Source organism: Corythoichthys intestinalis, chromosome 1 (genome assembly GCF_030265065.1).
Source record: "Corythoichthys intestinalis isolate RoL2023-P3 chromosome 1, ASM3026506v1, whole genome shotgun sequence".
Taxonomy (NCBI): Eukaryota; Metazoa; Chordata; class Actinopteri; order Syngnathiformes; family Syngnathidae; genus Corythoichthys; species Corythoichthys intestinalis.
The window spans coordinates 6,783,737-6,843,206 of NC_080395.1; the positions used below are offsets into that span (position 1 = coordinate 6,783,737).

The window sequence follows — 59,470 nt, forward strand, 5'->3', positions numbered from 1 at the left end:
ACGCCGCTGCTGTTCCGCCAGCAGACTCCTGCGACGCCGCTGCTGTTCCGCCAGCAGACTCCTGCGACGCCGCTGCTGTTCCGCCAGCAGACTCCTGCGACGCCGCTGCTGTTCCGCCAGCAGACTCCTGCGACGCCGCTGCTGTTCCGCCAGCAGACTCCTGCGACGCCGCTGCTGTTCCGCCAGCAGACTCCTGCGACGCCGCTGCTGTTCCGCCAGCAGACTCCTGCGACGCCGCTGCTGTTCCGCCAGCAGACTCCTGCGACGCCGCTGCTGTTCCGCCAGCAGACTCCTGCGACGCCGCTGCTGTTCCGCCAGCAGACTCCTGCGACGCCGCTGCTGTTCCGCCAGCAGCCTCCTGCGACGCCGCTGCTGTTCCGCCAGCAGCCTCCTGCGACGCCGCTGCTGTTCCGCCAGCAGCCTCCTGCGACGCCGCTGCTGTTCCGCCAGCAGCCTCCTGCGACGCCGCTGCTGTTCCGCCAGCAGCCTCCTGCGACGCCGCTGCTGTTCCGCCAGCAGCCTCCTGCGACGCCGCTGCTGTTCCGCCAGCAGCCTCCTGCGACGCCGCTGCTGTTCCGCCAGCAGCCTCCTGCGACGCCGCTGCTGTTCCGCCAGCAGCCTCCTGCGACGCCGCTGCTGTTCCGCCAGCAGCCTCCTGCGACGCCGCTGCTGTTCCGCCAGCAGCCTCCTGCGACTCCGCTGCTGCTCCGCCAGCAGTCTCCTCCGCTGCTGTCCCGCCAGCAGACGACACCGCTGCTGTCCCGCCAGCAGACGACACCGCTGCTGTCCCGCCAGCAGACGACACCGCTGCTGTCCCGCCAGCAGACGACACCGCTGCTGTCCCGCCAGCAGACGACGACGACTCCGACTCCGACTCTGTTCCTGGTCCGCACGACGACTCCGACTCCGACTCTGTTCCTGGTCCGCACGACGACTCCGACTCCGACTCCGACTCTGTTCCTGGTCCGCACGACGACTCCGACTCCGACTCCGACTCTGTTCCTGGTTCGCACGACGACTCCGACTCCGACTCCGACTCTGTTCCTGGTTCGCACGACGACTCCGACTCCGACTCTGTTCCTGGTCCGCACGACGACTCCGACTCCGACTCCGACTCTGTTCCTGGTCCGCACGACGACTCCGACTCTGTTCCGGACCCTCGCCCCGATGATGCTGCTCCCCGTTTCCTGCCAAAACGTGGCGGTATGGACAACCGAGCACTACCTCGTCGGGGACGCCCGCCTGATCTGCCTGTGCGGTCGCCCAATGTCTGGCGCCCCGGGCGCCCTCCCGATCGACCCGTGCGATCGGCCCACGTCTGGCGTCCTGGACGCCCGCCTGACTGGCCGTGACGGGCTGGTGTTGCTCCCTCCTCCGAGCAACCTTCTGACTTTTTGTTTCCTCGGGACGTCTGGGATCCGTCCCTTGAGGGGGGGGTACTGTTAGGTTTTGTGTTTGGTTTCTCCTTGTGTGACTTGTCCTGTGATTACCCATTGCTCTCACCTGTGTGTGTTTTCCCAGTGTATTCGGCAATCTGCATCCACCTGTGTTACCCAGCTGTTCCTTGTCTCGTTATCCCTTGTCTGCTTGTGTATATATGCTCCCATTTTCTGTTCACTCCTTGCTGCGTCATTGTCTATGTCAATGTCTGTGCCTGCGTCAAAGTTGAAGTCCTGTCCTAGCCCTCGTGTTCGTCTCAGTAAGTTTTTGATATTCAGCCTTTGTTAGTGACCTAAGTTATTTGTTGATAGTTTTTTGATCACCACAGCCTTTGTTTTGTACTTTGTGCCTTTTGTTAGTTATCATTAAAGCCTTTTTGAGTTCTCTGCCACCTGCCTCGCTGCCTTTTTCGTTTTCCCTGCATTTGGGTCCATAACAACCTGCCTGCCTGCCCGTTCATTCCTGACAGCTCGTCTGTCATTGTTCATTGTAAATCTTATCTTCCTTATTTTTGGAGTGAAACTTTTGAATTTTACATACGAAAATATTGAGTTAACGTCGACTAAAACTAGATGAAGTTAGTATGAGTTTTCGTCAACAAAAACTTGACGAAGACAAACACATTTTGAAATGACTAAATTATGACTAAGACTAATCAGTATTATCGTCCAAAAGACGAAAACTAAGACTAAAATTAAAATGGCTGCCAAAAACAACACTGCTCTGGTGACTTGAAGTTCTGCTCTGAGACCCCCTATTTGGCCACATTTCAAAATGGGCCGGACAAAAGTATTGGAACCCTCAGCCTAATACTTGGTAGCACAACCTTTAGGCAAAATAACTGTGAACAACCGCTTTCGGTATCCATCAATGAGATTCTTACAATGCTCTGCTGGAATTTTAGATTTTTGGAGCCAACTGCTCCATGTCTCTGTGATTTGAAGGGTGCCTTCTCCAAACTGCCATTTTCAGATCTCTTCACGGGTGTTCTATGGGATTCAGGTCTGGAGTCATTGCTGGCCACTTCAGAAGTCTCCAGTGCTTTCTCTCAAACCATTTTCTAGTGCTTTTTGAAGAGTGGTTTTAGCAGTGGTGGGCCGTCAAAGCCTGCAAAGCCTTCTCTGCTGGCCTAAAAAAATCTGAATCACAGACTGATGTTATTTATATAATTTTTGTCCATGACTATGTATTCAATCATTCCAAATGGTCTGCCTGATTCCTTTCATTGCTCTCCCCTTGGTTACGTTGCATCCAGGCTTGTATTTTCATATTTAAGCATTTAACCAATCAAATTCAGCCACTATTTGTTACCAGGCAGGGTCATAGTAAGATGCCTGGGGGGTGGCCTTCGCAATCAGTTCTGCGGGCCATGTAGCATAAAATAAATGGCGATCAAACTGTTGCTTTAACCAATCAGATTTTGAGTTGGCGACACCAAGGCCTCCTAGAGGGCGTATGGAAACGTCAGCGTATTCCCACGCTTTGATTGGCTAGTCTTAGACCGTATTAGCCAGAGCTAGCAAACTGCATCTCTAGCAAGCTGCACGATAAATTTAATCCTTTAATAGCTGTTTTGTCAACCCGCAATGGCTGAAGGAGGAGAACAACTGGATTCAGTCGCAGGTTTACTGTCAAAGCCATTTTCAAGACGGACTTTTCAAGAAAAGCGGGACATTGTTAAGCAAGGTCGGCAACTCCGAAGCTAGCAAGCCTGTCACAACCGGGAAAACGATTTGTCCGCCACTTCCAGTCAGCTAACTATGAGTGGTACTCCTGACTCACAGACTCCGAGGACCGGTGCAAATTGTATTTCTGGGAGCGCTTGTTATTTGACACTGAGCGAGATGGTGTTTGGAGCCACACTGGATTTGCAAATGTGTCTTGCCTTTCCAAGGCAGCAATGAGACATCAAAGCATTGCCGGTGTTGCGCCGGTGTTCGGACACTTGCGAGGATCGGTGCTTTCCAAAACTTTTCGGGAAACTAGAGGGGATCTACAGCTGAGCGAGCAGGTGCGTAGGGAAACGGAGTACCAAAACGAAAAGGTGAAGAAAAATAGGGAAATTTTGAAAAGACAGATAGACTGTCATTTTTGGGGGCAAGCAGGAACTTTCTTTTCGGGGGCACGATGAAAGCGCTGGATCCAAAAACAGAGGAAATAATGTGGAGCTTCTGTCTCTCATTGCTGAGAACAACACGGATCAACATTACCACCAGTCCACTAACAGTCTTTAGTGGGACGTCGGGCAAAATACAAAATGACCTGATCGCTGCTATTGCTGATCTTCTTGAGCAAAAGAAAATAGGATGGACTTTGTGTACAAATAATCTGGATTTTTGGTGAGTAAAATGTTGCTCTTTTCTTTAATAATATGCTGTTTTACCTGGTTATTTTTCATGCGTTTTATGTGTGTCGTGGCTGTACCTGCAGTAGAAGTAGAAGCCATAAAATAGATATTGAGGGTTGGATTGATTCAGACGGAGCATTACTGAAGGCCTAGGTGTGAAATGCACGGCCCGCCACTGGGTTTTAGGAATGCCACTGGCAGCGACACTTGGACCCAGAGGGTGACATGTGGCCCCTGTTTCAGAAAAGTCCCAGAAATGCCACTAGCTCAGAATACCCATGTAAGGTCATGCTCCATTGTTTGACTTCTCTTCAAAGGAAAGAACCGTAAAAAAAAACAGGAAATCCACTCCTCTCGGGGGAAACGCTATCATAGCGACTCTACACTCTGTCACTGTTTCCTCCAACTGCAGTTTGTAATAAAGACGAAAATGCGCAATAGTTTTGTTGCATGTTCACAATGTGTGAAGTTTATTGTGTCACTCATGTGACATGCAGCGACCCCCCCAACTCACCCACTAGCCTAGTGTCCACTCCAGTCTCCCCATTGCTTGTCTTCTTATCTCGGCAACAGAAAATATGCAATGTTGTTTTAGCTTAGTAAGGTCTGTGCTGAGTGCTAAATGTAACTCATAGCATTAGCATAGCATTCACGTCAACGTTAGCATTAAGCTATTGCTAACGGTGGGCGTCCTCCTCAACTCTCGGACAACTTTTTTACATACAGGTCATGCCGTTCAGGTGGGTATAACTAATTGAAAATAATGTAGCCTAATGTTTTACTGCTGAGTGTGTATTATCACGTGACAGATTTGTAGATCCTACAATATGTGCTCGTCTGTCATTGTTCATTGTAAATCTTATCTTCCTTATTTTTGGAGTGAAACTTTTGAATTTTACATACGAAAATATTGAGTTAACGTCGACTAAAACTAGATGAAATTAGTATGAGTTTTTGTCAATAAAAACTAGACGAAGACAAACACATTTTGAAATGACTAAATTATGACTAAGACTAATCAGTATTATCGTCCAAAAGACGAAAACTAAGACTAAAATTAAAATGGCTGCCAAAAACAACACTGCTCAGGTGACTTGAAGTTCTGCTCTGAGACCCCCAATTTGGCCAAATTTCAAAATGAGCCGGACAAAAGTATTGGAACCCTCAGCCTAATACTTGGTAGCACAACCTTTAGGCAAAATAACTGTGAACAACCGCTTTCGGTATCCATCAATGAGATTCTCACAATGCTCTGCTGGAATTTTCGATTTTTGGAGCCAACTGCTCCATGTCTCTGAGATTTGAAGGGTGCCTTCTCCAAACTGCCATTTTCAGATCTCTTCACGGGTGTTCTATGGGATTCAGGTTAGAGGTTAGATTTTGTGCCCGAACCCGAACCCGACCCGACATGGTCGGGTCGGGCCCACAATTTAAGCATTCACGTTCGGGTCAGGTCGGGTCGGGCCGCCATGCCGGACTAATAAATTATTTAAAAAAAAAAAAAAAAAAAAATGTAAAAAATGGAGAGCATGCTCTCTGTATTGCGCTTTTGCTTGTGCGTGTGCACGAACGCCGTGGCGCCGGCCGCTTTTCCTTCTTGTCCTCCCACTCTACCGTTTGCGCACGGCCGAGGCACCCCCCTCTCCTGTTCCCTCTCCTTGTCAGAGAAGCGCGTCCACGTGAGAACAATATCCCACACACTCAGAAATATGTTTAACAAACTTTCCCAGCGTTATTTCGTTGTGTGAATGCTTTGATAATTCTAAAAAAAAATATGTAGATTATTTAAACATTAAGAAAATTTGCGTTTTTTTCTGCCAACTCGAAGAAATGAAAATAAATTGCTGCTGCTGCGTTTTTTCAGCGTCACTCAAAAAAAAAAAAAAAAAAAATCGGTTTTTCGGGCTCGGGCCTGCAAATCTAGTTAAGTGATCGAGCTCAGGCCGGGTCGGGCCTCAATACCAGCGGGCCGTGTCGGGTCGGGCTGGATTTTTTAGGCCCGAACTAGACTCTAATTCAGGTCTGGAGTCATTGCTGGCCACTTTAGAAGTCTCCAGTGCTTTCTCTCAAACCATTTTCAAGTGCTTTTTGAAGTGTGGTTTCGGGAACGCCACTGGCAGCAACACTTGGACCCAGAGGGTGACATGTGGCCCGTTTCAGAAAAGTCCCAGAAATGCCACTAGCTCAGAATACCCATGTAAGGTCATGCTCCATTGTTTGACTTCTCTTCAAAGGAAAGAACTGTAAAAAAAACAGGAAATCCACTCCTCTCGGGGGAAACGCTATCATAGCGACTCTACACTCTGTCACTGTTTCCTCCAACTGCAGTTTGTAATAAAGAAATCTCATCATTGTACCCAGATTTTCAATGTCTTGGTTTCGCTGGATAATACCGAGGGCAACATTGTAAATCATGTCTCAAAATATAATAAATTCAGACGGTAAAAATATACTCGACGCCCCTGAGCTTTACTTCATATGCACGCATGTGTACGCAAACATGCGCACAGCGGTGTGGGTGTGTCCTAACAATGCAGGGTCATTCGAGGACGCAGCGTTTTTTTTCTTTTTTGCAAAGAACGCACACGGTGAAGAGACAACGACAAGGACGAGACGAGAAACTCGCGTAAGTAACTTCTTCTGTCAGTCGGTCACTTCCTGGGTTGGTTGTTAAGCTATTATTTCATGCGATCTTAGTTTAGTTCGATTGGTCAGATGTTGGTCAGCTTTTGCTAGTCGATCAATTGTACCATTGGTAAGGTAGTTGATTCAGTATCTCACCAGATACCAAGTCATATAAACATGCTAGTTTCGTTATGAGTCGTAATGGACTGCGATAGTAAAACAATAGACTTTAGGGTCAAGGTCTTCAGGGTCTGCTATTGCTTTAATTCATGTAAATAAAACAATTTTACGGATTCATATAGATATAATTACACTAAAATACACTTAAAATAGAAATTGTGTGTAATTTTTAAAACATACTTTTTTTTAAATTGACTTTTTACATTTACTTTTTGACGCTTCAAAATGTATGCTCAAAGTTAGTTCAGGCCTACATTCTCTGAGCGTATACTTTAGAAGGGTACAATGTAATATCAAGTTTGAGGGTTATATGCCAGTCTAATGATGAAGTTAATTACATTTGTACTTCAGGGCATTATTTTGGAAACTTTTCAGTAATCTACAGTTCTCAGAATAGTCAAAGTAGAAATGTAAGGATAAAATATACTAAAATAATATCAGTAAGCATATGATTACAGCTGCAGAACTACAGTAAAAATATAACGCTTACATATTTTAAAGCCGCCAACAATTCATTTTTAATATACACATAACAAACTACACTTTAGTTTTGCTAGTTAAGCACATATTAGTACATACAGTATAGACAAGTTTCCTGGGTGAAATATGGGCGGCGCTATCTTGGAAAATTACTGCTTCAAACTTCCGGTTTAGAAAAAACCTCATGAGTTGCGCTTTCAGTTAGCAGTGTGTTGACGAAGGTAAAACTGCAAAATCAAGCCAGAGGAAACCACGGAATCTCAAAAAAAAAAAAAACAGATTCAGGGTGACGTAGATAAGATTGTATGATTTTTCTTATCTTTTGGTTTATTGTTCATGGACAAAATTATGACAACCTGTCAGCCTCTATTGACGTGAGGTATAGATTGATACGCCGGCCACTTGAGTGACCAAAATCAGGTGAAATTACAAATTACATTAAATTTGCCAAATGCAGAAGGGCTGACACGGACTTTGTTGCTACAAGGAAATACTAGAAGGTATGTACATAGTATAAACAAAAATACTATTTCATTATTTTTCTCTTGCAGATATTGATCGCAATAAAACATCTGGACTAGGGCTGCAGCTATCGAATATTTTAGTAATCGAGTAATCGACTGAAAATTCTATCGATTAATCGAGTAATCGGATAAAACAAATATATTTTTAGGTGAAGAGCAATTATAAATATACATGAGAAAACAAGACATTTCATCTAATCTTGAACCATTTTCAGTCAATCAATGTCTTTATTTTCGATGTATATTGTAGCTAGAATAAAAAAAAAAAAAGACTAATTCACTGCTTTCACTCAAAAAACTTTTAGATCTTATTTAAAAAAAAAAAAAAAAATATATATATATATATATATATTACCTAAAAATGCCGTTACGCTTGATAACACACATCACTTAAAAGTTAGGATTTTTTCCCACGTGTTTCAATTAAATTTCTCTTTGTGTCAAGCCATTTTTAAGTTCTAGTTAAGTTTTAAGTTAGTCTAAACTGTAAGTCCTGATAGGATTTTGAGTTTTTGCAGTGTTCAAAATAAATTTATGATACAGGCTGTACTGGGGCACATTAGGGACCAGTGCTACTTGGTGTTTTATCCAGCAATGACTACAGAGCTAAAATTGATAGTTAGCGTGATTAAGTTTTTATTTTACACCCTCATCACTCCACAATGCTATGTTATGTTAAAGCCTGTATGTAAGACACGTTAGCCACGCAACGACAGTGGTCATAATTAATTGAAACCTAGTCCTCCGCAGGGCTAACTTTACGTGAGCTAGTAGTGACAGTAACGTTAATCTTATTTATTAGCGCTTAGCGCTGTACTGCTTTAAGATGGCGGCTGTTTAATAACGCTGCCCAGACGCGGCCGAGTCTGTCATTGCGCATCTAGTTCAACATACATGTGATCTTTAGGAGACGCATCAGACGCTAGCTGTTACCAACGTAGCATCGTGCGGGCTAGTATTTGGCAACGTCGGCGTCGTTTGTGGCGGCTGTCAGCTGCAGTAAGTTTTTTTTTTTCCCTTCTTCCTCTCTGCACGTGACAGCGCGTTGTCCCGCATTAAAAGTAGTCTGAGCAAAACGTGATGCTTAGAGCTGTCAAAATAAACGATTACTCGAGGTGAATAAAATTACTCGGATCAGTTTTGAAACTCGAGTTACTCGAGTTGCTCGAGTACTCGTTTCAGCTCTAATCTGGACAACATGATTCCATTTCTTGTTTTCTTTAAAACAATTCGTGCATGTGCAGAACAGGTCAATAAATCATAATTTATTAAATGATCGGAAAAATAGCATACAAGAATGTGATATCAGACAGCCTCGCCAAACTTTGACCCGACATTACGGACTCCAAACAGGCTTCCTCCCGCTGTCCTTGGTAATTCCAGCTCCAATAGCGTATCTAAAGTTAAAAAGCTCGTCGTTGGATCTCGGGATCGAGCAGAGGGTCCGCCGCGAGGCGAGCCTCCAACCCCAGCCTCTCGACCGCCCACGGGTAGAACAACGAAGTCTCGATATATGTCCATCAATGCATAGTAAGTGTTGCGGTGAGGCACATCAACTTATCTTCCAGTGTTTAACAGTGTTTTTCACCTGTAAACAAACAAACAAAAAACCTGTATCAACTGCATTGATGCGGTGACATAATTGTTCCATCTACACGTACTGGTTAGCAACAGGCTAGAAGCAGATACAGTAGTCGTAGTAAATAATAAGCAAGATCAGAATTACAATCATCATCGTAATAACAATATCAAAGGTTTTAGCTTTAGCATTTTTTGAGCACCGGACACATGAAAATGCAGGGATAGGAAGAACATACCTTCTATAATACAGCGGCAACATGGCTACAAAAACAACCGGTCTTTGTGGTAACATGAGCTTGGTTCCACATCTGCCTTTACAAACATGTTGTCCTCCTCTGTCGTGATAATGGCATATGGATGCGGTATTTCCAAATTGTCCTTTTTAAGGGATTTTGATGAGTAATGTTACTCCAGCGCCACTATTGTTTTGGATGGAGAAGTTCCAAAACGATAGTTGCTCACAGACGTGCGGAAGTAAAGCGGAAGTACCTCGGAAACTTGTCTATAACATAAGTGAATCCTTAGGAGCTTGCCCAATAAAGGCTGAGGCAAGCCACCAATTTTATGTTAAAAATTAGGTAAGATAATTTTGCTATCGGGCCTCTTGCAATAGAAGATATAGAATGATTAAATCATTTTGTCTTCATTCGTTTCATATATTTCCAAAGTCAGAAAACGATCAATTCACAATGAGAAAAAAAAGAAAACAATCAAAAATAACGTGTAACCCAGGCGATAATTCGAAAAGTAGTGGAGTAAAAAGTACATATATGTGATATAAAATGTGTTGAAGTAAAAGTAAAAAATACCACTTCATATTTGTACTCAAGTATACATACATGAAAACGTAGTTATGTAACGTAATGAAAGCTACTTTTTCTTTGTTACATTCGACCACTGCTAATAGGAATAAAGAAGATTGACCTGACATTTGTGTTTTGCGTCACGTCACTCAGACGGTTTATAAGTTACAATAGGTCAATAAAAGTTGTTGTCTGCAGATACCTGATCGACGGTCACCTCCCTCCGTGTATATAAGTCTTAAAGATGGCTCTAGACAGCAGACGGAAGGAGCTGCTGTTGAAAACGCTGATGGAGCTGGGGAAGGACGAATTTGAGTGCTTCAAGTTCTACACGGACCTGCCTAAAAGGCTGCGTGAAAACACCTGCCGTGTGTACATTGCTGACCAGCTGGTGATGAAGCACGGCGATAACACTCTGCATGAGACCGTCAAGATTCTGGAGAAGATCGGGAACAACAATTTGGCCCAGGACCTGCGCAGCGACATGCTGAAAATAAAAGGTTAGTCCCCGATTTAGCTTCCCATGTTAGAAAGCAGGTGGCTTGAAAACTGTGGAAGGTAACCATGAAACGACCCGTAGCAAAATTTTTGTTCATCAACTATTTCACAATCTCAACTCTTGAGACATAACTGTTGCTTCTCATTTTGTGATCAATTGTTGCTGCTCCGTTGCTTCTAAGAGGCCCTTAAGAACAATAGATAAACTTTGTTTCTCTTTTTCATTTTAGACGTATCTGAGAATGGTGAGCTCTTTTTCATCAATAGCTCTTCCTCATCTCATTTATTTCTTTGGAATACATCCCCGGAGCAATCGATGAGGTCATTCTGAGCCACACATGAGAAACATGAGAAATGATTAAGAATTTAAAATAAATCCCCAGTTATTAAAAAAAGTCATTGATCAGTGTAACAGTAAAGTGATTTATTTATTTTTTTCAGCACACAAAAGCAGTTTATATGACTACAAAACAGTTCACTTAAAATTAGAGCTGTCTAATTTTTGCGTTAACGGGCGTTAATTAATTTTTTAAATTAATCACGTTAAAATATTTGACGCAATTTACGCAGATGCCCCGCTCAGACAGATTTAAATGACAGTACCGTGAAACGCTCACTTGTGTTTTATGGAGTTTTGCCGCCCTCTGCCGGCGCTTGGGTGCGACTGATTTTATAGGTTTCAGCTCCCATGAGCATTGTGTAAGTAATTATTGACATCAACAATGGCGGGCTACTAGTTTATTTTTTGATTGAAAATTTTACAAATTTTATTAAAACGAAAACATTAAGGGGGTTTTAATATAAAATTTCTATAACTTGTACTAACATTTATTTTTTAAGAACTACAAGTCTTTCTATCCATGGATCGCTTTAACAGAATGTTAATAATGTTAATGCCATCTTGTTGATTTATTGTTGTAATAAACAAATACAGTACTTATGTACAGCATGTTGAACGTATATAACTGTCTTATCTTTCCATTCCAACAATAATTTACAGAAAAATATGGCATATTTTATAGATGGTTTGAATTGCGATTAATTACGATTAATTAATTTTTAAGCTGTAATTAACTCGATTCAAATTTTTAATCGTTTGACAGCCCTACTTAAAATAAAAATAAAGGACATGTGGGACATCAGCAAATTGAATCGCTCCTCCAACTAATCATTGGTGTGGCGTTTCCACAATGAAAGGAGTCTCCGCATCTCAAAGAACGGGAGAGAGTCCTCTCATTTTAACCTTTTAAACTCCGAGCAATTTTTGTTAAATTAGGGCTTGATTTTTCTATCAGTATTAATTAACTACCCCCCAAAATCGGTGCCTTGTTGCACATATTTTTAATCCTAAATCATCAAATGTCATGAATTTTCCCCCCAAATTTCTTACATTTTTGAAGTGTCATCAACAACTTACACTACCGTTCAAAAGTTTGGGGTCGCTTTGACCCCAAACCTTTGAACTGGATTGTACATAATGGAAAATCCCATATGATACACGATGGTAGTGTATTGTAACGGTAGTGTAAATCGAAGAATTTCACATGCCTGAATATGGAAAATCACACACATTGCTTGATGCCTGATAAACTATAAATCATAGTAAGGTTTTGACAACTGATCATAAGAATTGAACATCTTGGATTTGACACATCGTATATCGAGGTTGAGCAAATGAGCACGGGGTCATTTACATTCCAAAAATGGCCCTTTTTGACATTAGTTTGTAAACAATCGACATTATTGTCACAAAACTTGAAAACTGACACTTTCTGACACATTTGAATGAAATGAAACGTCATCTTTTACATCTGGAAGGAATCTTTTCATGCCTCTGGCTCTATCTCTCTCCCTCTCAGCCCTTGGAGCTCTGGCAGAGGGTCAAACGGAAAAGAGAAAAAAAATATATTGCATTATTTACGAATAGCCATTTTCAAACTATTTTTAAATTCACACACGAGTATCACATAATTGTCAAATATAATACTGTAACGTCATAATTTATCAATGAATTTTTAAGTGTGGAATGGAATTGCTTTGTCTTTAACGGGTCACTGCTGCTTTCTTGCAGGCGCCGACTTCTCCGTCAACGATGACGATCAGATTGCCAGATTGAAGAGGGAGCTCCAAGACAACCTGCGGCGTTTATACAGCTTTGCTTCCGAGGGCACCACCGAGCGCTGGCAGCAGCAGCCTCTGGCGGAAGTCTACACGGAGCTGGACGTCACCTCCGGGGCAGACATCAGCCCAGACGGGCGGCACGAGGTCCTTCAAGTGGAGACGTGTGCCGCCGAGGCCAAGGTGTCTATCCTGCCGTGCGACATCTTCAAAAACCATGACGGGAAGCCTCGCCCGATACGCACGCTGCTCACCTTTGGCTTCGCGGGAATTGGGAAAACCTTCCTGATTCAAAAGTTTGTGTCGGACTGGGCCAATGGTAGTACTAACCAGGATGTGGACTTCATATTTCCTTTCACCTTCAGCGAGTTAAACATGGAGAAAGGGGAGAGCTTTACGTTGGCTAAGCTGATCCAAACTTTTGTCTGTGGAGACAGGCACATGAGCGAGACACTGAACAATATATTTGTCAACCTGCAAACTTCTGGGAAGCGGGACTTTGAAAGCAACCGAATCAAGATCTTGTTTATCCTCGACGGACTGGATGAGTGCAACTTCAAAATTGACTTGAAGAAAGTGAGGAAAGTGGACATGGACGTGAGGGAAAGCTACCCGCTGGAGGTACTGCTGGCATATCTCATCAAAGGGAACTTGCTTCCCTGCGCCCGGGTTTGGATTACAACGCGGCCCGGGGCAGCCCACGATATCCCTTCCGACCTCATAGACAGCCGAACAGAGGTTAGAGGATTCAGCGATTCCCGGAAGTTGGAGTACTTCAGGAAAAGGTTCCCAAATGAGGAGCGCGTCATTGAGCACATTCGGAAATCTCGCACCATCTTCATCATGTGCCACATTCCCATCTTCTGCTGGCTCACCGCCATAGTTCTTAAGGGTACTTTGGACAAAGGGAAGAAGGGAGAGCTTCCCACAACGCTGACTTACATGTACTCAGCGCTTATAGGTCACCTCCTAGAAAACTCCAAGGAGACAAATACAACGGAGTACGTTTGTGGCGTGAAAGCGCTAGCAAAGCTGGCCTTTGACCACACCATCAATCAGCGTCAGATCTTCGATGAAAAGGACCTAGAGGACAGCGGTTTTGATTACAGCCAAGCCGCTAAATACTCCGGTTTGTTCACCGAGGTGTTAAGGGAGGTCCATCCGCTCAGAAGCAACAAAAAAAAGATGTTTCAGTTTATCCACCTGACCATCCAGGAGTATCTGGCCGCACTATACGTGATGATGAGCCTCTTCCACGACAACAAGAACGTACTGAATGATTCAGAATGGAAAAAAATAAACCAGAAGGCAATCACTGAGGTCCAGCAGTCGGCTCTGGAGAAAGCCTCAGAGAGTGAAGGAAACCTGGACATGTTCCTCCGCTTCCTCCTTGGCCTTTCCTTACCGTGCAACCAGGAACTAGTGGGGGAACTGCTGAAGGCTCCTCAGGACTGCGAGCAAAGCAAGTCAAAGACAGTCGATTTGATCACGGAAAGGATCGAACAGAACACTCCAGAGAAGAATGTCAACTTATTCTACTGCCTAAACGAGCTGAAGGACGACTCCTTGCTGAAGCGGATCCAGAAGGAACTAGATTCAGGACGACATCTGTCCTGGTATCAAATGTCAAATGACATGTGGTCGGCCCTGGCCTTTTTCTTACTTACAGACGACGAAACCATGAAGTCCTTTCATCTTTCCCGCTACTCTCCAGGGCCTTCGGGGCTCGAGAAGCTGCTGTTGGTTATCAAGGCTTCTCAAAAATCAGAGTATGTGCTCGACAGTGAAGTAAAGTGGAGTGCGAAAATTCCAAAAGCACAATGATAAATCCAAGAACAAGTGCACAAAACACAAACAAAACAATTAAAATTTACTAAACAATCAACAAAAAAGATATATATATTTTTTTAAAGAATTTCTTAAAAGAAAACGCGACAACAAATCTGAAAACAAAACAAAATTAAGAAACAGTAAATGGTTGGCACTAATGGCGAAGTTGACTGTTTGGACAAGAGGAACGAAAACTGTATACCGCGTCTATAACTACTTTTGAAGTGATGATGATTTCAAACTATTACTCGAGATGAACAATTTTCATTGCTGCCCAACCTTAATTTCAATAGTCCAACTAAGTCATTGAAATACGTAAAGACGTTAAGAAACTTTCTCTATGCGACCAAACAAAAAGCTGGGTCAGTGTAACAGGTTCACCTTAAGTTTATCCTGAAACTGGGGGAAATCCAAAATCTTGAAAAATCTCAAATAAATCCAAAGTTAAATCCAATTAATAATCTTGGAATTAAAAAAAAAAAAAAGACTACGATTCAAAACAAAGACTGTGTCACGTGCAGCTTAAGAGATGTTGGTGACATTATCAGGAGAAAATAAAATGCATAATAACTTTAGGTTTTGTAATTTGCTCTTTATTTTGTTGTTGTCTTGTTTTGTATCTTGAAATAAAATATATTATTATTGTTCAAAGCACCATACTAAAGTCAGCAGAAGATAGGTTTGGCTCACTCTCACGTGTTCCTTCTTCCTGTGTTCTCCAGTCTAAGTTTATGTAACCTAGACAAAGGCAGCTGTCATCTGCTGGCTTCCGTTCTCAGTTCTCCATCCAACCTGAGGCATCTGAATCTGGGCTTGAACCATCTGTCGGACGAGGGGGTGGAGATCCTCTCGAAAGGACTGGCCAGCCAACACTGCAACTTAGAAGTCCTCAAGTAAGGAGCTTTGCAACTCAGAAATATACCTCCAGTTCGTAATCTTCTGTGGCCAAAGATAAAGGCCAAAATATACCGGACGCGTCTCTGGTCCGGTTCTGGAAAGATATAGCGCCGGAGCCTATCCGTTTCCATTCTGTCCTATTGTTCAAAGTATAGCGGCTGCGTCAGTGTCCCAGACTGACTGCGGACCATCGTAGTTTAGGCTATTTTCTATTTTTGCCGGAGACGCATCCTTCAAAATGGGCGGAGCAAGGCCTGGAATCAAAAGCCCACTTGCTTATTCACGGTTAAAACACATGCGAACATGGACAAAGAACGCTTCATCATGGAGGTGGAAAGTCACAATGTGATTTATGATGCAGCAGGTCATTTTATTAAAAAGGAAGCTGCATGGCGTCTTATTTTGTGTGTTTTTCTGGAAAAAGATATCAAACACACGACATTCCAACAACTTTGTTTTTTATTAACTCAGGGCGATAAAAATTCCCACAAACTGTGGTCTTGGCAGGCTGTCTCTCTCACTCCGGCGTCACATGACCAAAACAACGTCACCGTTGCGTGCACTTCAGGGTGCCTCGAAAAACATTCAATCAGAATATTACACATGGGACACCACAGCAGAAGCTATGAGGATGGACGGCGAGGTATTATGCAAGTTATGTAGTTTAATACAGAAAAGCTCATGGTAAAAGCAAAAAAAAATTCGGAAAAAATGTTCAGTCAAATCAAGTCCACCTCTCTCTCTGCTTCTCTGATTAGTACAGACTGTGTGTTTGTCGTTGCTTTTTATGCCACATTATCGTGCGCAATTACGCGGAACCTCACGACGAGACGGAATTGCCGGACCCCTGCTGTGCGCAGCCAGTACGATTTTTTTACGTACTGTGGATTAGGCAGTCAACGTGGCCGGTATATTTTGGCCCTAAAGCAGACACAGTTTTACTTTGAGTAGAACCTTCTTCATTTTAACCAGGTTCCTTTCCTGACTTCAGGTAATTATCTTATTTTCATTCAGAAAAAAAAATTCTCGTCATGTTTACATAATTTTTCATTCATCGAACATTTAGTTTAATGCTTTTTAAGGCCTGAATTTTCACAGAATTCATTTCATACTTTTGATGCATTTCAATAACCCGCATCAACCCTGCATTCGTCAAGAAAAGGCAGACACGATGTTACTTTCAGCAGAACTTTCATCACGCAAAGCATGTCCTCTTCTTGACTTCAGGCAATTATATCATTGTGTTGCAGCCTGTCCGACTGTGGGATCACCAGTAAAGGATGTGTTTCATTGGCCAAGGCTCTCAAGTTAAACCCCTCCCATCTTCAAGAGCTGGACCTGAGCTGGAACAAACTGTCGTATGAAGGGGTTGAGATCCTCTCGGAAGGACTGGACAGCCCACTCTACATCTTAAAAGTCCTCAGGTATCGAGCTCCTCCAGTTTGTAATCTTTCGTAGATCCAATCGACTAATCAAAAGAATCACTACTGCTCTGAGCAGCAAGTCTAATAAATTATGTGGAAAAAAAACATTTTAACCCTCAAGTTTACATACTTTTCAATGCCTCGAGCGTTTAGTTTGAATGCTTTTTAGGGCTGAATTTGGACAATTTCCCTTTCATGACAAATCCAAAAACAAGTGCACAAAACACATACAAAACAACTAAAAATGACTTAACAATCAAAAATCACAAAACAGATGATTAAAAAAACAAAAAAAAACTCAAGCAAATCACACAAAAAAATCAAATTAAAAAACAATTGATTATAAGAAAACGCGACAACAAATCCGAAAACAAAACAAAATTAACTCATTCACTACTAAAGACGTGTTCATATATTTTTGGAACACTTAAGTTCGCTACCAAAAATGTGTAGAAACAAGAATTGATGATCTTCAACTGCTCATAACTGAAGAATGGAAAAGAGTAGAAAAACCTCTTTTTATGATGAAAAATTTGGATGTACTTTTGTGTAGCCATCAAACAAAATATTCTGTGGCGCATGGCATATCAGCCGAAATCATTGCAAATGAACAAAAGGCGGTGGCTTCTGAAAAATGGCTGGGAGTGAATGAGTTAAGAAACCAAAAATGGTTGGCACTGGTGGCGAAGTAGTGGCTGTTTGGATGAGACGATAGTTAACTTTATGACGGTGTATATTGCTACTTTTGAAGTGATGATGACTGTGTGATTCATTGCATAGATTTCATGCTATTACTTGAGATGAACAATTTTCATTGCTGCCCAACCCTCATTTCAATGCTCTAAGTCAATGACATAAGTCAGGGGTGTCCAAACATTTTGCAAAGGGGGCCAGATTTGTTGTGTTAAAAATGTGGGGGGCCGACCTTGGCTGATGTCAATTTCTCGCTACGTATCTTCCCTGTAATCTTGTCATGTCAGCGTGTCTTTTTTGGTAATATCGCCTCACATCAAACTCTTTAAAAACAGCGACTGTGTCTTTGCAAATGAGGCAGACACAGTTGTTGCGTATTTTAGTGAAGTAATCGTCCAATTTCTACCTATCCTTGAAGCCATCGCAGTCAACTTTTTTTTTTGATTGTCGCCATTTTAGAAAATTGGGAGTAAAGGGTCACACGGGGTAATGTTGCTTCGAGTGCTTCTGCCATTTAGTGCGTAAATGAGGAGCAGCATTTAGTGTGTAAGCTACTTCATATGCTGGAAGCAGCACTGCTGACCAATTTATTAAGTCTGTGTGCGGGCCAGACGGGATTGATTTTATGACAGAGGCTGGGGGCCGGATGAAATTGGACCACAAGCCGCATTTGGCCCCCGGGCCGGACTTTGGACATGTCTGACATCAGTAAAGACGGTAAGAAATTGTGTCTCTATGCGAGCAAACAAAAAGCTGGGTCAGTGTAACAGGTTTACCTCAAGTTCATCCTGAAACAGTGGGGAAATCAAAATCTTGAAAAATCTTAAATGGGTCAAAGTTTGAGTTAAATCCAATCTATAATCTTGAAGAAAGAAAAAAAAAAGACTACGATTTACACGTTTTGGTCGTACGAGATGACCGTCCTTGATAACATCCAAAACAAAGACAGCGTCACATGCAGCTCAAGAGACGTTGGTGATATTACCAGGAGAAAATAAAATGCATAATAGCTTTGGGTTTTGTAATTTGCACTTTATTTTGTTGTTGTCTTGTTTTGTATCTTGAAATGAAATCTATTATTCAAAGCACCATACTAAAGTCAGCAGAAGATAGGTTTGGCTCACTCTCACGTGTTCCTCTTTCCTGTGTTCACCAGTCTATTTGATTGTGACCTGGACATTGGCAGCTGTCACCTGTTGGCTACTGTTCTCAGTTCTCCATCCAACCTGAGGCATCTGGACCTGTACTCCAATGATCTATCGGACAAGGGGGTGGAGATCCTCTCGAAAGGACTGGCCAGCCAACACTGCAACTTAGAAGTCCTCAAGTAAGGAGCTTTGCAACTCAGAAATCTACCTCCAGTTCGTAATCTTCTGTGCATACGGTTGACTAATCTAACGAATCACTGCTGCTACTAGCCAAAGATAAAGGCCAAAATATACCGGACGCGTCTTTGGTCCAGGTCTGGAAAGCTATAGCTCCGGAGCCAATCCATTTCCATTCTATCCTATTGTTGCGGCCGTGTCAGTGCTCCGGACTGAGATGTGTCCCGGAGCCCGCCGGATGGCTTAAGCAATTTTCTATTTTTGCCTAGGACGCATCGGTCAAAATGGGCTGAGGAAGGCTTGGAATCCACGGCCCAGTTGCTTATTCACGCTTAAAATACCTGCTAACGTGGACAAAGAATGCTTCATCAAGGAGGTGGAAAGTCACAATGTGATTTCAGATCATTTTTATAAGGGCAGAATTAAAAAGGAACCTGCATGGTGTCTTATTTTGTGTTTTTCCGCCAAAGATAACAAATGCACGACGCGCTGACAACTTTGTTTTTTGATTAACTCAGAGCGATAAAATCTTCCGCAACCTGTGGCTCTTGGCAGGCTGTCGCTCACTCTCACGTCACATGACCAAAATGACATTACCAGCCTCCCTTCTGCCTGGCCTACTGGCCGCGGGAGTGGGGGGAGGTCAGGGCTCCAATCTCGCGTCGCCCCGTGGCGGCTGCTCTGCATCCTCCTGCTTCCGCCTTCCCCTCTCTTCTCTGACTGGGTTTCCGCCCTGTGCTCCATCACGGGTCGGTGGCTGGGCGCCGGTGTATCGGATGGATGTTGCCTGCTCCGGCGGGGGACCCTGCCCTGGGCTTGGTGGGCCGCTTGGGGGTCCTGTGAAGTGCCATGCCGGTTGGGGGCTGCGGTCGTGGCTCGTGGGCTGACGGAGGTGGTGGTGGGGTTGGTTGTGCGTCCCCTCTTGGTTGATGGGTGCGCGTGTGGCCCGGGAGGGGACGATGGCTCCTTTGCTGGGCTGCGGTAGGAGGCATGTGCTGCGCTGAACCCCCCCGCCGTCCCATCCTCCCTCCCCGGGCTGACTGGGTGAGGGCGGAGGCCCTGGGTTGGCGCCCGCGTCGCGTCTCCGCTTGTCTGCGTGGCTGTTGCACGCTCGGTAGGGCTCGCGTGCGGCTGGATGTGATAGGGCGCGCTCGGGTGGGGGGTCCCGATGCCAGGAGTGGCGATGGGTCGGTCACCAACGGGCTTACACTCACAAAGGATTAACACGATTACTGGGTTCCAGATCATAGAGCTGATTTGTGTACACTCTGCCACTTTCAACCACTTGGCTTATAGACTCCCCCACCCCCGTCCCCCTCTTTCCCTGGTCAGCTGGCCCCCCACGTGGTGTCAACCGGAAATACATCTCGCTGACAATAGCACCAACATATTAGTAATTAGTGTAGACGTTCAATGTATTTCTTGTTGTTTGTTTGTGGTTCTTTTTGTTCTTCTCTTGTGTTTTTCTTCTGTTCCCCCATAACCCCTTCCTGTTCACTGCTTTGTCATAATATACAAGGCATGTTGAATGATCACAATGGGAGTATGTCATTCTCTCAATGTGAAACATTAAAACTGTTCAGACCAAGCGGGTGCTTAGACTTCTATCCTCCGTGTCAAACAGCTGAACAGTACAGGTTTTAAAAAATAAATAGATAAAAAACACCGTTGCATGCACTTCAGGTTGCCTCGGAAAACATTCGATCAGAATATTACACATGGAACACCACAGCAGAAGCTATGAGGATGGACGGTAAATTATTATGCAAGTTATGTAATTGAAAACAGAAGTAGTGTCACAAACTTATGGTAAACGCAAAAAAAAAAAAAAAATGGGAAAAAATGTTCAAATTCAGTCCACCTCTCTCTTTGCTTCTCTGATGGGTACGGACTTCATGTGTTTGTTGTTGTTTTTAATGCCACATTATCGTGCGCAATTACCCGAGAGCTCACGACGGGACGGAGTTGCCGGACCACGGCCGTGTGCAGCCGGTATGTTTTGCCAATATTTGACATACTGCGTAGCACGCAGTCAACGTGTCCGGTATATTTTGGCCCTAAGGCAGACACAATTGTACTTTGAGTACAACCTTCTTCAATTTAACCAGGTTCCTTTCCTGACTTCAGGTATTTATCTCATTTTCATTCCCCCCAAAATTTTTCCCGACAAGTTTACATAATTTTTTATTGCTCAAACATTTAGTTTAATGCTTTTTAAGGTCAGAATGTTCACAAAATCCATTTAATGACTTTTGATGCTTTTTAATGACCCGCATCCACCCTGTATATAATGTAAATACACCAGATGCATGATCGTTCCGGTTCTGGTCCGGCTCAGTCTTGACTGCGTGGCACGCAGTACGTCAAATGCAGGCAAATCATACCGGCTGTGCACGGTTGCAGTCCCCCAACTCCGTTCCCTCGTGAGCTCTCGCTTGATCGCGTGCGATAATGTGGCATTTAAAACGACAAACACACCGAGTCTGTACTCATCAGAGAAGCAGAGAGACAGCACATTTTTTTCTTTGCATATTGATATTTTAGTTGTGTCTGTCTCTTAATTCCAGATTGACTGCATCATGTTGAGATCAGGGCTCCGTGTGTGGGGGAAGGGGGCCTATTATGCCCTTGGTTGTGTCGGTGGGTTTATAGCTTTGTGCACATTTAAAATTTATGCCACATAACATCTCATAGAGCTGTTATAAACAAATCTTAAATAATAGGTAATATTTATAAAATGGATAGCGAATTATATACTACACGAACTAAAAAACTGCGTACTTGGAATGGCGTACCGCAAGCAACACGTCACTTCCGCTCGTTAATATTCATGACATTAGCTACTGTTGCTAAATTGGGACAAGCCACCGTTTGGAAATGAATGGAAATTGTGTACGAAGGAGATGTTTACAGAGCTAAATCTACCAATTCTCTTCGAAAATGATGTGCCTGGTGCCAAATTCACTGGCAAAGATGTGGAACAACATAAAAATGTTGAGTTAAAGAGATGGCTTGAGTGTCGAAGGCTGAAAAAGACGAAAAAAACGAGCCGACCGACGCATAGCTTTAGCTTTTTTATCGACGCGACTGACAATGACATTCTCTTTTCTTTTTTTTTTTTTTTTTTTTTTTTTTTTTTTTTTTTTTCCAGTATGACAAAGCAGCGAACAGGAAGGGATTATGGGGGGACAGAAGAAAAGAAATACAAGAGAAGAAAGAAAAGAAACATACACAAAGAACAACAAGAAATACACTGAACATCTAAACTAGTTACTAATATGCTGGTGCTATCGTCAGCGAGATGTATTTCCGGTTTACACCATGTGGGGGCCTATTGGCCAGTGAAAGAGGAGACTGGGGGTGGGGGTGTCTATAAGCCTATAAGCTAAGTGATTGAAAGGGGTAGAGTGTACACAAATCAGTTCTGTGATCTAGAACCCAGTAATCGTGTGAATCTCTTATGAATGTGAGCCCGTTGGCGACCAACCGTATGCCGCCGCATCGCCAATCCCGGCACCGGGACCCCCAACCCGGGCATGCCCTACCACATCCAGCAGCACGCAAGCCCCACCGGGCGCGCGACAGCCACGCAGACGGGCGGAGAAGCCGCGCGGGCGCCAACCCAGGGCCACGCCCCCCCCCCCCCCCCCCACCCACCCACCCAGCCAGCCCGCGGAGGGAGCGCGGGAGCAGGGGGCCATGCGCAGCCCATCCCTCCTCCCGCGGCCCAGCAAGTGACTGAAAACTGAAAAGTAGGGCGTGCAATATTATTCGGCCCCTTTACTTTCAGTGCAGCAAACTCACTCCAGAAGTTCAGTGAGGATCTCTGAATGATCCAATGTTGTCCTAAATGATAGAATAAATTCTATAAATAGAATCCACCTGTGTGTAATCAAGTCTCCGTATAAATGCACCTGCTCTGTGATAGTCTCAGGGTTCTGTTTAAAGTGCAGAGAGCATTATGAAAACCAAGGAACACACCAGGCAGGTCCGAGAAACTGTTGTGGAGAAGTTTAAAGCCGGATTTGGATACAAAACGATTTCCCAAGCTTTAAACATCTCAAGGAGCACTGTGCAAGCCATCATATTGAAATGGAAGGAGCATCAGACCACTGCAAATCTACCAAGACCCGGCCGTCCTTCCATACTTTCTTCTCAAACAAGGAGAAAACTCATCAGAGATGCAGCCAAGAGGCCCATGATCACTCTGGATGAACTGCAGAGATCTACAGCTGAGGTGGGAGAGGCTGTCCATAGGACAACAGTCAGTTGTACACTGCACAAATCTGGCCTTTATGGAAGAGTGGCAAGAAGAAAGCCATTTCTCAAAGATATCCATAAAAAGTCTCGTTTAAAGTTTGCCTTAAGCCACCTGGGAGACACACCAAACATGTGGAAGAAGGTGCTCTGGTCAGATGAAACCAAAATTGAGCTTTTTGGCCACAATGCAAAACGATATGTTTGGCGTAAAACACAGCTCATCACCCTGAACACACCATCCCCACTGTCAAACATGGTGGTGGCAGCATCATGGTTTGGGCCTGCTTTTCTTCAGCAGGGACAGGGAAGATGGTTAAAATTTACAGGAAGATGGATGCAGCCAAATACAGGAACATTCTGGAAGAAAACCTGTGGGTATCTGCACAAGACCTGAGAATGGGACGGAGATTTATCTTCCAACAGGACAATGATCCAAAACATAAAGCCAAATCTACAATGGAATGGTTAAAAAATAAACGTATCCAGGTGTTAGAATGGCCAAGTCAAAGTCCAGACCTGAATCCAATCGAGAATCCGTGGAAAGAGCTGAAGACTGCTGTTCACAAACACTCTCCGTCCAACCTCACTGAGCTCGAGCTGTTTTGCAAGGAAGAATGGGCAAGAATGTCAGTCTCTCGATGTGCAAAACTGATAGAAACATACTCCAAGCGACTTGCAGCTGTAATTGGAGCAAAAGGTGGCGCTACAAAGTATTAACGCAATGGGGCCGAATAATATTGCACGCCCCACTTTTCAGTTTTTTATTTGTTAAAAAAGTTTCAATTATCCAATGAATTTTGTTCCACTTCACGATTGTGTCCCACTTGTTGTTGATTCTTGACAAAAAATTAAAAATTTTATATCTTTATGTTTGAAGCCTGAAATGTGGCGAAAGGTTGCAAGGTTCAAGGGGGCCGAATACTTTTGCAAGGCACTGTATTTTATATAACTGTTTTTGTTTCATATGTACTGGTCCTTTTTTTCCCCCCATAATTCAGGGGTACTGTGGTACTGCCCCATCCCCCCCCCCCCATACATCATGGTCACTCAGGTTATGAGGTTGATCCTATTGCTGAAGATGTATGCCAAATTTAACTTCTTTGACTGGAAAACAATGAAAAGAAAGTTGAAGAAAAATATATACTGTATACTTATGTGATAACCTATGTACATCGAGGCTTTGGTCAGACAATATTTTGCTAAATAATACCTTCCCAACAGACACACACACACAAAAATTAACGAATCCCTCATGTGGTTTGGAGACAAATGATTGTAACTATACAGTTAGCCAGTAGGTGGTTCCGTACACACGTGAAGCTCCAAGAAATGAACCCTTTCTCGAACCAACTGGCTCAAGTGGTGCAATGCCTCATGAGGCTTCAACTCACCATCACTACTAAACAGGTTCCTGCCTTGACCTCAGGACATTATCTCATTTGTTGCAGCCTGTCCCGATGTGGGATCACCAGAAAAGGATGTGTTTCATTGGCGGAAGCTCTCAAGTTAAACCCCTCCCATCTTCAAGAGCTGGACCTGAGCAAGAACCAGTTGTCTGACGAGGGGGTCGAGATCCTATCGAAAGGACTGGCCAGCCCACGTTGCATCTTAAAAGTCCTCAAGTAAGAAGCTCCTCCAGTTCGTAATCGGTCGACTCATTGAAAGAATCACTGCTGCTATTGGCAGCAACTCTAATCAATTATGAAAAAAAAAGTTTTTTTTCCTGTCGGATTTGCATAATTTGAATGCTTTTTTTAGTTTGATGCTTTTCAAGGCTCCAATTTTCACAAAATCTTTGAAATAACTTTTAATGCTTTTTAATCACCCGCATCAACCCTGTATTAGTCATGGAAGAGGCACTATGTTATTTTCAGCAGAACCTTCATCACTTTAACCAGGTTCCCTTCTCGACTTCAGCCAATTATCTCATTTGTTGCAGGCTGTCCGACTGCGGGATCACCAGTAAAGGATGTGTTTCATTGGCTGAGGCTCTCAAGTTAACCTCCTCCCATCTTCAAGAGCTGTACCTGAGCAAGAACAAGCTGTCTGACGAGGGGGTCGAGATCCTATCGAAAGGACTGGCCAGCAAACACTGCATCTTAAAAGTCCTCAAGTAAGACGCTCCTCCAGTTCGTAATCTTCCGTGGATCCGGTCAACCATAAAAAAGAATCACTGCTGCTATTAACCCTCATAAATTATGTAAAATAAAAAAAAATTTTAAAAAAGTGTTTTCTTTAGACCGTCAAGTTTGCATAATTTTCAATGCTTCAGACATTAAGTTTCATGCATCTTAAGGCCTGAATTTTCACAAAATCCATTTAATACTTTTAATGACCCACATCAACCCTGCATTAGTCAAGGAAAAGGTTGACACGATGTTACTTTCAGCAAACCTTCACTACTTTCACCAGGTTCCATTGTTCACTTCAGGCAATTATCACATCTGTTACAGGCTGCACAACTGCAGGATTACCAGTAAAGGATGCGTTTCGTTGGCTGAAGTTCTCAAGTTGAACCCCTCCCATCTTCAGGACCTGTACCTTTCCAAGAACAAACTATCGGACGAGGGGGTTGAGATTCTCTCAAAAGGACTGGCCAGCCCACACTGCATCTTAAAAGTTCTGAAGTAATTAATCAATTGTGTTAAAAAAAAAAAATCCTGTCAAGTTTACATAATTTTAAATGCTTTGAAACATCGAGTTTAAAGAGCATACGACATGAGAAAAAAAGTCTTAAATGCATTATTATGTGAATTAGAATCATATTTTGAGACGATTCGACTACATACAACAATTTAGCAAAACGCAGATGACGAGAAATTAGTCTTTTAATCTGCTGGTTAGCCACGCCTTCCATTATAGGGCTTTAGCGTCCCCAACAGGTGGATGATGTCAGCGGGTGACTGGGCTCATCAGTTTTACTATTCAGCCCATTGAGGGGGAATTATTCAGAACGAGGAAAACGCGACGCAGAGAGCCGCAAAATGTCATTGTTTCAGTCTCTCTACTCCAATATTTTTACAGGATATTCTTTTTGTCCAAGTATTTTTTTCCCCCAATTGCTAAATAAATGGCATGGTCATGACAAATAACAGTCTTGTGCTGAATGGAATATGAAATAATACAAATGCATTTATTCAGGACGACATGGCAAAATGACTCCATAATGGTCAAAACTGTTGACTACACCTTTACTCCCGAACGATATTTCATGCCACCTATATCGGACATATGTCATTTCCCTTCCCCGGCTTCGGAGAATGTAAACAAACCAAAAGGCGTGACAGCTAGCCGACATGCTAACCCGGACCGAGTAATGTTTCAAAGTCTTCGAAGCGGAAAATCACACATAACTAGCCCGGATTATTTGACATGACGATTGGGTTGTCGATTGTGTTTGCGGATCGGCAAACCGCCCGGCAGAGAGCAATTTACAGTTCGTTCCCCGGAGGAGGGCGGCTGCAGTTGTTGTGGAGCTAACGTGCCGCTAATGTGCATAAGGGGAGCTTTTTACATGCCTATCAATGATCAAACGTAAGTAGTCCTTTATTTAAAGAAAGTTTGTAGTGTTTACTTTGTAATCGCTGTACTCATATTTGACATAATACTAAACAAGATGTTTACTCACTTCCTCGTAAGTCCAATGCTCCCACTGTAGTTGGGCTTGTTTTGGCCATTAGCCATGGTGAATGGGAACCTTTTGAACCTCCAAAAAAGGCGCATACCCCTCTCCCTTATACAGAATGATTTTTCTGCAGGTGTAATGCGAAAAATAAACGTATTAATCCGCAAAATCAGCTGAATCCTTCGTCCTCATACACAACAGTACGCTGTATAGTGAAGAGGACGCCTTCTACCGTACACGTCACAGCGCCCTCCTCCTCAATGCAAGACCGAAGCCGGAAGTCACTCATTTTCACGGTGCGGGATTCAAAAAACTAAATAAATTTTGCGATCGCTTCCACACACATCCAAGCGGTTCATATTATTCAGGAGCATAAAATACCGCATGTATTATGAAATAAACATGCTTTTTCGTGTCACATGCACTTTAATGCTTTTTAAGGCACAAAATCCATTTAATGATTTTAATGCTTTTTAAACCCGCATCAACCCTGTATTAGACACAGAAAAGACGGACACGATGTTGCTTTCAGCAGAACCTTCGTCACTTTAAGCAGGTTCTCTTCTTGACTTCATGCAATTATATAATTTGTTGCAGGCTGTCAGAGTGCGAGATCACGAAGAAAGGATGTGCTTCATTGGCCGAGGCTCTCAAGTTAAACCCCTCCCATCTTCAAGAGTTATTTCTCATCAACTATCAAATAGAGGAAGAAGACGAGAGGGTCTTATTGAAGATCAAGAAGGATCCCAGCTATAGCCTGAGGACTGTCAAGTAAGATCTAAGAACTCACCAAAATGTAAATTCATGTTCAATACCGATTCTTTGTGTCTTTCTTCAGATTTAACACATGGGAATAAGAACGTTTTGTCCTTTGCATCAAGAAGGGCAAGTCATTCCAATTATCCATTTGTCCTGGGAGGGTCTGTCCAAAAGGATTGGACTTTGAGCACCATCAATGGCAGCCAATGAGTTCAATAAGTACCCTTTAAAGGGTTAACTTATATTTTTCACAAATTGAAAAGAAAATGTCATATGTACACTTGAAATAGTTTTGCTCATTTTGACATCAATGTTTTAAATTTGATCATTTTCACTTTATGTAAAATGTTGTTTTGTATGACAACATTAAAACTAGGCTTGCCACCCGTCCCTTGAAATACGGAGTCGTTCCATAATTGGGAATCAAAAGTTGTGTTCCATACTGAACTAATACGGAATGCTGTTTATTCCGTATTTCTCAGTTGTCCCATTGGGCAACCCCGCGGATCCGGAGGGGCGGGTGGCAGTGCCCTAGCTCATCCACGTCAGTCACACACACACACCCGCGCTCACAAGTGAACACTGAACCAACAATAATGAACAAAATAAAGTGCAGGAAATATTAAAGAGAGCAAAATATGTTATCTGCCTGTTGTCTGCACTGCGCTCCACTTCCGGGTTTGTTGCCTAGTTACCTCGCTCGCTCTGGTCAGTGTACCGACCCGCGCGTTTTAAAAACAAATATGTCTAAACAGCTGACACTCACGACAGCCCACATCGTCCTCAAAAGAGGAAACATCTCCAAAAAGAATAGACTGGAGTGGGAAGGGGGTAACCCGTGGCTCGATAGTCACTGATGATGATTATAAACAGGGGTGCACATAATTATTTTGCCCAGGTTCTCAGAGGAGGACCTGGAGATGTGACTTGGTCCTCATTGAGCTTGAGAGCCGACCCGCCTGATGCGATAAAATTATGACAAGCTTTACTTAGAGCCAATTACCTTTAATTAATTATATAAACAATTAACCCTTGATTAACATCAACTGGCACAACAAAATTGCCATTACTTTGAAGTGAAATGTAAAGTAATAAACATAAAAGCACTAATTCAAAATAAAGGGCATTCATATGCGGCTCTCGCATTAACTCCAAGCCTTTGTAAAAGTGGGATGTCCTCCTCATAAGAGCTCATTGAACGTGCATGTTTAGCTTTGTGAAATGCGAGCAAAAACACGTTTGTCAGCGCATGGCGCTGTTCTACAATAACTTTATTCCGCCACTTGTCCATAGGGCGAGTGGGGTCCTGTCTGACATCGATAGTTTGATTAATTGCCACATGCTCTGTTTTTTTCGTGCTTTTCAAAGTTTGGATGGCTAAAATTCTTTGACCCTACATAAAATGCGCTGCTCTTATTAGCGACATTGGGATTCTCACGGCAAATGTTGCACCACATTTCCGTGCGAGCATCATTTGCTTCTAGCCATGGTACCTCCTGCAGCCACTTTTCAGCAAAAGTCCTTTTTTTCGGTAGCTCCGGTGATGTCTCTGTCGTCTGTCTGTCTTTTGACGGGGGTGGGGAACACGGAAATAATTACTCAGTGGGGCCCGTCTCTTTGACATTTTGAGAAGTGATTTTCTCGTGTCCGCCACAAATACAGTGGTCAGCTAGGCCTGTCGCAATAACAAATATTAGTGTGCGATCATTATTCTCATAAATTATTGCGATATTATTGCGCCCCCCCCCCAATTTTTTTTTTTTCAACCAATTTACAATAACACAGTGAGAATACAGTATACATTCATAGATAAATTCAAAAATACTTTTTAAGAAATCACAACTAAAAACAATAAACCATGCCACTTAAGTAAAAAAAGACAACAATATTGATACCGCACAGCACCACAGAATAAATAAAATGTTTTAAAAAAAAAAAAAAAAAAAATGCACTTAATAACTTAAGCATTTAGGCAAATGAAAACTTTTCCCCGTCATAACTTCTGCAATGGTGTTCCATAGGGATGCAACGATACAGTTAAGTCACGGTTCGGTACGATTTTTGATACGGGGTCACGATTTTCGATCCGATTCAATACATTTAATGCTCTGTAAAAAAAGAAATAACAATTACATTTTTTGTTTCGTTTTTTTTTTTTGCTAGCGAGCAAAAATTAAATTGCCATCATATAAACATGTATTTTAGTGCATAATATTTACTGTATGTGCTTACTTCTTACTGATCTGAAAAATGTTTGTACAAAAGAGCTGAGAACAATCTTTACAGTTGGTAAAGTGAGGCAAGGCACACTGTTGATTGCTACAGCTTTCTTAACAGCTAAGTTTACTTCATGAGCAAGACATCCTATTTGTTGTCCGAATCCATCTGTGTCACGTACTGAAATAACAATATTTGCAACATTATCTGTAGTCACTGGTATGGAATGATTTGGCCTTCTTAACTTCCATTCAGTCATGACAGTTTAGAATTCATCGATGTAGTATATTGACTACGTAACCCATAATCACTCTGTGCTCACGTAGCCAATGGCATGGGACGTAGCACATCTAGTGTGCCATTTCATGATATCTAGTGTGCGCGCGCATTAAAAAAGTTAACAAGCGCCGCTGAAGTCACGTCTGCTCATTACTACACAACACCAGCATATGACACAGCGCTCTTAATTTCATTCAGCTGTTTATTGTCAAAGCGAGGTTGTTCGTAGCAGCCTAGTCGGTAACAATGTTTTGGCGGACTTCGTTGTAAATATCCGGCGTTGTGCCAAAAAACAGCCACCTGCGTGAAATGTCACTCCTGACGGGAGCGCCCACACGTCAACGACACCGGCGCGCTGTAGATGGTCCACAGTCACTCCGGAGCACTGATGCGGCCGGTATACGTTGAACAATAGGATATAATGGGAACGATTGGCTCCGGCGCTAGTTTTTGCCGGACTTGGAACGAAGATGCATTTTGCGCAGTTGGTAACGAGGAATCCGAACTTTTAACAGCACGTCTGCCGCACGCGCGCACACACGTGCACGCGAGGTGATAAGTCGCAGCGGAAAAATTACCGCCTTCATTTTTATATATCACGCGATAAATGGAATTATTGCATATTGCGACAGGCTTATGGTCAGCCATTGGTACGCAAAAGCGTATGGAAGCCGTTGAGGGCCAGCGCGTTTGTCTATGTCCGGTACGCATGCGCGCATGCGGACCACTTATGTGCACCCCTGATTATAAAGCAAACTGCAAGGCATGAAGGAAAGCTTTTTCAATGTCTCACGGAGGTGCGACAGACCTCCACAAACTGAATATAAGATCCCCGAGGAGCCACTTTTGTCACAATTCCTTGTACCTGTAACATCCCCTGAGCTTGATTTGGTATGTTGTTATGCTCTTGTATATTGATGACATACTGTATAGCCTACCGTAATCTCCCGAATATAACGCATTTTTTAAAAATCAAAATTTATTTGCATGGTTTAGCACAATAATACCTAATCCCAACAACAGTGATATGATGATCAACTTTCAAGTTGTGAATAATTGTTGTCATGATATTTTTCACAACAAATAAAATGTTTTTTTTGTACTATTCGTCTATTATTTACCGGTACATTTTTCTTGCCTTGTCGTCGCAACATGCCTGCACACGGCGATGTTGTCTTGAAGAGAACGTATACGGCGATCCGTTTCATAGGCGTGGCGCAGTTGGTACAGTGGGGCAAATAAGTATTTAGTCAGCCACCAATTGTGCAAGTTCTCCTACTTGAAAAGATTAGGGAGGCCTGTATTTGTCAACATGGGTGAACCTCAACCATGAGAGACAGAATGTGGAAAAATAAAACAGAAAATCACATTGTTTGAATTTTAAAAAGAGTGGAAAATAGAGTGGAAAATAAGTATTTGGTCACCTACAAACAAGCAAAATTTCTGGCTGTCAAAGAGGTCTAACTTCTAACAAGGTCTAACGAGGCTCCACTTATTACCTATCTTAATGGCACCTGTTTTAACTCATTATCAGTATAAAAGACACCTGTCCACAATTTCAGTCAGTCACACCCCAAACTCCACAATGGTCAAGACCAAAGAGCTGTCAAAGGACACCAGAGACAAAATTTTAGACCTGCACCAGGCTGGGAAGACTGAATCTGCAATAGGTAAAACGCTTGGTGTAAAGAAATCAACTGAGGGAGCAATTGTTAGAAAATGGAAGACATAAAAGACCACTGATAATCTCCCTCGATCTGGGGCTCCATGCAAGATCTCACCCCGTGGCGATAAAATGATAATGAGAACGGTGAGCAAAAATCTCAGAACCACAAGGGGCGATCTAGTGAATGACCTACAGAGAGCTGGGACCACAGTAACAAAGGCTACTATCAGTAACACAATGCGCCGTCAGGGACTCAAATCCTGCACTGCCAGACGTGTCCCCCTGCTGAAGAAAGTACACGTCCAGGAGGCCCGTCTGCGGTTCGCTAGAGAGCATTTGGATGATCCAGAAGAGGACTGGGAGAATGTGTTATGGGCAGATGAAACCAAAATACAACTTTTTTGTAGAAACACAGGTTCTCATGTTTGGAGGAGAAAGAATACTGAATTGCATCCGAAGAACACCATACCCACTGTGAAGCATGGGGGTGGAAACTATATATATATATATATATATATATATATATATATATATACACACAGTGATACCTCAGCTCACGAACGCTTAAGCTCACGAACTTTTCGCCTCAAGAACATTAAATTCGCGAGCATATAGTCTCTGCTGACGAACTAGTTTTCGGCCGACGAACCAATTCACGCGGTCGAAAAGCGCCACGAGAAGCTGACGCACGCTCACGGCGTCCCAGTTCGTCCCCTCACTTTCGTTGAGTGCGGACGTGGTTTGTGTTTGATAGACATTTTGGACCATATTGAGTGTACTTTTGCTATTATGGGACCGAAAAAGAGTTACCTACAGTCCTTATGGAAGGTGACTCGTGTTACCATTTCGCCCTCGACTGGTAATTGGCGGTGCTTTCAGCTTCCCACCGTAATGAGAAGTGGACCGGCGAGTCACGTTGGCTCGTTGTCGTCGGTTGTCTTCGGTTCGCCCGATTTCCTCTCCAGAAAGGTGGCGGCCGGCGTGCATACAAACACCCAGAGGCGTCGGATGGCTTTTTGTGGGCACTTTTATTAACAACCAAAAGCATGTGGGGGGCACAGCAGTGGAGTCTACGCTAACTGCGCACTTTGCCGGTAACACTCTCCTTCCAAACAGTAACTCCCTCCCTCCCTCCTTCTCCCACTCCATTCCATCAAGCCATCAACTACCATCACAAAGGTAAATAAAACGACTTTATTATACAGTACAGTTTATTTCTTTAATTATAATACAATAGCACATTTATTATACATAAAATAAGGTATATTTTTGTGTAGTTTTAAGGCTTATTTAGTAGAAAATTATGTTTTATGGGGACCTGGGAACGGATTATTCTCATTTTAATGGTTTCTTATGGGAAATAAATGTTCGGAAGACGAACTTTTCGCCTTACACACACTTTCTGGGAACCAATTATGTTCGTGAGCTGAGGTATCACTGTACTGCTAAAAAATTATTCACTTGGATATTTTAAACTTTTTAACAAATTAGTTTTGTACTGTCGCATTTCCCCCGATATTCTAGATAATAAATCCTCAATCCAAACAAAGAAAAACTGAAAAAGAAGTTTAAAAGGGTAACTATGTGTTAAACAAAGTCTCGACCACTCCTTGATGTCTGCGATTTCTGCATCGCAACCCTTGTTATATTACCGTGTTTCACCCATAAAATATCCAGAAAATCCAGCTGTTGCCATTCACAGCTGTGTCTTGACACTCGGTGATACATGCCACACGGAGTTTTTGGATCGAAACAAGGTAAGTACGCGATAATACAGTATCTCGTTAAAATCATGGTGTCTTTAATTATGCTCTCTCATGCTCTCACCTTCAGTTAGGGTTTCGTTGTTTAGAAGTAAAAAATGAAATGCCCTACTGTTCAAAAATTTAAAATAAAAAAAAAATTAAGCTTTCTAATGATGTATCACACATGCATATAGACCCTACTCACGTGACGTCACAGCCACGCCCCCGTGCCATGTTGTCCGCATACTAGTCATGTTAATGCATTTGCGCTTCGTAAATTCCTCCTATTATGGCGTGTTTTTCTGCACGTTAACATTAAACAATCAAAATGGTGAAGTCGTGTGTGGCGGTCGGTTGCAAAAACAGAGAAGATAGACGGAGAGACTTGAATTTTTACCGTATTCCCAGAGAGCCGAAGAGGAGACCGCGATTGACTGCTGCAATTCGACGAAAAAACTGGGCTCCAAACGACTACCACAGATTATGTAGTAGTCATTTTATATCTGGTAAGATGCATTTAATATATATTTAGAGGGTTTTGGGCTGACAACCACAATTAAGATCATTGCTAGGCTAATCGCCGACAACATACACGTATGTATGTAGTTAGAGTGCTATCGCTAAACCATATAAACATTAAAAGCCCTAGCTCCATTGACAAATGACATGAAATACATTAGACTTGACAGTGGATGTTAGCAAGAACAAAAGATTTTGAATTGAAAATTTCGTAACTCACCTTCCGAGCACAAGATTCCTGCCGAATTTTCGTGTACGAGGACGTGTTTCACCCAACCAGCAACGTAGCATTTATAAGCCTCCAAGCTCTTAAAGTTTTTCAAACTTTCGTGAGAATAGGCTGATTTTGTGTGGACAAGATAGATGTCAGGCGAAGCCAGCGGGTCGAAAAACATCGATTTAGGCATCAAATACGGATCTGGCGAATGGATAAACTTAAGCTTTTCCACGTAACGCCTTTTATGCAACGGATCCAATGAGTTTACAGCGTCAGATAACACCGGGGCTTCCATGAATTGCTCTATAACTTGCTCGACTAATTGAAAACAATGAGAATAGGTCTGAAAAAGAGGTACAGTATGGCGGCCGGAAACAGCGACACGCCCATTTTGTGACGTAGGTGAGTAGGGTCTATAGGACAATTTTTGAATTTGGCCAAATTGGGTGTCTTAGAGCAGAACTTCATGTCACCTAAGTGTTTTCCGTTAAATATAAATCTGTGACAGTGGAGAGCTGGCCATAGTAGAGCTAGGCTGTCCTCAAGCGGCCATCTCTCCTAAAGGGAATAGTTACCTGTCTCGCAGACATCATACAACTCTCTAGATTGGTCTAACACATTCATTATAGTAAAGCATTCAGAGAGATGTTACTACATGCCATTGACACAGCAAAGTTGACCGACTTATCAGCCCTCGCCTGATAAGCGAAGGAAAGGACGTCAACAACACTTCGGTGGGGTCAGAACGCCCTCGCCTTACCAAGACAACAACTTAGTAGCGTGGCGCCTTGGGCATCAAGACATGCCTTAGTTGCCGTGGCAACCACGTCCCAGCCACGAAAGATGATGCACGAACTTGACCGGCCAAACTTGCCACAGAAGGATGATCCCAAGACAACACTCAGGCACGCCTTCCGCTCGGCCCGCTCCGCCGCAGCTTTCAAAAGACTTAACTTTTAGCGAACAACGGTCGCTTCTCGGGGACATTCCGATATATGGGTTGTTTTGCGAACCTTGGATCCAACATTGCCTCTTCGTCGTCTGTTTTGCCTTGTTTTTTGATCACTGTCGACGAATAAATTGTCAACCTGTTTTCAGTGAGCCTTCTTTAAACCGTTCAGAATGGAGTCAGTACAAAGGGTTAACACCGGAGTGAATGCGTGGGATTTGGCCTTCGCGGCCGACTTGCTGGGGCTGCGCCAGTGGGACGCCTACTGGTTCGGCTGTCGCGGTCCCGGCGGCTCAGCCGGGAGGCCGAATTCCTTCACTCCCCATGACCTATAGTAACATCAGAATTCAATAAATAATAAGTAATGATTGTATATAGAATATCTAATCAATTTGAATATTATTTATAATTGATTCTGCATGCTTTCCTCAATTATTACGTTTGTGATGTGAAAATTGAGTAATTAGCTCTTGAAAACATGTCAAATTTGCACTAAATAAAACATAATTAAGTTGCTATTTTGGGCAAAACCTTATGATATGTTAAATATTGCTATTGATCATGAAAACTTGGCATGCATTTTGTGATTTTTGTGCCTTTAGTGTAAAATCTGAGACTTTTATAGCCAAATTTTGTTATACTTATGTACATAAAAAATAATTCATCGGGATTTTATAAGGGAAAAACTGACTTTTTTGATGCACCCGCTCATGGAGTGTCATGTGTGCTTAAGGTAGGTGCCTGTTTTGGTTTTTGGTCGATAGCAGTTTTGGTTTTGAAAATATTTGAATTTTAAGTTTCTTTAAAAAAAAAATAGGCCCCCTATTATTCTGCCCCGATTCCCGTGTCCCGTCCATATGTTATGAAGTCTATGGCGCGGCACACAACAGATGTCCATTTACCATTTTTAAAAATATAAAATATACACGTGCTCCCCTTGAAACCTTTACTGCCGATCCGGGTCACGGCACCAATGTAACTGGTCTGCATGGAGCCACGCCGCTTGACGCGATCCATCGCCCTCATCTAGGTCAGGAGTCCTAACCGCGCTGCACGATGCGCCCAACACGGCAGGCGAGTGTGCTGACCACTAAGCCAAAAGCCCTAGCTTGCAGCTGCCAGCGCACCCTCTTGAAGGAATCAGGAGGGAGGTTTCACGCGGATACGAGTCCTGACCTGAACGAGGAAGACAGATCGCATCGTTCGGCGCGGCTCCTTGCAGACCGGTTACACCAAGAAACGTTTTTATCTTGTCACGTCATCGTCACGAAAGAAATTGTCAACAAAATATTTTTGTTCCTTTCATTTTTGTCGAGAACAACAAAAAATTTTCTCCCGCCCCCAGTCTTTAAAAATAGACCAACTGGGCACAAAACCGCCCAATCTGGAAATGCGGGTGGCAATCATGCACACACGGGTGTTGTGGGTGTCACCGACATCTCGGAGGACCGGACAGACAAGTCATCACTCAGACGGGAGGCGACGAGGTGACAACAAGGCTTCGTAAGTTTTCTCTTATGCTGAAAAGAAAATTACAAACAAACAAAAAAGAGTCGCAAGTTTGTTTGCTTTAAAGTTGTTGTTGTTTTTATCATTTGCTCCTTTGGTAAGTTAGCCGACTGTTTCATTTATCGCGCCGCAATTCTATCATGTGCGTAACAGGAAACAAAAAAAATATCTTTTAAGCCATAGAGTACATTTTGTGTCCAAAACCGAAATGTCTTTTTGCTTGAAATGCCTCATTATATTTTGCGTAAGACGGAATTTTCGACGCTCGTTTACTGACATTGGAGTTTCTTCTTCTTTAGAAAGACATGGGTGCCTAAGCAGGTTCGGCAACTTCTTGTGGTATGTAGAAGTGGCAACTCGCCTCAATGACACTTGGAATCCATTTCCTTGTTGCCAGCTATTATTTGATTGTTTGAAATTTTGCCTCTTTGAAAAAGAAAATTTAGACAGAATCTGGTTTATTATGTCTTTAACTATATTGTCAGGTATTTTCAACATCAAAACAAGTCATTCAGTGCCACAATACAGCTAACAAAGCAACAAGGGAGTTCCGACATGAAAGAAAAAGATTGATCTGACGTCCAGGCTTTGCGTCGCATCACTCAAATGGTTTACGAGCTCAAGTTACAACAAGGTGTCGTCCGTATATACCTGATCGATGGTCATCTCGCTCACGTGTTTACAAGGTAGAAGGATGTCTCTAGACACGGAGCGTAAGGAGCTGCTGTTGAAAACGCTGATGGAGCTGGGGGAGGATGACCGTCAGTCCTTCAACAGATTTAAGTTATGGTAAGCCATGAAAAGTTGTCGTTCACAGATACCCAATCCATGGTCATCTCGCTCATGCGTTTACAGGGTGGAAGGATGTCTCTGGACACCGAGCATAAGGAGCTGCAATTGGAAACGCTGTTGCTGCTTCTAGTGCTCAGTTAAGGTATAGTTGCACAGGGCTTATCGATTGCGCCGAAGCCATGAGAGCGATCAATTCATAATGAGAAAAAAAGAAAACAATTCAAAGGAACGTGCGACCTAGGAAACAATTTGGAAAGTAGTAGAGTCAAAAGTACATATATGTGCTGGAAAATGTATTGAAGTAAAAAGTACCTCTTCATATTTGTACTTAAGTATAAATACGCCAAAATGCACATAGGTATAGTAATGAAAAACTACTTTTCCTTCGTTACATTCGACCACTGCTAAGAGGAATGAAAACCTGACATCTGTGTTTTGCGTCACATCACTCAAACGGTTTATGAGCTCATGTTACAATAAGTCAAAACAAGTTGTCGTCCGCAGATACGTGTTCGACGGTCACCTCCCTTAAGCGTATAATCTCAAGGATGGCTCTGGACAGCAGACGGAAGGAGCTGCTGTGGAACACGCTGATGGAGCTGGGGGAGGACGACTTTGAGTCCTTCAGGTTCCACACGGCCCTGCCTAGAAGGGTGCGTGAAAACACCCGCCTTGAGTACATAGCTGACAAGCTCTTGATTAAGCACGGCGAGAACACTCTGGATGAGACCGTGAAGATTCTGGAGAAGATCGGGAACAACGAATTGGCCGAGAAGCTGCGCAGCGACGTGCTGGAAATAAAAGGTTAGTCCCCAACATACAGTAGCTTCCCGTGGTAGAAAGCAGGTGACTTGAAAACTGTGGAAGTTAACCATGAAACAACCCGTAGCAAAAATGTTGTTGCTCATCTATTTCCCAATATCACCTCCTGAGACATAACTATTGCTTCTCATTCATTTTGTGATCATTTGTTGCTGCTCTGTTTCTCCTAAGAGGCCCTTAGGAACAATAGATAGACTTTGTTTCTCGTTGTCATCTAAGACATATCTGAGAATGGTGAGCTCTCATCAAAATCTCATCAATAGCTCTTCCTCATCTCATTTATTTCTTTGGAATGCATCACCGGAGCAATAGATGAGGTCATTTTGAGGCACACATGCCCACAACCCCCCCCCCCCCCCCCCCCCAAAAAAAAAAAAAACGGCGCAAACATGCCTTGTTTCCCATATTTTTACTCCAAAATCATCAAATGTCATGAACTTTTATTTTCCAAATCTCTTACATTTTTGAAAGTGTCATCACCAGCTAAAGTCAAAGAATTTCACATGCCAAATACGGATAATCACAAAAATTGCTTGATGACTGCTAAACTATAAATCTCAGTAAAATTTTGAAAACTGGTCATAAAAATTCAACGTCTTAGCTTCGATTTGACATGTTGCACATCGAGACTGAGCAAATGAGCACGGTGTCATTTACATTTCAAAAATGGCACTATTTGACAATAGTTTTTCAACAATCCACATTATTGTCACAAAAATTGAAAAGTCACACTTTCTATTCATTTTAATGAAATGAAACGTCATCTTTTAAATCCGGGAGTGGTCTGTTCATGCTGCTGGCTCTACCTCTCGCTCTCTCAGCCTTTGGAGCTAGTGCTGTATTGGTCGAGAACGATTCGTTCTTTTTGAACGAATTGTTTGGAGGATTGATACCGAACTAATCACCTTCTGCACTGATTAGTTCTTCAGGAAGTTGGGACTTGCGTAGGAGGGAGTTGAGAAAACGGCAGCGTCTGATATCGCGCACAACCAATCAGACGCCAGTCTCATAGTGGGCAGGGGAGGGAGCGGAAATGGAATCAGAGCGTCTGTCACTCACTTCCACGTGTGGCCAATAAGCAGCCAGCGTGCAGGCAGGGGGCAAGACTGAGTTATGTCACTTCCCGTTCACTTCGTCGGTCCTCCGGCTCCTGACCGACATTGCTGCTAACTTGACTTCTCAGTCACGCAGTGAACGAGTCAAAAATGAAAGGAAAAAACTTAATATGGAGCCTATCATGTGCTGCTCAAACACACAAAAACACCACGCAAACCTAGTGAGCATGGTTTAGTGTACTACTTTTCTCAACAGACTCGGGACTAGGACATCCTATCAAAATTACAGTAGTTTAAAACTCTTTCGCCAGTAGCTTCGAGGCAAGCCAAAGCTGAGCTGCGGACGCGTCACGGCAGCGCAGTTGGGAGAGAAATGTCAACCTGTGAAGGCTTCATGGCAGCAATATTCACCTCATCTGTGTACAGCAGTGGTGTCCAAACTATTCCACATAGGGCCGCAGTGGGTGCGGGTTTTTGTTCAAACCCATCATAAGGACAACCTTTCACCAATCTGGTGTCTCTCAAGCGTAATCAGTTGATTGCAGTCAGGTGCTGCTTGTTTTCGCACAAACTTCATTGGTTAAACTGTCTGTGCTCGATTGGTAGGAACAAAAACCAGGACCCACAGCGGCCCTTGAGGACAGGTTTGGACACCCATGGTGTACAGGAAAATGACTACCGTATTTTTCGGACTATAAGTCGCAGTTTTTTGTTTGTTGTTGTTGTTGTTTGTTTGTTTTTAGTTTGGCTGGGGTGCGACTTATACTCTGTAGTGATTTATGTGTGAAATTATTACCACATTATTATATCATTTCACATGTTATTTTGGTGTTTTGGAGTGACACTGATGGTTTGGTAAACTTGTTAGAATGTTCTTTATGCTATAGTCATGTGAATAACTCTTAATAGCTATGTTATTTTCACATACCGGTTCGCATTTCGTTGTTCATGCATCATGTAACATTATCATAATATAAACTTATTCAGCATGTTGTTCTCTATTGTATTTTTATTAGGGCTGTCAAACGATTAAAATTTTTAATCGAGTTAATTACAGCTTAAACATTAATTAATCGTAATTAATCGCAATTCAAACCATCTATAAAATATGCCATATTTTTCAGTAAATTATATATATATATTCTGTAAAATAAATTGTTGGAATGGAAAGATAAGACACAAGATGGGTATATACATTCAACATACGGTACATAAGGACTGTAGTGGGCATTTCTCTCTACTGTCATTTAAATCTGTCTATGCTGTCCTCACTCCGAAGCGTCTACTTTTTCCAAAGCTAGACAGCTAGTGAACGACGCCTTAATAATAAGACTTCTTCCTTTTTCATCATATTTATTAATAAAATGGCCTCAAACTATTGTCCTCTTTAGACCGTCATAAAACTACAAAAAAAAGTACACAAGCATTGCATTAGGAACAACGTTAGCTCAGCACGCTATACAGGTTCACTAAACATAAACAAAAAGTGTCTCATACAAAATATATAACATTTCGCTTACTAACATAATATGTACATTCTTTACAACAACCATACTTCCGGACAAATCTTGTCCAAGGATCATATAAGCACAACATTACAACGTAGGCGTCAGCCCGAGATGTCATGCAGCCATATTGAACTAGCAAGAAAACAATAAAGCATGTCGCAAAGCGACCACAAGAGTTCGCTGTTAGAAAGCACAAAAAGCCTTGCTGTAAAACTTACTAAAAGGCAGAATATTTGTCTGAGCGGGGCATGTGCGTTAATTGCGTCAAATATTTAAACGTGATTAATTTAAAAAATTAATTACCGCCCGTTAACGCGATAATTTTGACAGCCCTAATTTTTATTTTAAATTGCCTTTCAAGATTACATATCTGTTCTATGTGTTTGATTTTATCAAGTAAATATCCCCCCAAAATGCAACTTATACTTTGGTGTGACTTATGTTTTTTTCCTCTTAGTTGGGCATTTTATGGCTGGTGCGACTTATAGTCCGAAAAATACGGTATTTAGTATGATCAGCATAATACTGATTTGCAATGAAACAGTATATGGTGGAAAAAACTCAGGTGACTTGAAGTTCCGCTCTGAGACCCTCAATTTGGCCAAATTTCAAAGTTGTCCGATATGCATGTGTGATACATCATTGGAAAGCTTAAAATCTCAATTTTCTGAAAGAAGAAAAATTTTGGACAGGAGGGCATTTTTCAAAGAAAAATGTTTTTTAAACAGAAAAACCCTATCTGGAGGCGAGAGCAGAATTACAGATGCCATGATTTTAACAAGATATTATCGCGTACTTACAGTACCTTGTTTCGATCCAAAAACTCCATGTCGCATGTATCACTGAGTGTCAAAACACAGTTGTGAATGCCCACAGTTGGATTTTTGGGGTATTTTATGGGTGAAAAATGGCAGTATAACAAGGGTCGCGATACAGAAATCGCAGACATCAAGGAGTGGTCGAGATTTTCTTTTTCATAAATTTACCCCTTTAAACGTTTTTTTTTTTCTTTCTCAATTTTTTTTTGTTTGGATCGATTATTTATCATTTAACGTAAAACAACAAAACATATAACAACAACAAAAATACCATTAAGCGAGTCATGTGGTAGATATGCGTGACTTTTTTACAGACGCCATTTTTTTCATTGCGACGTCATTTGTTTTAAAGTTTAAAATGTGCGGGTGAATAATTTTTTAAAGTCGTTTTTTTTTTATAAAGGAAATATTAGACATCAATGAACGATTCAAAGCTAAAAATAACATAAATTTGGAATAATAAATATAATTAACGACCTTAGTTTTATGACTGGGTTAAAACAAAGGTGGTTGCCCGACGTCTGTAAACGGGGGTTTTCAGGGTAGAACGGACAAAATAAAAATAGTTCGGGTCTTATGCGCCATGAATCTGCTATGGCAACATACAGACATATTGTTCTATCAAACACAACAGTTGTTTTGGCTTAAAATACAGCAGTTTCTTTTAAAGAGGAGTGACAGAGCAGAAACTGATTTTTCAGTCTTGTCTGTTTTCCGCAGAGACATGTCATTTTTCCACCTGAGTGTTTTAATTTTTTTTTTTGTATCAGAGTATGTCGGGTGTTGGTCGGTTGGTCTGTCCAGCCCGTGCCACTCAAGCACCCGAAAACAACGCAGGCGGGCACAGTTAACGTCGCAATATGTCTCCATTTGTCTTAACAGACTAACGAGAGTGGAAAGGCGACCTTGTAAAGAGCAAACAATTATTTCTCGTCAGCATTTGACAATCTGAGATGAGGGGACAACAGAGGAGCTGAATGGATTATTTATTTAGTAATACCACTGAAAAAAATGATATTTCAGTACGGTCATCTTAATACTGATTTGCAATGAAACTGTTTTATATGAAATTTAGTGTTGTTTTCATTTCAGAGCAACACATTTGACAACCAGCTATTTACACTTTAGTTTTAATGAAGTTACCTAGTGATGAGCATAGAAACAAAAACAACAAGCTTGAGGTAAATACGATGTGTTGGTCGTACCATTATTAGAAATTAAAATTTCCAATTTCTCTTTTTATATGCGTGACAGCAAGCGTGTCAGGCAGGCTGGTAGCGGCAAGATTGTATATGTTATCGAGATCGTGCAGGAAAAAGTCTGTGCGCCCCCGCACCCATTCCCCAAAAAAGAAAATGTTTAACCGTGTCCTAAATCAAAATGCAAAAACGAGACATAACTTTGATCCCACAGAAATATGACAGACGACACGGAAATTCTCCCTCGCTATTGCAGCGGGGCGCGGAGTCAGATGAGGCGGCGAAAACAGAATGATATAGTCTGTCACTCACTTCTGAATCTACGACGAGCGGCCAATGAGGAGCCTGCGTGCAAGATGGGGCGGGACCAAGCAATGCCACTTCCCGTTCAGTTGTATTGCTAACGCTAAGCGGTCTTTGATGATTCGTTTGGCAACGTAACTTCCCGTTCACTGACCAAACGATTCATTCGGGCGGGTGTGGGTGGGGAGATGAGGAGGCGAAGGATTTGTTGAACGATTTGTTTGAACGAGTCTTTTGACTGAACGAACCGGAATGGATTCGTTTCCTCAAGTGAATGACATATCCCGTCAGTACTTGGAGCTTTGGCAGAGGGTCGATCTGAAACATGAAACAAAATATATATTCTATTGTTAACAAATAGCCATTTGCAAACTATTTTTAAATTCACACATGAGTATCACATAAAAGTCAAATATAATAATGTAACGTCAAAATCTATCAATAAATATTTAGGTGTGGAATGGAACTGTTTTGTCCTAAACTGCTGTCTCTTCTGCTTTCTTTCAGACGCCAACTTCTCCGTCCACGATGACAATCAGATTGCCAGATTGAAGAGGGAGCTCCAAGACAACCTGCAGCGTTTATACAGGTTTGCTTCTGAGGGCAACACCGAGCGCTGGCAGCAGCAGCCCCTGGAGGACGTCTACACGGAGCTAGACATCACCTACGGGGCAGACGTCAGCCCAGACGGGCGGCATGAGGTCCTCCAGATGGAGACGTGTAACGCCGCGGCCAAGCTGTCTATCCTGCCGTGCGACATCTTCAAAAGCCCCGACGGGAACCGGCGACCGATACGCACGATGCTCACCGTCGGCTTCGCGGGAATAGGAAAAACCTTCCTGATTCAAAAGTTTGTGTCGGACTGGGCCAGCGGTAGTACTAACCAGGATGTGGACTTCATATTTCCTTTCACCTTCCGCGAGTTAAACATGGAGAAAGGGGAGAGCTTTACGTTGGCCGAGCTGATCCAAACTTTTGTCTGCGGAGACAGGCACATGAGTGAGCGACTGAACAATATATTTGTCGGCCTGCAAACTTCTGGGAAGCGGGACTTTGAAAGCAGCGGGATCAAGATCTTGTTTATCCTCGACGGACTGGACGAGTGCAACTTCAAAATCGACTTGAAGAAAGTGAGGAAAGTGGACATGGACGTGAGGGAAAGCTACCCGCTGGAGGTACTTCTGGCGTATCTCATCAAAGGGAACCTGCTTCCGTGCGCCAGGGTTTGGATCACCACGCGGCCCGCGGCAGCCCGCGATATCCCCGCCGACCTCATCGACAGCCGAACAGAGGTGGGAGGATTCAGTGATTCCCGGAAAATGGAGTACTTCAGGAAAAGGTTCCCAAATGAGGAGCGCGTCACTGAGCACATTCGGAAATCTCGCACCATCTTCATCATGTGCCATTTTCCCATCTTCTGCTGGCTCACCGCCACAGTTCTTCAGGTTCATTTGGACAAAGGGAAGGAGGGAGAGCTTCCCACAACGCTGACTGACATGTACTCGGCATTTATTGGTCACCACCTGGAAAACTCCAAGGAGAGAAATACAGCGGAGTACATCCCTGACGTGAAAGCGCTCGCCAAGCTGGCCTTTGACCACACCATGAATCAGCGTCAGATCTTCTACGAGAAAGACCTGGTGGACAGCTGCTTTGATTACAGCCATGCAGCAAAACACTGCGGTTTATTCACAGAGGTCTTTAAGGAGGTCCATCCGCTCAAAAGCAAGAAACAAAAGATGTTTCAGTTTATCCACCTGACCATCCAGGAGTATCTGGCCGCACTGTACGTAAAGATGTGTTTCTTCCACGACAACAAGAACGTACTGGATACATCAAGATGGAAAAAATTGTTCATGTCTATTAAGCGGAAGACAATCACTGAGGTCCACAAGTCAGCTCTCCAGAAAGCCTCGGAAAGTGAAGGAACTCTGGACATGTTCCTCCGCTTCCTCGTTGGCCTTTCATTGCAGTGCAACCAGGAAATAGTGGGGGCGCTGCTGAAGGTTCCTCATGACTGGGAGCAAAGCAAGTCAAAGACGGTCAAGTTGATACAGAAAAGGATCAAACGAAACACTCCAGAAAAGAACGTCAACTTGTTCTACTGTCTAAACGAGCTGAAAGACAACTCCTTACTGAAGCAGATCCAGCATCAACTAGTTTCAGGACGTTTGTCCTGGCGTCAAATGTCAAATGATATGTGGTCGGCCCTGGCCTTCTTCTTACTTACGGACGACGAAACCATGAAGTCCTTTGATCTTCGCCGCTACTCCCCATCGCCTTTGGGACTCAAGAAGCTTCTGTTGGTGGTCAAGGCTTCTCAAAAATCAGAGTAAGTTCTCTAAAGTGAAATGAAGTGGATTCCAAAAGCACAATGGCAAATCCAAGAAGAAGTCCACAAAACACAAAGAAAACAACTAAAAATTATGAAACAATCAAAAATCACAAAAAAGATGGATTAAAAAAAAACAAAAAACTAATACAAATCTCACACACACAAAAACAAATTAAAACACAATTGCTTGTCAGAAGACGCCACAACAAATCGGAAAACAAAACAATATCACCTCATTCACTCCCAAAAATGTGTTCATAAATTTTTGGAACACTTAAGTTTACTACCAAAACGTATAGAAACAAGAATTGAGGATTTTTAACTGATCATAACTGAAGAACGGAAAAGTGTAGCAAAACTTCTTTTACTGATGAAAGATTGGGATCGACTTGTTCTTTTATGTGTAGCCATGAAACCCAATATTCTGTAGTGCTTGACAGATCAGCCAAAATCATTGTAAATGAACAAAAAGCCATGGTTTCTGAAAAATGTCTGGGAACCAGAAATGGTTGGCACTGATGGCGAAGTTGACTCGTGGCTGTTTGGACGAGAGGAAAGATAACTTTATAACCACGTCTATTGCTACTTTTGAAGTGATGAGGACAGTGTGATTCATTGCAAAGACTTCATGTTATTACTCGAGATGAACACATTTAATTGTTGCCTAACCCTAATTTTAATGTGTGTAATGCTCCAACTAAGTCAGTGACATCAGCAAATACGGTAAGAAATTGCAAACAAAAAGCTGGGTCAGTGTAACAGGTTTACCTAAAGTTCACCCTGAAACAGTAGGAAATCCAACATCTTGAAAAATCTCAAATGGGTCAAAATTTGGATTAAATCAAATCTATAATCTTGAGGGGAAAAAAACAAAAGACGACCATTCACACATCATGGTTGTACGAGATGAACATCCTTCTTGACGACATCCAAAACAAACACTGCCTCCATCAAGCACAAGTAATGTTGGTGATATTATCACGGGAAAAGAAAATGCAAAATGTCTTAGGATTTTGTCATTTGCTCTTTATTTTGTTGTTGTTTTGTTTTGTATCTTGAAATAAAATCTACTATTATTCAAAGCACCATACTAAAGTCAGCAGATGTTAGGTTTGGCTCACTCTCACGACTTCCTCCTTCCTGTGTTCTCCAGTCTAAGTGAATGTTATCTGGACAAAGGCAGCTGTCACCTGCTGGCTTCCGTTCTCAGTTCTCCATCCAACCTGAGGCATCTGAATCTGGGCTGGAACCATCTGTCGGACGAGGGGGTGGAGATCCTCTCGAAAGGACTGGCCAGTCCACACTGCAACTTAGAAGTCCTCAAGTAAGGAACTTTTCCACTGAGAAATCTACCTCCAGTTCATACTCTTCCTTGGATACGGTTGACTTATCTAATGAGATACTGCTGCAACCAGCCAACAATAAGGGCCAAAATATACCAGACGCGTCTTCGGTCCGGGTCTTGCAAGATATAGCGCTGAACCCAATCCGTTTCCATTTTATCCTACTGTTCAAAGTATAGAGGCCGCGTCAGTGCTCCAGACTGACTGCGGACCATCTCCGGCGTGTCAGAACCGGCCGGATGGTTTAGACTCTTTTCTATTTTTGCCGGACACGCATCCGTCAAAATGGGCAGAGCAAGGCCTGGAATCAAAAGCCCAGTTGCTTATTCACGGTAAAAACACCTGCAAACATGGACAAAAGCTTCATCGTGGATGTCACAATGTGATTCATGATGCAGCAGATCATTAAAAAGGAAGCTGCAGCAGAAGCTATGAGGATTGACGGTGAGTTATTATGCAAGGTATGTAATTTAAAACAGAAATAGTGCCACAAACTCATAGTAAAAGCAAATAAATTCAGGAAAAATTGTTCAGTCCGCCTCTCTCTCTGCTTCTCTGATGAGTACAGACTCCGTGTGTTTGTCGTTGTTTATAATGCCACATTTGCGTGCCCAATTACCCGTGGGCTCTTGACGGGATGGAATTGCCGGACCGCAGCTGTGCGCAGCCACTTTTTTTTTTTGCCAATTTTTGACATACTGCGTAGTGCGTAGTCAACGCGGCCAGTATATTTTGGCACTAAGGCAGTCGCAATTTTATTTTGATTAGAACCTCCACCAATTTAACCAGGTTCCTTTCCCGACTTCAGGCAATTATCTCATTTTCATTCCAAAAAAAAATTTTTTCCCGCCAAGTTTACATAATTTTTCATTCCTCGAAAATTTAGTTGAACGCTTTTGAAGGCCTGAATTTTCACAAAATCCATTTCATGACTTTCAATGCTTTTTAATCACGCGAATAAACCGTGTATTAGTCAAGGACAAGGCAGACATGATTGTCATGCCTTTGTATGAAAATGATAAAGATATAATAAGTTAGTTAAAATTGTAAAACTTAGTTAAAAAATAAATATTGTTGTCTAAAGGTTTCATCTGAAAAGCGTTGGGAGTGAGACCTATCCTTTTCTAGCAAAAGTGCATATATGTTGAGGACCAGAGCATCTGTCGCATTGAGTGATCTTAGACACCAACCTTTTTTCCTCATTTCAAGCACGTTTCTCAGCGCCTGTGAGGCTTAAAGGTAACATCGACGAACTTGCTCTGCCAGCTAAGCCTAGGCTAACCTTCGTCTTTGTAAGTTTTTACTTAGTTTTTATATTGAGTTTGAAAGAAAAATGTATTTTTCTCTTTGAGGCGAACTTTTTCACTATCCATTGATTTCACTGAGACATTCTGTTGTGTTTCTGCTAAGCTACTCACACGTTGGAAGATATTATTGTATTACATTTTGAATGTATTCATTTGTATTTTAGTTATTTGAGACCTCCATAAACCCAAGAAAAGTACGCCTTGTCTCTGGAGAGTTTCATTTTTTGGTTCGCTGGCTGTAGAGCAACACATGTCACGTGTTGTGAGGACAGCTCAACGATCAGAACCTTCATCACTTTAACCAGGTTCCCTTCTCGACTTCAGGCAATTATCTCATTTGTTACAGGCTGCTCCGCTGCAGAATCACCAGTAAAGGATGTGTTTCATTGGCTGAGGCACTCAAGTTAAACCACTCCCATCTCCAAGAGCTGGACCTCACCAGGAACGATCTGTCGGATGAAGGGGTTGAGATCCTCTCGAAAGGACTGGCCAGCCCACACTGCATCATAAAAATCCTCAAGTAAGAAGGTCCTTCAGTTCGTAATCTTCAATGAATCTGGTCAACTAATCAAAAGAATCAATGATGCCGTTAGCAGCAACTCTAATAAAATTTGTAATAATAATAAATGAATAAAAAAATCCTGTCAAGTTTACATAATTTTTAATGCCTCAAACATGGAGTTGAATGCTTTTTAAGGCCTGGATTTTCACAAAGAAACGGTTAATGAGTTTAGATCATTTTTAATGACGCCCATCAACCCTGTATTAGTCAAGGAAAAGGCAAACACGATGTTACTTTGAGCAAACATTCACCACTTTTACTGGGTTCCCTTCTTCATGCAATTATCTCATTTGTTGCAGGCTGGAAGAGTGCAAGATCACACGGCAAGGATGTTTTTCACTGGCTGAGGCACTGAAGGTAACCCCCTCCCATCTTCAAGAGCTGGACCTGACCTGGAACGATCTGTCGGGTGAAGGGGTCGAGATCCTCTCAAAAGGACTGGCCAGCCCAAACTGCATCTTAAAAGTCCTCAAGTAAGGAGGTCCTTCAGTTTGTAATCGTCCATGAATCTGGTCAACTAATCAAAAGAATTACTGCTGCTGTTAGCAGCAACTCTAATAAATTATGTAATTTAAAAAAAAAATCTCATCAAGTTTACATAATTTTAAATCCCTCAAACATGTAGTTTAATGCTTTTTAAGGTCTGAATTTTCACAAAGAAACAGTTAATGACTTTAAATGCTTTTTAATGACCCACATCAACCCTGTATTAATCGAGGAAAAGGCAGATACAATGTTAATTCCAGCAGATCCTTTATCACTTTAACCAGGTTCCCTTGTGGACTTCAGGCAATTATCTCATTTGTGGCAGGCTGTCATGGTGCAGCATCACGAAGAAAGGATGTGTTTCATTGGCTGAGGCACTGAAGGTAACCTCCTCACATCTTCAAGAGCTGGACCTGAACGGGAACAATCTGTCGGATGAAGGGGTTGAGATCCTCTTGAAAGGACTGGCCAGCCCACACTGTATCATAAAAGTGCTCAAGTAAGGAGCTCTAAGAGTTCATAATCTTACATGGATCCTGTTGACTATTCAAAGGAATCACTGCCGCTATTACCAGCAACTCTCATAAATTATGTCCAAAAAATGTTTTAACTGTCAAGTTTCCGTAAAGTTTAATGCCTCAAACATTTAGTTTAATGCTTTTTAAGGCTTTAATTCTCACAAAAAACAGTTGAGTTAGGATGCTTTTAAAGGACACCCATCAACCCTCTATTAGTCAAGGAAAAGGCAAACATGATGTCACTTTGAGCAAAGATTCACCACTTTTACCGGGTTCCCTTCTTCATGCAATTATCTCATTTATTGCAGCCTGACAATGTGCAAGATCACAAAGCAAGGATGTGTTTCATTGGCTGAGGCACTGAAGGTAACCTCCTCCCATCTTCAAGAGCTGGACCTGACCGAGAACAGTCTGTCGGATGAAGGGGTTGAGATCCTCTCGAAAGGACTGGCCAGCCCAAACTGCATCTTAAAAGTCCTCAAGTAAGGAGTTGTAACAGTTCGTAATCTTCCATGGATCCTGTTAACTAATCAAAGGAATCACTGCACAGCAGCTCTCATAAATTATGTAAAAAAAAAAAATTAAAAAAAAAGTTTTTTTTTTTTTTAACAGTCAAGTTTCCCTAAATTTAATTCTTTTAGGGGGTGGCATGACTCAGTAGCTGTCCCCCAACCCAGAGGATGTGGGTTCAGTTCTCTCCTCTGATGAACTCAGCTAAGTATCCTTGAGCAAGATATTGATCCCCACATTGCTCCTGGTGCTGCGTCACCAGTAGGTGGATGGCTTTGAGAGCCTTGAAAGGTGGAAAAGCGCTATACAAATATAACAGCATTTTAAATGCTTTTTAAGTTCTGGATGTTCATACAAAAAAGGAGTTTTAATGCTTTTTAATCCCCCTCATCAAACCTGTATTAGTCAAGGAAAAGGAAGACACAATGTTACTTTCAGCAGAACCTTCATCACTTTACGCAGGTTCCCTTCTTGACTTCAGGTAATTATCTCATTTGTTGCAGGCTGTCATGGTGCAGCATCACGAAGAAAGGATGTGTTTCATTGGCTGAGGCACTGAAGGTAACCCCCTCCCATCTTCAAGAGCTGGACCTGACCTGGAACGATCTGTCGGGTGAAGGGGTCGAGATCCTCTCAAAAGGACTGGCCAGCCCAAACTGCATCTTAAAAGTCCTCAAGTAAGGAGGTCCTTCAATTCGTCATTTTTCGTGCATCTGGTCGAGTAATCGAAAGAATCACTGCTGCGATTAGCATAACTAGAATCAATTATGTTAAAAAATAAAAATCCTGCCAAGTTTACATAATTTGAAATGCTTTGACACATTTAGTTTAATCCTTTTTAATTTTCACAAAATCCATTTAATGACTTAATGCTTTTTAATGACCCGCATCAATGACCCGCATCAACCCTGTATCAGTCAAGGAAAAGGCAGACACCATGTTACTTTCAGCTAGAGGCGCACGATAATTCTCGGTCCGATAATAGGAAAATATGACGTCATCCCAATAAATCCCATAACAATATATTTTATCGGGCCTATTCATAATATTTTTGGCACATTGTCGGATTGGGATGTATGCGTTGGTTTCCATTCCTGTTTTGCCAGTATGCAGTTTTATTACTGTTCTAGAGGCCGCATTTTTCCTTCACTGAGTTATAAACCTTACTATGGCAATTTGCAAATGTTTGCACTTTACAGTGTTATGTTTACAAGTTCTCGAGAAGTCTTTTGATTCTTGATATCTAATTGCCAGGTTAAGAAAGTTGTTCCATGGACCAAGACGACAGAAGTCTCCTCTCCTGTTGCACGAAATGTTTTATCTGCTGACAAAGCAGAATACCTGTTGGGTTTATGTTTGTTATGCATCGGTGTTCATTGTTCAGGGGAACACATCGGCAATGATATTGACTGATTGTGATTGACTCAAATTATATTTATAATTATATATTTATTATAATTTTTTGAAAAATTAATATGGACAGTTTATTTGGAGTCAAAACTGTTCTTGTCTTTGTTTTGTTCATTATAATAATGTTCATGTCATCATCAAAATTCTTGTTCAGTAAAGGCAAAACCATTTTTGAATCAACCACTAGTATTTTTGACCTACATTTGTTCAAAAACACAGGTGAATATACATTGAAAAAATGTATATATATTATCGGATATTGTATCGGTATCGGCCTTGAGGAGCAGGAAGTTATCGGTTTCAAAAAATGGATATCGTGCACCCCTACTTTCAGCAGAACCTTCATCACTTTAAGCAGGTTCCCTTCTTGACTTAAGGGAATCATCTCATTTGTTGCAGGCTGTCAGAGTGCGGGATCGCAGATAAAGGATGCATTTCATTGGCCAAGGCTCTCAAGTTAAACCCCTCCCATCTTCAAGAGTTGAATCTCAGCAAAAATCAAATAGAGGAAAAAGAAAAGAAGGTCTTATTGGAGATCAAGGAGGATCCCAGCTTTAGCCTGAAGACTGTCGAGTAAGATCTAAACAATGTTGCTTATCAGAGTGTAAATTCATGTTCAATACCTATTGTTTGTGTCTTTCTTCAGATTTAACGACTAGGAATAAGAACAACGTTTGGTCCTTGGCGTCAAGAAGGGCGAGTCATTCCAAATGTTCATTATTAGAAGACGTCGAGTCCATTTGATCTCCTTCAGATTTAGACCAGGTGTCGGCGCTATGGGCTAAGCGGTCTCGCTCACAGAATTCGAGGAGTTCGTCGTCGGGTTCTTTGCAGCCACATGGAGGTGGAGTTCACGGGGAAGGTCTACGACGTTCCCACCAAACAGCTGGCAGTTTTTTTCATCCATTTGTACTGGGAGGGGCTGTCCAAAAGGATTGGACTTTGAGCACTGTCAATGGCAGCCAATGAGTCAATGAGCCAATGAGAAATCGTTATTTATCGGTATCGGATTTGCGCGTGTGTAAATGCTGGGTTGTGAAGAACATGACGTGCTCCTATTTTGAAATGTTCACCGGAAGTATGTTCGCTAAACCGCTAACAGGAAGATTTACACTCCGCAAAAATGGTAAAATTTTTTACATTTGACTGGAAATTGCATCCAAAAGCAGCACATCGTGGCATTTTCCTTTGCGTGTTTAGGCAGCAATAAGCAACTGTTTAACACGCTACACATTTGGAAAGATACCAATTACGTCATCATTGCGAGCCCGCAAACCATGGCGCCAACTAACGGTCAAAATATGGACTAAATATTTTAAAATATTGCTATTGATTTAACATTTTATGTGTTTCAAACAACATATTTTAGTACAAGAGAACAATTGTGGTTTATTAGAGCCTACAAGTATTTAAGTTAGAGGATCACTCTAAAAATGTTCTACTCGGATATACACTATTCACATAAGTCACCCTTTTTGACTTCAAAATGGCGAATTTCGCCAAATGGTGAGAGATTTTCATGCCTGAATATAAATTAACTCAACTTGTCTTGATGAAATTTCTCAAAATAAAAGCATTTCAAGTACTGCCTTTTTCTCGACTGAAAAGCATCGCTTGAAGAAAGCCAATCGAAATGAATCCACGAGATGTACCATTCCACCCCTCCTGTTTACAGTAACTAGGCCTGTTCGGGCACTGCAGCAGGCCTGCGTGTTTTTTATTTTATTTTTTTCCCCAGTCATTAGTACTCATTCTACTCAGCTGTTCTGCACACCTGATTATCATCATAGCTTCTCTACTTAGACCCCATATATGGCGGAAAACACTCAGGTGACTTGCTCTGAGACCTCCGATTTGGCCAATTTTCAAAATTGTCCGATATGCATGTGTGATACATCATTGGAAAGCTTAAAATCTCAATTTTCTGGGGGAAGAAATATTTTGAACAGGAGGGCATTTAAAAAAAAAAAAGAAAACATTTTAGCAGCAAAACCCTATCTGGAGGTGAGAGCATGAAAGAGCAGAATTAAAGATGCCATGACTGTAACGAGATATTATCGCGTACTTACCTTATTACGATCCATAAACGCCATGTAGCATGTATCAGTTGCCACGTTTACATGGAGCCAAATATTCCAATTACAATCGGTTTAGATGTTCAAACCGAATAAATGTGTTCCATATAAACACCTCATTCGGAATGAACAGGCCCAAACCGAATGGAATTTCATTCCGTTTCACAGGGGTGGAATATTCCTTTTCCCAAACCGATTAGAAGTAAAATTATATCATGTAAACAGGGAAGCGGAATGGTGTCTGGTTGCGTTCTTTCTGCACATGCTCCGTACTGACGTGGTGCGTCACTTGGTGACGTAAGTAACGTCACTTGCAACATGGCTTCCAAGCACAGCGCACCTAATTGGAGTCCGGCGGAAAGTTTGTATTTGATTCAAACTTTAAAAGAATTTAATATAATTGCTCGCTTGGACGGGCGCAAAACGAGGAACAGTGAACTATTTAAAGAAGTTCACGAGAAGTTACACAAAGCCGAAATAGACCGGAGCGTTGACCAAATTAGAAACCGGTGGAAAACGCTGAAAACCGGCTACCACAAGGCAAAAGAGCAAAACAACAGAAGCGGATACGACCCCACAAACTTTCCGTTCTTCGAGCCGATGGACGAAGTGATAGGAGGACGACCACTGGCCAACGTCGATGTACACGGCGTGGACGTGGGTTTTGAGGAGGAACTGTGTGATGGGGTCAGTTCTTCTCTGAACGCTGCTCCGGACGCTGAAACCAACGTTTGCATATCTGGTAAATGTAGCTTTCAACACAGCCTCACTAACCATCGATATGTTGTTAGCTAAACCAGTCAGATAAACTTATGTTATTTATCCATTAAGCGCTACAGCTGCCTGTTATGTTTAAGTATAATGTGTACTGTCTTTCTTGTATCACAACGGCCTCGTCAGCTTTTATTATTTAATATTTTTCCTCACAACATTCTCGAGACAACAAACACAACAGCATGGAGGGGGCTGAGGAGAATACAGAGGCTAGTGAGGACAGCACCTCCCAGACCAGCGATTCGACTGTGCCACGGGCTGTAAAAAAGAGTAAGTTATATTCAAAGTAATCAGTTACAGAGCATGGTTAAATGGATCACATACTGGCACGTTTGGCTGTTTGTGCCAAAGAACTCTGCTGGGACTTTGTGTTGTTTGTGTTGAAATTCATAATTAATAGCCGAAAAACACAAGTGAAATGCTCAAACTCTCTTTTACAGAAACCCAATCAAAGACCACATCTAGCTATGAGAGAGTCTTGCTCACTTGGTCTGCTCATCAACAGGCCTTTATGGAGAGGATGCAAGCATCTCAAAATCAGTGGTACAAGCAACAGCGGGTGGAAAGTCATCGGCAGGAAGAGAGAATGCTCTCGAAATTCCTTGAAGAAAGTTCACGCTCTAATGAGCGACTCTTGGGGCATCTGTTTGACGGTCTTCGGGCTATCCTCCCACATTCCTCACAGGCACAATTTCAGTATCCTCATACTCACTCATACTCACTGCCACCATATGCAACACCCCAGCATCCTTATCCACAGTCCACACACCCATACTCACAGCCCACACACCCATACTCACAGCCCCAACATTTCAATCCACGGCCAGATGACTCAGAATACACCCTACCAGACCTTGATTAATCACTACAGTTAAGATGACAAATGAGCGAATTTCCCCAAGTTCAAAATGGGTCAATATTTTTGTCTTCGATATAAATGTTAAACATTTTAATTATGTAACTATATTGTGAAAAAACTTATGTTTACTTAAAAAAAATGTCGCCTTATAAAATACATAATTTCAGGGTAGTTTGAGTTTACTTCAACAAGAAAGCTCAAACATGTTCATATTTTTTCTTTACAAGAAAGGCTGTTCAGAAATGTTATGAGTTCTATGTTGAACAAACATGTTAACTTTAAATATGTCCGCTGTTAAAGACATTAACATTTGTTTTCTTTAAGAAAAAACACTGGAGTTGTGTTTGTGGCTACTTTAACAATTTTTCTATGACCGAAGTTGAACAAACCTATGTTTACTTGAAATATGTCTTCTTTTTAAGACATAAACCTCAAACAAGTTAATATTTTTTCTTTACAAGACAGGCTGTTCAGAAATGTTATGAGTTCTATGTTGAACAAACATGTTAACTTTAAATATGTCCGCTATTAAAGACATTAACATTTGTTTTCTTTAAGAAAAAACACTGGAGCTGTGTTTGTGGCTACTTTAACAATTTTTCTATTTCCGAAGTTGAACAAACCTATGTTTACTTCAAACATGTCTGCTTTAAAAAAATAAAAAATAAATTTAAAAAAAGGACAAAAAAAACCTGTCACGCTGCCACACATGCATCACCAATAAGAATAATATACTAACGTCAGATTTACATCCACAAGTGTTAACAACAAGCCTAATAAAGAGCTTGTTTAGCGTCGTCCGTTTTCTCTGATTTTTATTACCGTAATTTCCCGAATATACGGCGCACCCGTGTATAACGCGCACCCCAAATTTACTTGTAAAATCTAGGGGAAATTATTGTACCCGTGTATAACGCGCACCCTAATTTTAGCACCAATAAATAGAAGAATACAAGAAAACAGAGCTCGTGTACAGATACAGAAATATCATTTTACTGACTGGTGAAACACGGCACATAGCATAGCACATTGGTAGTTTAAAAAATTACCGTAAACTGACAATATGTACTGTAATAATATGATCTGATAACTTCTTCAACTTACCAGAATCCAGGAAAAAAACAAAACAGTTGTGACTTTTCTTTTAAAAGCTGTTGTATAACTTGCTTGTTTCATCGCGATTAATAAATGTTTCTTCCATGGATTGATACGGTAAAATGAAAGTGAGAACGTAAGTCGGAAATCCGAGAGAGCTCATCGCTGTCGACACGACAGTAACAATAGGAACTATTGTTATTTGGGTTTGAGTTTCTCGAGGGACAGATATAGTTGATGGACACACACATGAAGTCTGTGTAGTTAAGTTTGTTATGGTCCGAGTTGCGGAGCTGCAATAAACGTTGACTCAAATGAGTTCAAGAAACTAAATTCTGTGCTTTATGAAGTGTGAAAAAAGCAGAATTTAACACAGACGAAATCATTCGACCGATCAGAGTGAAGTATTACCGGAACAAAATGGTGACGTCACGTACCGTAATGGTCGGCAACGGATCGCCGCATACGTTTCTTCAACACAACATGGCCGTGTCAATTAAAAACAAAACGGTTTTTAAATATATATAATATATATATATATTTCTGTCTCCGTCCCTGTACCCGTGTATAATGCGCACCATGATTTTACAAGTTGATTTTGGGGAAAAAAAGTACGCGTTATATTCGGGAAATTACGGTATTCATTTATTCTACATAGTTCTTCCCAACATCTCGATCGACAAGTCGCGTTGCCTGTAGCCCTTTTCACACATATATATCCAGGGAATTGCTTTCACATGAAAAGATGTCTCGAGAATGATGCAGTTTGGACGCTTTCACGGACTTGTCCCGTGTTACCTGCTGGCGCTCTGTGTGAGTGGAGGGCTGCTGGCGCAATTTTATAACCTGGACATTACGTCATTTTTGGTCAGCATTGGTTGTCACAATGTGTGTGTCAAATCGTGTGTCGTGTTTTGTTCCGGAGGGAGCGTTCCCGACATGTAACTGCAACCAATTTAAGGTCATCAAGAGGTAAGATCGGGGCTGAAAAATCCAGCCCGACCCCACCCGGGTCCGCGGGTATTGTAGCCCGACCCGGCCCGAGCCCATTCAATTGACCGGATTTGCAGGCCCGAGCCCAAAAAAACCCCCAAAATGTTGTGTTTTATTTGTAGGCCCGAGCCCGATAAAAACCTCAATATTCTATGTATTATTTGTGAGGACTCAGGAGGAGAAGGAGAGGGAAGGGATGCGCCAGCCAGACATGGACAAAGCACTGCTTGCTGCTTGGAAAAACGGACTGTTGCATTTTGTGTGATCACATTTGGTGACAATGCCTATGCATAAACGCCTGTCTTTTGTAACGAATTCTCAGTTGGCAGAGAAAAAATGCAATTTTTCTTAATGTTGAAATCGTAAACATATTTTTATGATCATTTTAAATACATTTACACAACGAGATAACGCTGGAAAAGTTAGCTAAATATAAATAAAGAGGCGCGGTTTTGCTGTCTTGCAGAGGTGAATATTGAAAAAAGGCGCATGGCACGCTCTGGCTCTGCAATGACCATACAGCGCCTTCTCTTTTTTCCAAATTATTTATTTGATAACAAGTATTCCTTAGTTAACATTCATACATCGTTTTAGTATACATATATAAATATTAGGGCTGTCAAACGATTACAATTTTTAATCGAGTTAATTACAGCTTAAAAATTAATTAATCGTAATTAATCGCAATTAATCGCAATTCAAACCATCTATAAAATATGCCATATTTTTCTGTAAATTATATATATATTCTGTAAAATAAATTGTTGGAATGGAAAGATAAGACGCAAGATGGATATACAGGTATACAGTGGGGAGAACAAGTATTTGATACACTGCCATTGGGAAAACCCATTGGCAGTGTATCAAATACTTGTTCTCCCCACTGTACATTCAACATACGGTACATAAGGACTGTAGTGGGCATTTCACTCTACTGTCATTTAAATCTGTCTATGCTGTCCTCACTCCGAAGCGTCTACTTTTTCCAAAGCTAGACAGCTAGTGAACGACGCCTTAATAATCAGACTTCTTCCTTTTTCATCTGATTTATTAATAAAATAGCCTCAAACCATTGTCCTCTTTAGACCGTCGTAAAACTACAAAAAAAAAAAGTACACAAGCATTGCATTAGCAACAACGTTAGCTTAGCACGCTATACAGGTTCACTAAACATAAACAAAAAGCGTCTCATACAAAAAATAGAACATTTCGCTTACTAACATAATATGTACATTCTTTACAACAACCATACTTACGGACAAATCTTGTCCAAGGATCATATAAGCACAACATTACAACGTAGGCGTCAGCCCGAGATGTCGTGCAGCCATATTGAACGCCATATTGAAAGCAATAAACTATGTCGCATAGCGACCACAAGAGTTCGCTGTTAGACAGCACAAAAAACCTTGCTGTAAAAGGCAAAAGGCAGAATACTGTCTGAGCGGGACATGTGCGTTAATTGCGTCAAATATTTTAACGTGATTAATTTAAAAAATTAATTACCGCGCGTTAACGCGATAATTTTGACAGCCCTAATAAATGTATATTTATTTTAAAAAGTTAGCGAGAACCCTGGCCCGAACCGAACGTATATTTTCGTTATGTTTTCAGTTGAACTTAGCTATTTCCAGCTTGCCCTGTTTAGTTTAGCCCTGCTTTCACGCACACCAGGAGAAAACCAACGCAGGCGTGGTGAGAACATGCAAACTCCACACTGGAAGGTTGGAGCCCGTGATTGAACACTTGTTGATCTCAGAACTGTGAGGGGAACGTGCAAACTGTTGTGTTCCCTGAAAGTAACACTAGGTGGCAATGTTGCCTTCTTAGAAGTAAGAAGCGCAAGGAAGAGTCTGAAATGCTATGCAATATAGTCCGCTACGTTGCTACGCCATGTTGTGAGTGCTACGCATGCTGCCTACAAGCTGCTACTGCTGTATTGTTTTGTTGGACATTAACTGCTCAGTAAAGCGTTCCATTTGAGTTCAATCGGTGCTCGTTATTTCCATACCGACACCACATTTTTGGCGACGAGAAGGATATTTTTCTACACTTTTTCTTACCCACCGGACTGCTCGTGAGTCGTCATGGCCGCACATGTGCCTGCCCCGCCAGCGTTTTACCTTGCCCGGGAGAGCCATCGATACCGTTCGAAATGTGGATGAGGATGTTCAGAAACTACATGCTGGTGATTAA

At 42.1% G+C, this 59,470-nt stretch overlaps 2 protein-coding genes across 4 annotated transcripts; both read left to right on the forward strand.

Moving 5' to 3' along the window:
- The first annotated feature begins 3,634 nt into the window (after window positions 1–3,634).
- On the forward strand, window positions 3,635–30,962 carry LOC130926685 (NACHT, LRR and PYD domains-containing protein 12-like). Of its 3 annotated transcripts, XM_057851773.1 has the most exons (12): window positions 6,102–6,413; window positions 8,950–9,126; window positions 10,179–10,480; window positions 12,550–14,365; window positions 15,149–15,319; window positions 16,574–16,747; window positions 18,597–18,767; window positions 24,474–24,647; window positions 24,965–25,138; window positions 25,479–25,652; window positions 27,248–27,421; window positions 27,489–30,962. In XM_057851773.1, the coding sequence occupies exons 3-12, from the start codon at window positions 10,225–10,227 to the stop codon at window positions 27,505–27,507; spliced, it is 3,303 nt and encodes a 1,100-aa protein (XP_057707756.1). In that variant the 5' UTR covers window positions 6,102–6,413; window positions 8,950–9,126; window positions 10,179–10,224; the 3' UTR covers window positions 27,508–30,962. The 3 variants fall into 3 exon arrangements, with proteins under 3 accessions (XP_057707738.1, XP_057707756.1, XP_057707746.1); XM_057851755.1 differs by lacking the exons at window positions 6,102–6,413; window positions 8,950–9,126 and adding an exon at window positions 3,635–3,779; XM_057851763.1 differs by lacking the exon at window positions 8,950–9,126.
- Window positions 30,963–37,406: 6,444 nt separating this feature from the next.
- Window positions 37,407–52,137, forward strand: LOC130924086 (NACHT, LRR and PYD domains-containing protein 12-like). The gene is made up of 11 exons (XM_057850807.1): window positions 37,407–37,444; window positions 37,807–38,106; window positions 43,515–45,339; window positions 46,496–46,666; window positions 48,339–48,512; window positions 48,854–49,027; window positions 49,366–49,539; window positions 49,867–50,040; window positions 50,572–50,745; window positions 51,878–52,051; window positions 52,125–52,137. Exons 2-11 carry the CDS (start codon window positions 37,851–37,853, stop codon window positions 52,135–52,137), a joined length of 3,309 nt encoding a protein of 1,102 aa, XP_057706790.1. The 5' UTR covers window positions 37,407–37,444; window positions 37,807–37,850.
- Window positions 52,138–59,470: the final 7,333 nt, after the last annotated feature.

What these genes read in the sequence shown, in the direction of transcription:
- LOC130926685 (XM_057851755.1), top strand. Translation starts at nt 10,225, where the DNA reads ATGGCTCTAGACAGCAGACGGAAGGAGCTGCTGTTGAAAACGCTGATG. An exon ending in TACATCTTAAAAGTCCTCAG is followed by an intron (nt 16,748 to 18,596) that starts GTATCGAGCTCC and finishes TGTGTTCACCAG; the next exon opens with TCTATTTGATTGTGACCTGG. An exon ending in TGCATCTTAAAAGTTCTGAA is followed by an intron (nt 25,653 to 27,247) that starts GTAATTAATCAA and finishes AATTTGTTGCAG; the next exon opens with GCTGTCAGAGTGCGAGATCA.
- LOC130924086 (XM_057850807.1), top strand. Translation starts at nt 37,851, where the DNA reads ATGGCTCTGGACAGCAGACGGAAGGAGCTGCTGTGGAACACGCTGATG. An exon ending in CGACGTGCTGGAAATAAAAG is followed by an intron (nt 38,107 to 43,514) that starts GTTAGTCCCCAA and finishes GCTTTCTTTCAG; the next exon opens with ACGCCAACTTCTCCGTCCAC. An exon ending in TGCATCTTAAAAGTCCTCAA is followed by an intron (nt 50,041 to 50,571) that starts GTAAGGAGTTGT and finishes CATTTGTTGCAG; the next exon opens with GCTGTCATGGTGCAGCATCA.